The sequence below is a fragment of the Ranitomeya variabilis genome, chromosome 1 (assembly GCF_051348905.1).
Source record: "Ranitomeya variabilis isolate aRanVar5 chromosome 1, aRanVar5.hap1, whole genome shotgun sequence".
Taxonomy (NCBI): domain Eukaryota; kingdom Metazoa; phylum Chordata; class Amphibia; order Anura; family Dendrobatidae; genus Ranitomeya; species Ranitomeya variabilis.
The window spans coordinates 308269174-308341262 of NC_135232.1; the positions used below are offsets into that span (position 1 = coordinate 308269174).

Sequence of the window (72089 nt, forward strand, 5' to 3'; positions counted from 1 at the left end):
TGTAAAAATTGGCCTGGTCATTAACATGCAAACCACCTAAGGGGGTAAAGGTGTTAATGCATAATGTGAGTATAGCATAAGGATAAGATTAAGGCCGGTTTCACACCTCCATTTATTTCCGGTACCAGAAAAAAATGGTAATAGAGATATCCGTGTCTGTGTGTGTACTACATGTGGCACACGTGTGGCAACCATGTGCCACTCGTGTGCTGCATCAGTACCACATGGACAGCTGCCAGGGAAGCAGGTGGGGGCTTTTGGGACTCTTACTCCCATCATCCGACACCTGCTGCCTCTAATAACAGTGACAGTTGGTGCGGATGATTGGGGTATTCCACAGCTGCCGACTGCAATTGTTTGGAAATAAATGAATGAAAAACCCGACGTGGGTTCCCCCCTTTTTTATTGAACCATCCAGACAAAACTCATAGCTGGGGGCTGCAACCTCCAGCTGTCAGCTTCTGCAAGATTGGTTATCAAGAATAGAGGGGTCCCCACGCTGTTTTTTAATTATTTAAATAAAAAATTTAAAAAAACGGCATGGGGTCCCCCCTATTTTTGACAACGAGCCTTGCTAAAGCTCACAGCTGGGGGCTGCTATTCTTAGGCTGGTAAGGGGCCATTAATATAGGCCCCTCAGCCTAAAAAAGAGCAGCCTGCAACTGCCCAGAAAATGTGCATCTATTAGATGCCCCTTTTGTGGTGCTTTGCCCGGCTCTTCCCACTTGCCCTGTAGTGGTGGCAAGTGGGGTAATATTTGTGAGGTTGATGTTACCTTTCAGGCGACATCAAGCCCACGGCTTAGTAATGGAGAGGCGTCTGTAAAACACCTATCCATTACTAATCCTATAGTTGTAAAGTTAAATAAAGACACAGCCGGAATAAAGTCCTTTATTTGAAAAAAATTACACATACTCCTTTAATGTTCTAAATCAAACCTTACTTACTGAAACACCTAATTCCCCGATGCCCTCAATCTCCTGTAATAAAAGTAAAATAATAAAGCAACAATATACCATACCTGTCCGTCATTGTGTCTCACGCTGTAATCCATATCTGGGGCTAAATAGTTTTTAACCTGGACAGTGCCAAGATGCAACCATCCCAGCTGAAAACCACTGGTGAATGAGCTTCATTCACCAGCAGTGACCTCAGGACCGTGGGAAAAAGCTGGTGATGGTGTTACCGCTGGTGAATGATGCTGCGCTCTCAGCAGCTCATTCACTAGTGGTTTTCAGCTGGGACGGTTGCATCTTGGCATGAGTAGTCGTGGAGGCATCTAGGGTCATACCCACGAGGAACCATCTGGCACCTCCCAAGGTTGTGGCCGGGGGTCAAGGAAAACTAGATAGAGCTCTTGTTAATCAGCAACAACAGGAGGCTCAGGTTTGGGTGTGACGTGGTACAGATGGGTGCCCGGAGTTGCCGGGATGGACCTCAGTGATCCAGCTTGACATAGACACCGAGGCATAGGTAAGGGTATGAAGGAAACGGTACCAAATGCCTGAAGGCAGGTACATAGGTTATGGGATGAGCTGCGGGGTTAGTAAACCCCAAATAAACAGTCGGGACCACCCGAAATGAGCACAAATCGACTGTCAGTCACGAAGGGGGGCATGTCGTATGCAGCGGAGAACGGGGAGATGGATGGTTGGGTAATAAGGTATGGAGGAGAAATGCAAAGGGGAGGGAGGCTTGTGTCAACTGATGGTTCCGATCCCTACTTTGGTTTCTCGGGTCATTGCCGGATGGGGGTGTCACAGGGACACACAGATGCCCTGTCATTTATCGATGTGGGATGCAAAGTGTTCAACCCCACAGGGGTTGGGGGGGAATATGTGAGGCAGTGACCGATGTCACATGTAGGGGTCGCTGTGTGTTCCCCCCAGGATGCGGACGGAGCCCTATTAGACCTGCTGGAGTACCTTGTAGTCACAGCAGGAAGCCTGTGAGTCACAGGGCAAAATAATAGTAAGCACGGACCTGGTCAAGCTATTTGGCCTGGGATTGTTCAGGAAAAGCTGTTATGGGCTTTTATTTTGGAAACGGACTGCTGGAAGGAAATGGGGCTGGTCCATTTCCTCCAGGACGGGTCTTTCAGGTGGCCTAAGGCCACAGATTCTAGTTTAAAATCCCTGCAGTAAAGGGTTGGGTGTGTCAGTATCAGAGGGGTGTTTGCAGCTAGCAAAGCAGACGGCTCTGCAAAAGCTCAGATCTGTGTGAGAGTAACACAGAGCCCAGCAGAGTGAACTCCTGGCACCCACAGCGTACACAGCGGTGCAGTCGCCCATGGCAACCAGTCAGAGGTGGACCGACGTATTTAGGGACTGTAATCTGGAGAATATGGTTCCCGGCTGCGATTCAGAGGATATCGTTTACCATGTAGAGCTGTGAGATGGAATGCTGTGTTTTTGTTGGACATTTAATGCTGTAAATTAAACACATTAAAAAGACTTTTTGTTTGGAACTGTGCTGGGTCACTGCCTCATCACTGAGTAAGTGTGCTACCGCTGAACTACAACATGTACAATCCAAGAGATCATATGGGTATTGCTATCTATTAATGTTATGGCTGTCAGATGGGACCCCAAATACTAATAAAATGACCTGGGTTCTTTTGCTTCTTCTCTGCATATTGAGGAAGGTGAGGCTTTCAGGCAATCAATGAGCAGGACGCTATAACAGCCCTATTCAGTAAGTGAGGGCATATCCCAATGTTTTTGTAGTGACATATCCTGTGATAATGCACCAGCACTGGTGGCTGGTTTTAGAAGGGCATAAGACTTTTTGCCATGGCAACTTATTGTATGACAGCAATGATGTGTATTTGCTCTCTTCTCAGCTCCCATATTTTTTTTAGGTAAAGTTTTTAATTTTAGTTTCTCTGTTGGTAAAAAGGTCTTTTTCAGTCACTTTGCCCTTTAACTATAAAATACAGAATTTCTCACTAACATTTTAGCAATAAGTGCTATCTCCCACCCCATTTTTTCCTTTATAATTACCAAGACCCTGTTTTTGACCAATTCTCTCAATTTATTTCATAATAATATAAACACTGATAAAGTATATGTGTAAGTAGGTGCGAGGAAGGAAGTCTACCTGTTTCTGGTTGAAAGTTGATACTAAATGGACTGTAGACATGTTTTTTTAACATGAAAACTTTTCAGTGATTAGAATATAAAATATATAAAACAGCTTTTATGTTAAACACATACAGAAGGAAAATAGTGGTTAAATTGATTAATTTAATATATCATACATTTTAACAGACAAAACGCGATGCACACACGCTAAAGAAATTATCCCCCACCGTCCCCAAGTTCACAGTAAGTTGAAGGTTCAAATAGTTGTAGGGTCAGGATGGGGTGTTCTGGATGTTGAGCAGACGGTACAAGACAGACAGATGAGCAGGGATCTTTGTATGTCGTGCTTTTCTGAAGGAGCTGCTCATTTTTTTCCCCCACAAATAGTTTAGATTTGTTAATCTAATCTCATCAGAGCATCAAACATCTTCCTCCTATATTTAGCGTATTCTTTATAGCCTAATGTCCAAATTTAACAAACACCAGGATATGAAATCAGAATGTCACTCATGCTCTTTAGTTTGGAGTAATGCTGAAATTTCATAGCTCAATAATGTGTAGGGAAAGCACCAACTTGTCTATGGACTGTGATGTTATCTATTAAATAGGCCTTTGTTTTAGCTCATTAAGGCTACTTTCACACTAGCGTCGTTTGCAATACATCGCAATGCGTCGTTTAGGAGAAAAAAAGCATCCTGCAAAGTTGTCTGCAGGATGCGTTTTTCCCCATAGACTTACATTAGAGACGCATTGCGATGTATAGCCACACGTCGCATCCGTTGTGCGATGGATGCATCGTGTTTTGGCAGACCGTCGGCACAAAAAAGCGTTACATGTAACGTTTTTTTGTGCATCGTGTCCACCATTTACGACCGCGCATGCGCGGCCGAAACTCCGCCCCCTCCTCTCCGGACATTACAATGGGGCAGCGGATGCATTGAGAAACTGCATCCGCTGCCCCCGCTGTGCTTTTATTTCACAGCATGCGTCGGTACGTCGGCCCGACGCACTGCGACGGGCCCGTACCGACACTAGTGTGAAAGTAGCCTTACTCTCAAGACTGATATGCCATTGATGAAAACAACCACAGTTTTCAGATCCTTAGGTTCATAGACATTTATTTAATTTCTACAGTTGACTATATTTCCTTGTGAAATTGCTATCACACATGACCATATCTATCTTCACAAGTTTGAAGCGCAACTGTACACCAAGAACTAAAATCATCATCAATGAATTCATAATTATGATTGGATTGTTATTCAGAAGCTTAACCCAGTATCAGGTTTTATGTTGTTTCTATTGTTTTAAAGATCACTATCATGAATTTTTGTTGTATGCTTGTATATGTGCATGCAAAGTAGTGTCAGTGTGTTAATTAGACTCACCTACCACCACTTTCTCTAGGGTCTCCTCTTCTCAGTGGTGTCACTGCAATTCAGACTATTCGGATTACTCTATGTGCTGTATGTGAGTTGGACGTTTCATTCACATTGTAAGTCTATGGAGCCTCGTTTTGATGCTTCAAAGGCTACTGGGTGATGAAGAGCGCAGCATGACTCGAACAGTCAGCAGTGTGGTGATGTGAATGAAAAGCGGAGTAGAACAGCGCTGTATCCCACAAAAAGCAGTGGTAGGTGAGTACATTAACCCCTTAACGTCCAATGATGGGCAGTGTCTGTCATTGGACGCCTCCCCCTGTTTGGTGCGGACTCTGGTGATGAGCCCGCACCTTTTCTGGCACATGACAGCTGATCTGATCATCTGTCATGTGCCCCTAACAGCCACAGGCGGAATTGTGATCTACCCGTGGCTGTTATGTTCTACCTCCTCACCAACACCAGAGCTGCTGCAACCCCCCAACCTGCTGTCTACTTCCCCACCATCTGGTAGAATGTAAGCCCGGAAGGACAGGGTCCTCTCCCCTCTGTATCAGTCTGTCATTGTTAGTTTGCTTACCGTAAGCGATGTGTGTAATTTGTATGTAACCCCTTCTCTTGTACAGCACCATGGAATCAATGGTGCTATATAAATAATAATAATAATAATAAATGCTGCTGTCAAACTCTGACAGTGGAATTTAACATGCACGCACAGGAAGCGCGCCATTACCTCCTCCCATCGGCGCACATGTCACATAACCACGGGTCGCTGATGGGTTGGCATGACAACCCGAGGTCAGCAGGAGACCCTGTGGTTGTCATAGCCGGATAGCTATGAGCGCCGCCCAGCAGTCAGCGCTCATAGCAAGTGAGGTATGCTGCTACATACAGGCGATCTGATCATTTCCTCTATGTAGCAGAGCCGATTGGGTTGTGGCAGCTTCTAGTCTCCCATGGAGGCTACTGAAGCATGCCAAAATTTTAAAAAAAATGTTTTTAAAAATATATTAAAAAAAATATTTAAAAGTTCAAATCAGCCCCCTTTTGCCCCATTTATAATAAAACAATAAAAAAATCAAATATACACATATTTGGTAACGCAGCATTCAGAATCGCCTGATCTATCAATATATAAAAAGAGTTAATCCAATCGGTAAACGGCGTAGCGAGAAACAAAATCAAAACATCAGAATTATGTTTTTTTGGTCGCTGCAACATTGCAATAAAATGCAATAACAGGTGATCAAAAGATTGTAGCTATACCGTCAAGGAAAAAATAAGCCCTCACCCAGCCCAAGATCCTGAAAAATGGAGACACTATGCGTCTCGGAAAATGGCAATATTTTTTTTTTTTAACAAACTTTGGATTTTTTTTTATGGGAAAATCAATGTTCCTATTCAAAAGTACGACTCGTCCCACAAAAAAAACAGCCCTCACATGGCCATATTGATGGAAAAATAAAAAAGTTATGGCTGTGGGAAGAAGGGAAGCAAAAAATGGAAATGCAAAAAAGGAAATACCCCTGGTCCTTAAGGGGTTAACACACTGACACTGCATTACATGCACATATGCACACATGTAATGTAAAAAAAAGTATTCATGAGATGGCTTCTTTAGCGTGTCCTCATATTATCCATCCACTTCTATAGCTACATAAAACTCAGAGGTTGCACAGAGCAGTACTAAAGTGGTGACTATTAACCCTTAGGACTCGCTTACACTAGCGTATAAATTGGACAAGTGCAATCTGTTAAAATAATGTTATTCAGTGAGGCAGTGCAGATCTGCGTATCTTTTCTCAGCTGTATTCGGCTTGAGATAAAAAAAAATCACAGCATGCTGCGATTTCACTCCGAAATCCGACCGTGAGAGAATCAAAATAAGGATCATCTGTATTGCATCCGATTTTTACAGTTCTGTAGCATAGGAAACTGTGAAAGATGAATAGTTCCTGAGTTAAAAATAGATTGCATATGGATTACAAGTCAGAAAAAATTGTTCTACTGGATGAAAACAGGAGCGATTTATTTATTTTTTTAATACGCTAGTGTGAGCATACTCTTACTGAGATAAAATCTTGTTTCATGTTCAGGATATCATCACTTCTATTACATTAAATTGTATATAATCTATTCCATCCATGAGGCAAGGCATGAACTCCATCCTATGTGGCATCCTTTCCTGCAGGAGTGGACATTTTTGCATGCACCTAGTCTATCTCTTACCGTTAGCACTTTTCCATCTCTAATTTTGGCAGAGGTTCCCATTTCATTTTCTCATATAAATCTGCAAAAAAGCTAGAAAAAATCCTGTCTGCTATGCCGGGGTCACAGTTGCGAGTGCAATGCGAGAAACTCGCGAGAGTCTTTCGCCTCAATACCCGACACTGCCGGCGGCACTCGGGACCGCAGTGTGTGGCTGCATGTATTTCTATGCAGCTGAGTGCCGGCGGCAGTGCCGGGTATTGATGCGCGAGTTACTAGAAATTGCACTCGCAAGTGTGACCTTGGCTTACATGTAGAATAAGTCCCATCTGTGATATATACCTCCCATTTTACAAGGACAAATAACACGATTGTTTGATGATCCTACACACTCTTTTATACGTTGACGTGAGGTACAGACAAGCCTATTTCTAAGAAAAAAGTAGTAAAGATTGTCTAGATCAGCATGTTAATGAAACAGATTATTACAATGTATATCAAGCTTTGGTATCCTTTGTTCATTAATTTTCCCACAGCCCTGTTATTTCACCTACAAGAAAAAATCCCAGTATGTATAATATTTGTTGGCTACAGGTTGAAGCATGATATTGTGTAATTTGATTTGGCTATCTTTGAAATTAAAGGGGTTTAAAGGTACTTAAACCAAGAGACTAATGGCTCTCCTAAATCGGACATATAAAACTTGGCCACCCAGACTGCCTCCATAGTCAATAAAACTGGACACCAGTCACCCACCTCCCTCTTTAAGCCTCCTGCTATTGCTTTTCTGTTGCCTTTGTGAGGGTTGTGCAGACAGGGTCAGCAGGCACGTGGATAAATCAGAGCATGTTATTTATGGAAATTGTTTCTAAAAGGTTCACCTTCTGTTTACATGTTTTTGCAAATTTCTAAGCATTTTAGTTTATTGATCTTGCTTCTTTGTATACCATATTATTTAATGTAAGAATTCATAAATCATTCTTATCACATTTCCTAACATCGCATTTACTAAAGTAAATCATTACAACTTTTTATATCATAAATAATATAAAATGTTGTATCCTGTCCAGATGTTCACAGTTATTGCATAATGGCTGAATGGTTTGAGAATTTTAAGAAATATGTGATGTGTAGTGTTTCTCTAGTCTAGATGGAAGGTTATTTTATTTTTTCCAGTTGGATGGTCCAGTTTCCAGTTGGATGGTCACATGCATTTTTTTCTGCAGTTTTATGTAGTTTGTCTTAAAACATGAGGGTCACTTTAAAATAAAAACCCTTTCATTCAAGTTTTTTCTCTATTTACTTATTAATTTTATTTCTCTACAAATTGATGTCACCACTAGGGATGGGTTCGGGATCGTACTGAACACATAGTGTTCGGTCACAAGGTCCCGAACACGGGTTTCCATGGGAAACCTGTGTTACAGTTCGGGTCCAGGGCCTGTAAAAGAAAACAAAAAATTAATAATAAACATTATGAATATTATACTTACCTGTCCAGCGATGACCTCACTGCACAAACACTGCCGGAAAAAGCCGAAGACTACCCAGTGCAGTGAATACTGCCAGAAGGTAATAAGCGGCCCCGGAAGCAGATGTGGCTGGGAGACAGCGGGACAAGAGGACGCGTTGCTGCACAGGTAAGTATAATTCTAATGTTTATTATTAACCCTAGAACGCATACCCATAGAAATCTACACATTCACGCACCTGGGGCCTTTTAGGCCTGTTTACAATTATCATGGAATAACTCAAATAAAAATACTTTTCAAAGTTTATTGCAAAGTAAGGATGCATTCCCACTAGCGCAGGGGTCCGCCAGAACGGGATTCCGTAATGGATCTGACCTCCTGGTGACCCCAGCTAAGGCGGGCAGATGCATACCTGGGGCCTCGCAGGCCTGCCAGGTTACTTGTTTTCTATTTTCTGTAAAAAAAAAGGTTGTTATACCGAAATGTCTGTAACATAAAAATATATGAATAACTGGAAATTACTAACAACTATATACCTGAGGATTACCTAGATTTTCTAAATTCTAACTAAAGTACTTTTACAGAAAATAGAAAACAAGTAACCTGGCAGGCCTGCGAGGCCCCAGGTATGCGTTCTAGGGTTAACTTTATGCTTTCTTTTACAGCCTTCCCTCGCCCCATCCCATATCTGTAAAGTCTAAGTTTGGGGTTCAGATGCAAGTTCGCATAATCTCCGGCCCCGAACTCGAACTTTACAGAAAAACACGGGGGAACCCGCCGATCTCGATAATCGGGGGTTCACCCATCACTAGTCACCACAAATTCAGACTATCATGTGACTACCATAGGATATAGTCATGACGTGTCAATTCACCCACAGTGATGTTTAGCTTTCTCCTATCAATTACCCCTCCTAATGCAATGCTCATGGGTCATGGTCATGCATCAACCCCCAGACCATTAAAGAGAGAGTATATAGTAGACTTCCCATAGCCCAATGAATGCAAGTGTTTTAACCTTTTAGGATAATTCTCACAGTGTTCTGGGCCTCATCATATATGGTGGGTACGGAAAGTATTCAGACCTCTTTACATGTTTCATTGCAGCAATTTGGTAAATTCAAAAAAGTAAATTTTTTCCTCATTAATGTACACTCTCCACCCCATCTTGACTGAAAAAACCCCAGAAATGTAGTAATTTTTGCAAATTTATTAAGAAAAGAAAAACTGAAATATCACTTGGTCATAAGTATTCAGACCCTTTGCTCAGTATTGAGTAGAAGCACCCTTTTGCACTAGTACAGCCATGAGTCTTCTTGGGAATGATGCAACAAGTTTTTCACACCAGGATTTGGGGATCCTCTGACATTCTTCCTTGCAGATCCTCTCCAGTTCTCTCAGGTTGGATGGTAAACTTTGGTGGACAGCCATTTTCAGGTCTCTCCAGAGATGTGCAATTGGGTATAGGTCAGGGCTCTTTCAATGGCAACCAGTCATCCTGTTCTTGCAGCTGAAATACACCCCCATAGCATGATGCTGCCACCACCATGTTTCACAGTTGGGATTGTATTGGGCAGGTGATGAGCACAGCCTGATTTTCTCCACACATAACTCTTAGAATTATCACCAAAAAGGTCTATCTTCATCTCATCAGACCAGAAAAGCTTATTTCTCATAGTCTGGGAGTCCTTCATGTGTTTTTAAGCAAACTCAATGCGGGTTTTCATATGTCTTGCACTGAGTAGAGGCTTCCGTCGGGTCACTCTGCCATAAAAGCCTGACCAGTGGAGGGCTGCAGTGACAGTTGACTTTGTGAAACTTTCGCCCATCTCCTTACTGCATCTCTGGAGCTCAGTTACAGTGATCTTGGGGTTCTTCTTTACCTTCCTCACCAAGGCTCTTCTCCCATGATTGCTCAGTTTGGCTGGACAGCCAGGTCTAGGAAGACTTCTGGTGGTCACAAACTTCTTCCATTTAAGGATTTTGGAGGCCACTATGCTCTTAAGAACCTTGAGTACCACAGAAATGTTATTGTAACCTTGGACAGATCTGTGCTTTGCCGCAATTCTGTCTCTAAGCTCCTTGGTCAGTTCCTTTGACCTCATGATTCTCATTTGGCCTGAAGTGCACTGTGAGTTGTGAGGTCTTATATAGACAGGTGTGTGCCTTTCCATATCAAGTCCTATCAGTTTAATTAAACACAACTGGACTCAAATGAAGGAGTAGAATGATCTCAAGGAGGATCATAAGGAAATGGACAGCATATGACTTAATTATGAGTGTCTGAGCAAAGGATCTGAATACTTATGACTGTGATATTTCAGTTTTTCTTTTTTATTAAATTTGCAAAAAATTCTACATTTCTGTTTTTTTCAGTCAAGTATACATTAATGTGAAAAAAAATAACTTTTCTGAATTTACCAAATTACTGCAATGAAACAAAGAGTGAAATATTTAAAGGGGTCTGAATACGTTCCGTACCCACTATAGATCGGTTAGACTCCTACTGTCTGCAAAGGTATTTGTTCCTCCATCTTATGCAATCGGTATGGATTGTATTTGACAAACTGCTATATGCCCTTAACTCCACAGCCATCTACACACCAGCCAGAATCTAATCAAGGAGTAGCAGCATGGAGTTTCCTCTTTGGAGATGGGTAAGAATTCACAAACCTCTAGACATCTCTCCTTGTTTAGCCAAATCCATTGGCAATTCAGTGTATCCACATCTCTTATTGGTTCATTACAAATATAAAATGAAAGATCTACAATCCCTTCAGAGACTATCCTGATGTCTTATATTAAATGTCAGCTTATCCTTTATATAACAGACATGTACAAGCTGATAGCAGCTTCCAGTAGCATTTTCTTGGCTATTCCACATTACAACAAACACGAGAAGATGACATCTGGTCACAGCGACTTAGCATTTAACTACAGAAATGTATATTTTAGAGATGACTGAAACTTTTAGACATTTTTAGTTTGCCAGCTTCATTGAATTTTTCCCAAAAATTTGATTTACAGTGAATTGATTTGCCTCCAACTTCATGTAAGGCAAAGCCTCAAATTGGCGTTAAGATAAATACATTATGTAGCACTCCAAGGTCTCGTAAGGGTATTTGAACACTTTTAAAACTCTTTAACGCAAATACAGCCTTAGTAATGTCCAAGTGACCTCAACATATATGGCTATGGGTAAATTAATGGTAACTGATTATCACTGGTGTCCTGTCACACACACCCTATTTGTAACAATTATTCAGTATTCTAAAGCTTGCACTCCTCATCTCTATTGTTAAACTGTAAGCTGAGAGCTCTCATTACCAAATTCACTACAAAATATTTGAGGCATTCCCTGCTTTTATCCAGAATATGATAATCCCTCCTTATTGGCTATTTTATACCATGTGAAGAGATAGCTGAAAAGCATTATGGGGAATTCTGCGTGGCTCATTCAGTCTCCTGCTTTGAGAAAATAATGGTGGTGAGAATTTTGTTGGTGATTTGCGTGAATACAATCTCAAATTGATAGGAAATTTAATGAAATTTAACACTAATTTGATGTGCACTGAATTGGTTTTCTCACCAATAATACAGATCCTGTTTTTCTGAAACCCTGTAAGTAGAAATAACTTAATGGGCTGATTATGGTATGGTGATTCTATAGAAAATTTGTCGTGACTTCTTCACTGTCATGTATGCTTCGAATTATTGTGAGGTTCAAATGTGATTTAAAATATTCATATAAAATTCATGATGACTCATCATAGGATCACATCAACAGGCAGGGTCTCCGTCATGTCACTTCACTCACCCGTGCTGCGGTTGGTTCTTTCCTTCCCCATGACCTGCATGCATCCAGCAGAGCTTCCAGCCGGACTCCAAGCCATGTCCTTAGGGCAAGCGCGCGCTCCCACCCTTTTAAAGGGCCAGCACTTGCACTTGCTATTTCCTCCCCAGCCAATGGCTGTGGGGCTTTATGTATATATTGCTTCCTCCTCACTGGGGAGGTGCCTGAGCAACCTTCCTGTTCTGCATTCTAAGTTGCATAAGGTTGTGTACCAGTTCCTGCTGCACTCTGGTGTAGATCCTGCTAGCTGCACTTTGGTGCAGATCCTGCCTGCTGCACTCTGATATAAAGTCTGCCTGCTGCACTGTGATTCAAGCTCTGCCTGATGCACTCTGATGCCAACTCTGCCTGCTGCTCCATCCAGTCTGTCTTACTGGGTCCAGCTGCTGCATGTCCATTGGTCTGTCCTGGAGTGGCACCTGGCGTTCATCGGGAGCCAAGTCTAACCTCAACATCAGAGGCTCTAATGAACAGTTTGGTGCTCACTTAGTCATGCCCCTCCATGGCACAGTGATTCCACAAATCACGTCCATGACAACAGGAGACACTTTTACCATCTCTGCCTACTAGGAGGACAGTGCAATTATCACTATATATCAGTATAAGTGCTTGACAATATCCTGTCCAATTATCAGTAGTAACTGTGATAAAAGTTTGGGTACCTCCTGTGTTGAGCCATCATGGAAAAGTCTATATATTTTCATAAATAGAAGAGCAAACAAGCTGCTAGTTAGCATTGTTGTTTACCATTGATAGGGTACTGGGTATGAATCTGAGAGTGACAGCTTTATGGAATCTGTATGCTCTACATATCTTTGATTTCCTTCAGGTACAACTGTTTTGCTGTCAAGCGCAAAAAATCCACTAATGGCCTCCATTGTGGTACTAAATTCGGTGCTATGAAAATACCAAGAAATAAAAAAAGATAATAACAATAAATCATTTAGGAAGCTCTGGTGTCTTTGAGTCACATATACCGTATTTTTCTAATGACAAGATGCACTTTTGCCCCAAAAATTTTGGTGGAAAATGGGTCTGCGTCTTATAATACTAATGTAGCTTACCAGCTGCAGTGGAGCGGGGTCTCAGGGTTGCTGCTGCAGAAAGCTAGGCAGGCAAGAGTAGGTTGATGCTGCAGGCTGGTAGTAGGGGGGTTCGGTGGTGCAGTGGCGCCACCGACATTTTGTGAAAGCCAGGTTCCTCTGCACTTTACATGGTTTTCAGTGCTGTGAACTTTGGGAAAATGGCGGCCAGAGGCGGCGCATGCACAAATTAAAATCTTGGCATCAAGATCTTGGCTCCCGAGGTCCCAATGCGGGGGCTCCGGATTTTCACAAAATGTCAGCGGAGCTCCAGCACCACCAAAAATCCTCTCCTACCTATCCTTTAAAGGGTGTGATAAAGTCACTGGTAAAGTGCTGGAGGGGAGATATGTTTGTCTGCTCTTAATGGTGTCAGTGATGTAAAACCCAGAGATTTTCCTCCAGCACATTAAGTTCTGCTCAATGAAGATTCCATATATTTCTCATACACAGAGTATATACAGTGAGAAAAAAAAGTATTTAGCCAGCCACCAATTGTACAAGTTCTCCCACTTAAAAAGATGAAAGAGGCCTGTAATTGACATCATAGGTAGACAACAACTATGGGAGCCAAAATGAGAAAACAAATCCAGAAAATCACCTTGCCTGATTTGGCAAGATTTATTTTGCAAATTATGGTGGAAAATAAGTATTTCGTCACTTAAAACATGCAAGATTTCTGGCTCTCACAGACCTGTAACTTCTTCTTTAAGAGGCTGCTCTGTCCTCCACTCATTACCTGTAGTAATGGCACCTGTTTGAACTTATCAGCATAAAAGACACCTGTCCACAACCTCAGTCACACGCCAAACTCCACTATGATGAAGGCCAAAGAGCTGTCGAAGGACACCAGAAACAAAATTGTAGCCCTGCACTAGGCTGGGAAGACTGAATCTGCAATAGGCAAGCAGCTTGGTGTGATGAAATCAACTGTGGGAGTAATAATAAGAAAATGGAAGACATACAAGACCACTGATAATCTCCCTCAATTTGGGGCTCCATGCAAGATCTCACCCCTTGGGGTCAAAATGATCACAAGAGCGGTGAGCAAAAATCCCAGAACCATATGGGGGGACCTAGTGAATAACCTGCATAGAGTTAGGACCTTCGTAACAAGGCTACCATCAGTAACACATTACGCCGCCAGGGACTCAGATCCTGCAGTGCCAGATGTGTCCCCCTGCTTAAGCCAGTAAATTTCTGGGCCCATCTGAAGTTTGCTAGAGAGCATTTGGATTATCTAGAAGAGTATTGGGAGAATGTCATATGGTCTGATGAAACCAAAGTAGAACTGTTTGGTAGAAACAAAACTCGTTGTGTTTGGAGGAGACAGAATGCTGAGCTGCATACAAAGAACATCATACCTACTGTGAAGCATGGGTGTGGCAACATCATGCTTTGGGGCTGTTTCTCTGCAAAGGGACCAGGACGACTGATCCATATACATGAAAGAATGAATGGAGCCATGTATTGGGAGATTTTGAGGCAAACCTCCTTCCATCAGCAAGGGCATTGAAGATGAAATGTGGATGGGTCTTTCAGCATGATAATGATCCCAAGCACACCGCCAGTGCAATGAAGGAGTGGCTTCGTAAGAAGCATATGAAGGTCTTGGAGTGGCCTAGCCAGTCTCCAGATCTCAACCCCATAGAAAACCTTTGAAGTGAGTTGAAAGCCTTTGTTGCCCAGTGACAGGCCCAAAACATCACTGCTCTAGAGGAGATTTGCATGGAGGAATGGGCCAACATACCACCAACAGTATGTGCCAACCTTGTGAAGACTTACAGAAAACATTTGACCTCTGTCATTGCCAACAAAAGATATATAACAAAATATTGAAATGAACTTTTGTTAATGACCAAATACTTATTTTCCACCATAATTTGCAAAATAAATCTTGCCAAATCAGACAAAGTGATTTTCTGGATTTGTCTTCTCATTTTGACTCTCATAGTTGTGGTCTGTCTATAATGTCAATTACAGGCCTCTTTCATATTTTTAAGTGGGAGAATTTGCACAATTGGCGACTGAGTAAATACTTTTTTCCCCCACTGTAGCAGTCCAAAAGTACTATACAGGATGAGTCTCAGAACAGATGACAGTTGCCCATGCTGTAGGGAAAATAATGCAGACTTGGTCCATAAGCTCTGGTCTTGCTCCCAGTTGGATTGGTTGTGAAAAAATGTGAGTGTATTAATTTTTGAGATCTTTAAAATTCAAATATATTTTAGCCCCAAAGTGTGTGAGTGTGTTGGGCTATGTGGGAGACACTAGAAATTCATCCCAACTGCCATGGGCTGTAGCTAATATACTATATCATACCAGAAAGACCATAGCTAAACACTGGTTGGCAAGAACTGATTTGTCAATTCAAGAGGTTGTCAGCTTCTTAAATTCCACCAGTCTGATGGAAAAAAAAGATATAGTTTGGTAAACAGTGGGGGGACTGGATAAAATGCCCAGCGGTGGTGTCAGAGTTATTGACAAGAGATGTCATATTTAACTTAGCTCTCCTTTAATAGTGACATGCTATGTCAGATATGAAACACCTTACTGTATGTTTCTCATGTTTAAACCATTGTCTATATATTATGCTTAATATAATATTAAAAAGAGGCAATTTGCATATTTATTTTCTCAGAGGAGAAAGGATGGAGTATATAAGTCTGAAATGCACAAAAAATAGGGAAAAATTCTGCTCACCGTGTCATGTAGTCCAACATGCAGAGAACAACGCTCTGACCAACGTAGAAATAATTGGAACAAAAGGTAAGGAGTCCAATTTCAGGTTGAAAAATGTATAAAATCCTCTTTTATTTAAAAATGTTAACATTCCATAAGGATAAGGTAGGCAGCAGGAGAGCACATGGTGCCTCGTTTCGAACACGGGATGGTGTTCTTCCTCAGTGCCTGATGGGAAAAATTTCCCATCTATCCTATAAACAAATATGTGCAACTCCAATAGGTTAACAATCACATGATGTTTAGAATGGATGCAAAACTGATCTGAGATAGAAACTTACACAAGCATGAATGAAAAAATAAATAAATAAATAAATATATATATATATATATATATATATATATATATACACACATATCAATACAATAAATATATATTAATAAGCAAAAGAAAACATAATAATGATAAAGAAATAGAAATTATAGAAACTTGATTCCAGCTCACCCAGTAGCTCTATGCTCATCAACCTGGGGCTCAGACTCTGGCCTCGCCCTGGCCTCACATCAAGGAAAATAGAAAAAAATTGGAGTCCGACTCAGCAGGACTGGATTTTCTTTTCTTTTTCTTTTTTAAAAGAAAATATAGTGCATACAAAAGAAAAATTTACATGGTCAATATGACCAAGTCGACGCGCTTCGACTGCACTAGGCAGTCTTACTCATGACTAATGGTCAAATAACATGCAGTCATTTATATATTTTTTTACAAGGTACAACACAGATGTTCTTAATTCACTTAAAGGGAACCTGTCATCCCCAAAATGGAAGATGAGCTAAGCCCACCAGCATCAGGGGCTTATCTACAGCATTCTGGAATGCTGTAGATAAGCCCCAATGTAACCTGAAAGGTAAGAAAAAGAGGTTAGATTATACTCACCCGGTTCTGTTCTGGTCTGATGGGAGAGCAAAGCACTGCAGTGCGCAGGCGCCGGGCCTCTCTGACCTTTCCTGGCGCCTGTGCACTGCAGGACGTTTTCTCTGCCCTCAACAGGGCAGACAAAGTACGCCTGCGCCGGAGCCACAGTGTGAAGACAAGAAGAGGACGTCGTCCTATGAAGATGGGAGGCCCCGGAACGAACCGCAACTCCCATGGGACCCGAACAGAACAGGGACCGCCCCTGGGTGAGTATAATCTTCCAGAATGCTGTAGATAAGCCCCTGATGCTGGTGTGCTCATCTTCCATTTTGCGGGTGACAGGTTCCCTTTAACAATTGGGTGTTACATATAGCAAGAGATGTAGCAAACACTAGAATGACATTACAAAACTGCAAATTATTAGTGTCCATGAATTTTTCACAGTGCAGGTGAAAAAATTGTATATAAATAAAGTCACACACCAAAATTATAAAAAACACATGCAATAGTGTGATGTTGAAATAAGGAAAACTAAATCATACACCAGAATAAAAACCTGTTGAGCCAGACTCCAATTTTTTTTCTAAAGAAATAGAAACATTAATAATGACACATAAAATCTTGGTGTAAGTTCAGACCTTCGGTAAACCTAGTTCCCAGGTTTAATATCCAAAAGGCCTCTCGTGTCAATAAAAATCTCCTAATATCACAGTCACCCAGTGGTACCCTCATGCTTTCCAGACCGAAGACCTAAAAGCAACATAATTGTTTATGATGGCAAGTAATGAAATGTGTAGCAGCAAAAGAGGTATTTCTGTTATTGATACTATTGGTATTGGAAATGTCAGTTAAGTCATGTTTTCATTTTGTGATTGGTGCACCCAATATAGAGTAGATAGCAAGAAACGCAACTGATACAATAAATGACATTTGTGGCATTACAGTTTGTATATTGTTTAATTTGTTTGGTTTGAGTGTTGTTATAACTAGAAAGAGTATTACATCATAAATGTATATTGAGTACATTTCGGTGATATCTAACCCTCAAAACAAGTTGTCTAATTTTTTCAATATTATATTGCTTATGCATAGAGTTTTACATGTTCGTGGGTAGATTTCAGTGGTATCTAACCCTCAAAACAAGTTGATAAATTTTTTCAATACTATATTGCTCATCCATACAGTATTATGTGTTCTTGGGTACATTTTGGTGGTATCTAACCCTCCCAAAAAAATTTAAAAATGTATCAGTATTATATTGGTCATCCTTCGAGTCTTATGTTTTCTACATGTTCTTGGGTAGATTTCAGTGGTATTTAACCCTGCAAAAAAAATTAAAAAAATGTATTAGTATTAGATTATATTTTATCATTATAATTACTATCAATTGTTATCATTATATTGCTCATCCATACAGTATTACATTTTCGTTGGCAAATTTTGGCGGTAAATAAGCCTTCATAAAATTGATCAAAAGTGTATTGGTGTTATATTGTTTTCCATACAGTTTTACATTTTATCTTGAGTACAATTTGGTGGTATATAACCCTCAAAACAAGTTATGAAAAATGTATCAGTATTACATTACTCATCCATAGAGGATTACATGTTGTCTAGTACATTTGCGTGGTATATAACATTACAAAAAAGCAGTGAGAACATTTTCTGGATTCAATTACTCATCCATACAGTTTTACATGCTTTCCATTGCATTTTGATCTTTTATAAAACTCAGAAAGAATTTAAAACATTTTATTGACTCAACTACTGATCCATACAGTATAACGTGCTGTTTGTTTCATTTCTGTGTTATATAAAAATGAAAAAAAAAAACTTGAATAAATGTATATTGTTTCAATTATTTAGCCATACTAATGTGGTTCTTGTTACATTTTGCTGGTATATTAAACTCTAAAAAAACTTCAATTTTTTATGTATTCAATACGTTATCCAGGGAGTGATAGAGTATTACGTGCTTTCTGTTACATTTCGGCTGTATATTAAACTCTAAAAAAAAACTTCAAACATTTTTCATGGATTCAATGATTCATCCATACAATGTAACATGGTTCTTGTTACATTTTGCTGGTATATTAAACGCTAAAAAAAATTTCCAAAACTTTTTATGAATTTGATGACTCAACCATACAGTTTAACATGCTTTGTGTAAAATTACAATGGGTTAACATTTTGAAAAACCGCTTGGCCTAGTATTTACTATTGTCAAATATACTGTAGAACCTGTTTTGTATGAAATTTCATTGGTTTGAAATAAAAAAACAAAATTGGCCTGCTACAGGTGTACACGTTCTTCTTTGTTGCCTTCAAGGGTGTATAGCTGACTCTAATTGTAATTTTTGGAAGGCTTTGCACTCTGCATAATATTTAGGAGTGTAGGAGTACCACAACTATATTTTGTTCACAATACTCGAATGAGGTACTACAGTTGGTGCCTTCAAGGGTGCATGGATGACTCTGCTTCTAATTTTTGGCAGGCTTTGCATTGTGTAGAACTTTTATGAGTGGAGGAGTACCACAACTACACTTTGCTCAGAATATTTGATTGAGGTTCCAAAAAGTTATTTTATCTGATGAAGCTCCCTTCAGACCTTTGGGGACATCTGGAAGTATGATTGTCTGGAGAAGAAAAGGTGAGCCTGCAGCATCTCTGGCCTTGTTTCCCATTTAGCACATCTGGGGCATCATTAGTTGTCAATTGCAAAGTAAGCTGCCAGCAGTGAATCTTGATGATTTGCATTCTCTAGCCGCTAGCATTTAGCATAGCAGAACATTCCTCAAACAGCCATTAATAGCCTCAATGCTTTATTATCTAGTGTGTGTATTTCTGTGAGTGGCTCACCTACTCGATACTGAATAAATCAAGAGGTTTTAATTTTTTTTTACATATTTTCATCATCTGCATATCATTAACATGTCTATCACTAATGTTGCGGAGTATGCTTAAATATATAGCACATCACCATCGTATTTCTACTTTTTCTCTATTTCATATTTTGTCATGGCTAGCTTAACTTTCTTTTTAGAATTCTGCTGTTTATTAAGCTTTTTTTGTCCAGGAGGAAATAATCAAAGCATTTAGTAATTTAGCTTTCTGAAAAGGTTTATTGAAAGGTTACGATCTCTGTGTACTGTCAGCACTTAGGAGGAATAAAATACTCATTGTTATTTAAAAAGTAAGATATGGGGGCCGAGTGCTTCCATTTATTATGTTTCACTGAAATGTTTGCAGAAAGACTGTAGCTTTAACACACAGATAATAAAGATGTATGAGAAGCCCCTTCTCTATCCATCCATGCAGCCAATAGTGTCCCCTGAGGCTGCGGACCAAGTTGTGTGGTTGATATACCAAGAGAAACAGATGCCGTCTGTGTAATTCTAACCTCCCCCCACCTTCCCCTCCCTGGGCGCCTGCAGCTTACATGCCTTCAATTTGTTACCTATAACCGGAAGGTCAGGGTCCTGCTGGCTCCAGCATCAGGGGCCTTCATGTCCATAGGGGTTAAGGGAATAGGATGGAGTTTTTCAGGAGACAGATACCAAACCTCACAGCCAGCAAGGAGTGGGGTATATTGTAATAATGTATTCACTTGTACAGACATATGCAACAAATTATTGTATTTCTTCTTTCGCTTTAGTTCAGATTAATCTTGATGTTTAAGAAAACTGCACAGAGAGGATCCTCCTAGGATACACGTGAACTGTACATGAATGTGGTGCTATTTTAATACTAGCAAAATATCAACATGGAGATGAGAAAACTTAAACATTTCAAATTAATAAGCAAAAAGATAAGGTACTAAGTTATTTTATGTAGTCTACAGTTTTGGAAGAATATCTCATGTATGATGCTTATAGTGGAAAAGCTACCAGCATTTACTGGTCAGAGACAATTCTGCAATTTGATCTTTTCATCATCTTGAGAAAAGCTACTACACTGTGTTTTGCCACTGTTTGCCTGCGCCATATATTTTCTACATTATGTAAACCTGTGGTAGTTTTCCCAATGGCACATTTTTCCCAAATGATGAAATGTATCAGTCCTATGTTACGTAACTTTATCTATCTCTTGGAGGTGCCCACAGTAATTTACAGCTTAAACCATCACTCCACCATTTATTTTTTATTTCAGCACTGGAGTGATGCAACTAATGTAAGTTACCTGACCCTGGTAATAAACTCACCAGCCGCCATCTTCAGCTGTTCCCGGCAACACTCCGGTCCTGCACCGCCATCTTGTGTGCAATGTCCTGGATTTGAGGATGAGCTGCACGTTGGTAGAGGCAACTTCCGTCTCTAAGTGTAGAGTGCTGTGGTTGTACAGATGTTCTTCACCTAAGAATATACACAACTCACCACCTACTGCATTAAAGAAAGTCTTTCCACTATACTTGTGGTGTGGCCACCCAGTTGCATGGAGTGTTGGAGGTTTATAAACATTTTTGTCACTTTTCTACACAATTATGCTGAATACAAAAAAATGGCAGTATAAAAATATACAAATGAAAAAGTGTTTTTGTGACTACATTACAGTTTTGAGAAAATTAATTATTACAGCTAATAAAACAAATACAACTACATTTTATGAACAGAATTCCTTAAAAAAGTTGTCTAGATTTGACATGAAAGTCTGCAGTCACTCTATGTGAATGCAGATTTGTGAATCCTAAGGCCATGTGCACACGTTCAGTATTTTTCGTGTTTTTTTCGCGTTTTTTCGCTATAAAAACGTGATAAAAACGCGAAAAAAACGCTAACATATGCCTCCCATTATTTTCAGTGTATTCCGCGTTTTTTGTGCAAATGTAGCCTTTTTTTCCGCGAAAAAAATCGCATCGCGGAAAAAAAAGCAACATGTTCATTAAAATGCGGAATTGCAGGGGATTCCGCACACCTAGGAATGCATTGATCTGCTTACTTCCCGCATGGGGCTGTGCACACCATGAGGGAAGTAAGCAGATTATGTGCGGTTGGTACCCAGGGTGGAGGAGAGGAGACTCTCCTCCACGGACTGGGCACCATATAATTGGTAAAAAAAAAGAATTAAAATAAAAAATAGTCCTATACTCACCTTCGATGTCTTCCCGCCTCTCCACTGCACGCTGTCGCTTCGGTTTCTAAAGCTGGTGTACGGTGAAGGACCTGCGATGACGTCACTGTCTTGTGATTGGTCGAGACCGGTCATGTGACCGCTCACGTGACCGCGACGTCATGGAAGGTCCTGAACCACAACGGCATCTATAGGAACGGACGCCTGCAGGTGAGTATAACCATTTTTTTTATTTTTTTTATTATTTTTAAACATTCTATCTTTTACTATAGATGCTGCATAGGCTGCATCTATAGTAAAAAGATGGTCACACTTGTCAAACGCTATGTTTGACAAGTGTGACCAACCTGTCAGTCAGTTTTCCAAGCGATGCTACAGATCGCTTGGAAAACTTTAGCATTCTGCAAGCTAATTACGCTTGCAGAATGCTAAAAAAATGCGAAAAAAACGGAAAAAAAATGCGGATTTCTTGCAGAAAATTTCCGGTTTTCTTCAGGAAATTTCTGCAAGAAATCCGGACGTGTGCACATACCCTTACAGCGCGCACACCACCCACTGTAGGGATTATCCAGTGCAATCGCTGGGTGTGTGCCCTCGTCTGATCACAAGTATGCAAGTGCACACTCCTGCTCACAATCCGACTAGACATGCATTGCCTCACTCAATACAAATTAATTGAGTGAGACCAAGCATCTCTAGTTGGAATGTGGACTGAGGTATGCATATTGCATACTTGTAGTGAAATGACTGCCTAGTCTTGCAGTCAGCACTGGAGAATCCTTACAGCATGCACTTTGCATACTGTGAGGATTCATGAGTCTGTAGTCACAAAAAGTGACAGCCGGCCTTTGTGCCGAACCTGGACAACTCCTTTAAAGAGTATTGTTTTAATAAATCAGTAATGCATATGAAAGTAAGCAATTTTGCAGTATCAGACAAATTTGGCTATTTCACCTCCTGGACTGATTTTTCAGTCTTAATTCATAGGTAAATTCTGTAAATCTGTGTTCAGTGAAATCAGTTTTTACATTACTGAGGTAGGAGATAACAGTTGCTGCTAGTACGATTTTATGGAGAGGGGAGGAGGAAGGAGATGGAGGTAGACGTAGACATTCTGCTGTAAGTTCTCCTGAAATGACAGTTATACATTAAAGGTTACTTCCAACTTCACAGCAATTATATATAATTATATATACAGTATATATATAAAGTTAAGTGTATGTTAACGTCAAGGGAAAGGGAGGAGCCTCATGGATAGAGATGTGAGGGGGAAAAATGAGAGAGGCCAGGGGGAAAATGAGAGAAGTGAGGTGCTGCTGCAGTATGAGGGAATCCAGCGGTGTTAGGACCAATAGAGGAGGGTAACCAACGCGTTTCGAAGGTGAATGACCTTCTTCATCAACCCTGATGCTGCTCCTTAGCTGTGTGACTTCAAATTCAGGCACGCGCAAGCAGGTACCGGCAGCCATTTCCTCCAGCTGTAACTAGGGATGCCTTCGGCCGAGGCTCCCATGTTATCGCACAGCTGTGACGTGCTTCCCGCTCCCGCACTAGCAAGCAGCAAGCCCCACATGATTCCCTGCATGCCCAACGCCCACCAGTTGGACTGATTCATCGGAGATCCTGGCAGAAGAACGTACTCTCACGGAGACTAGGGAAAGCGCTGATCACGGTAATTATCCACAGAACTTGGAGAACACTGGGTGGTGATGTTCTAATGCCATGTCTGCCTTGCACATGCATCACTAATACACGTATATTAAAAGTAACTTCCTTGTGGAGCACTTGAAACAAGCAAGTGGGTAAATTTATTGACAACCGAACTATAAGCGCGGTATCATATTTTGTGGTAGTTATTTAAACATTTACAGGATTGGCAGATATCCTGCTACTGATCCCTGCAGCTGGCGTGTTTTTTTCTTGTCCTATACTAATTTCTCCCTCCTTGGAAAGCTACCGAGCTACCTTGTGGCAAGCGCCAGTGCGATTGTTTGTTTGGTGTTTCTAATAAACTTTTCCTCTGATTGTTTTACTCCAAGTTTTAGCTTACAAATACTGAGGTAAAAATACTGACCAAATAACGTGTGAACGAGGTCTAATACAGGAGATGACATACAGGTATATAGTATATAAAGGAAGAGATGTCATATAGGTATATACTATATACAGGAGGAGATGACATACAGGTATATACTATATACAGGAGGTGATGACATGCAGGTATATACTATATACAGGGGAGATGACATATATGTATATATTGTACTAGATGGTGGCCCGATTCTAACGCATCGGGTATTCTAGAATATGCATGTCCACGTAGTATATTACCCAGCCCACGTAGTATATTGCCCAGCGACGTAGTATATTGCCCAGACACGTAGTATATAGCCCAGCCACGTAGTATATAGCCCAGCCATGTAGTATATTGCCCAGTGACGTAGTATATTGCCCAGTGACGTAGTATACAGCACAGAGCCACGTAGTATATTGCCCAGCGACATAGTATATTGCCCAGCGACGTAGTATATTGCCCAGTGACGTAGTATATTGCACAGCGACGTAGTATACAGCACAGAGCCACGTACTATATTGCCCAGCCACGTAGTATATTGCCCAGTGACGTAGTATATTGCACAGCGACGTAGTATACAGCACAGAGCCACGTACTATATTGCCCAGCCACGTAGTATATTGCCCAGTGACGTAGTATACAGCACAGAGCCACGTAGTATATTGCCCAGCCACGTACTATATTGCCCAGCCAAGTAGTATATTGCCCAGTGATGTAGTATACAGCACAGAGCCACATAGTATATTGCCCAGCTACGTAGTATATTGCCCAGTGACGTAGTATACAGCACAGAGCCACATAGTATATTGCACAGCGATGTAGTATAGAGCACAGAGCCACGTAGTATATTGCCCAGCCACGTAGTATATTGCCCAGCGACGTAGTATATTGCCCAGCCACGTAGTATATTGCCCAGCGACGTAGTATATTGCCCAGCAACGTAGTATACAGCACAGAGCCACGTACTATATTGCCCAGCCACATAGTATATTGCCCAGCTACGTATGTCACAGGTTAAAAAATAAACATACTCACCTTCCGATCCGAGGGCCCCTTGTAGTTCTAACATACTCACCATACTTGTAGTTCTGTCGCCTGTGCGCGGTACAGGTGGCAGCTTCCGGTCCCAGGGTGTGATGACGTCGCGGTCACATGGCCGTGATGTCATGGCAGGTCCTGCTCACGGAGGCGCACAGGGCCTGTGATGACGTTGCGGTCACATGACCGTGACGTCATGGCAGGTCCTTCTGCCATACGATCCTTGCTACTGGAACTTGCCGCTTGCACAGAGCGGTTACCGGAGGGTGGCGAACAATGGGAAAGGCGGCGGAAGGTGAGTATGTAATGTTTTTTATTTTTGTTTATTATGTTTAATATTAGATCCTTTTACTATTGACGCTGCATAGGCAGCCTCAATAGTAAAAACTTGGTCACACACGGTTAATAGCAGCGGTAATGGAGTGAGTTACCCGCAGCATAACGAGGTCTGCTACCGCTGGCATTAACCCTGTGTGAGCCATGACTGCGGGGAGTATGGAGCGGCCGCCCGACACTGACTGCAGGGGAGTAGGGAGGGAGTAATTGGACTGTGCCAGTCGCTGATTGGTCGCTGCAGCCATGACAGGCAGCTAGCGAGACCAATCAGCGAATGAATAACCGTTACGGAAGTTGAGGACAGACAGACGGAAGTACCCCTTAGACAATTATATATATAGATACAGGGAAGATGCCATATAGGTATATACTATATACAGGAGGAGATCACATACAGGCATATGCTATATACAGGGGAGATTACATACAGGTATACAGTACCCAGGGTGCGGCTGGGCCCTAGATGGCTCTGTGGCCTCTGTTCACACAGGATGCATCATGGTTAGCCCGCTATATATATGGCGTCATTAATAGGCTTTGCACCATATACTTTGCATTCCTGTGTGAACATGCCACATACAGACTATTTTTGTGCACGGGTGCTCCAAGCAGCCAATTCCTGATTGTAGGTTGGCTGCATCGGTATTATTTGCACCTGTGTTTTTGCTATCTTTACTTGGGCCTGGTGCACCCTGGTTAGTGCAATTGTTGGAGGCCTTGAACAGGTAAGCATCTATGCCTGTGTTCTGGTGTTTTTTTGTTTAGTATAGTGGAGGTTTTTCCTCCAATGGTGTTTTTTTAGATTAGGACTGCCAAGATACAAGGACCCTTGACGTGGGTTGGCAGCTTCAATATTGTGGCCATAATATCAACCAATACCTTGCATACATTGTTATGTTTTTGGTGCACTGTACATTTTTCCAGGGTGCGGCTGGGCCCTAGATGGCTCTGTACACTGTGGCCTCTGTTCACACAGGATGCATCATGGTTAGCCCGCTATATATATGGCATCATTAATAGGCTTTGCACCATATACTTTGCATTCCTGTGTGAACATGCCACATACAGACTATTTTTGTGCACGGGTGCTCCAAGCAGCCAATTCCTGATTGTAGGTTGGCTGCATCGGTATTATTTGCACCTGTGTTTTTGCTATCTTTACTTGGGCCTGGTGCACCCTGGTTAGTGCAATTGTTGGAGGCCTTGAACAGGTAAGCATCTATGCCTGTGTTCTGGTGTTTTTTTGTTAGGTATACAGTATGTACAGGAGGAGATGAAATACTGGTATATACTATATACAGGAGATGACATACAACTATACACTATATACAGGAGGAGATGACATACAGGCATATACTATATCCAGGGGGATGACATACATGTATACGTATACTATATACAGGAGATGACATACAGTTATATACTATACACAGGAGATGACACACAGGTATATACTATACACAGGGGAGATTACATACAGTTGTATACTGAGAGGAAAAGGAGAGATGTGAGTGCAAAATGAAGAGGTGTGAGTGCAAAATGAGAGGAGTGAGGGAAAAATAGTGGAGTGGTCAGAAAATGACAGGTATGAGGTCAAAATGACAGGTGTTTGGGAGGGAAAATGAGAGGTGTGAGGGGGAAAATTAGAGGCATGATGGGAAAATGAGATAAGTGAGGTACTATAACTAACCACAGTTAGTTACTATGCCCGGGCAACGCCGGGCTCTTCAGCTAGTTTTAAATAAAATGAAAAATGAAGACACTTTGCCAAAACTATTGATTGAAAAATTCCTATTAATTTTACAATTTCCAAGACCTTTTTCATGTTAGCAGACAACTAACACTCTTATGTCGTCTAATGCAGTGTTCCCCAACTCCAGTCCTCAAGGCCCACCAACAGGTCATGTTTTCAGGATTTCCTTTGTACTGCACAGGTGATGTAATTATTGCCTGTGCAGGTGATGCAATTATCATCTGGACAATACTAAGGAAATCCTGAAAACATGACCTTTTGGTGGGCCTTGAGGACTGGAGTTGGGGAACACTGGTCTAATGATTCAGTCAATTATTCCAGTTTCTTATGTCTTCCTATCTTACAGAGTGTATGAGGTGAGCAGTAGGAGACAAATGAAAAGAAGAAAGTTTGCAGGATCAGACTACAAAGTGTTTGTAGTCTATTACCAAAAGATGCATGGGTCTGCAGGGTAGATGCAGAAATAAAGCAATAGCAGCCTAGAAAATAGCAGCAAAATGAAGAACAATTAAATAGTAGCTTTAATTTTCCAATTTAAGTATTTGGGGGTAAAAAAAAACACAGTGGGTACGGAAAGTATTCAGACCCCTTTAAATTATACACTCTGTTTCATTGCAGCCATTTGGTAAATTCAAAAAAGTTCATTTTTTTTCTCATTAATGTACACTCTGCACCTCATCTTGACTGAAAAAAACATAAATGTAAAAATGTTAAAAATGTTTGCAAATGTATTAAAAAAGAAAAACTGAAATATCACATGGTCATAAGTATTCAGACTTTTTGCTCAGTATTGAGTAGAAGCATCCTTTTGAGCTAGTACAGCCGTGAGTCTTCTTGGGAATGATGCAACAATTTTTTCACACCTGGATTTGGGGATCCCCTGCCATTCTTCCTTGCAGATCGTCTCCTCCCCTCAAGATGGATCGTGAACGTTGGTGGACAGCCATTTTCAGGTCTCGCCAGAAATGCTCAATTGGATTTAGGTCAGGGCTCTGGCTGTGCCAGTCAAGAATGGTCACAGAGTTGTTCTGAAGTCACCCCTTTGTTATTTTACCTGTGTGCATAGGATCATTGTCTTGTTGGAAAGTGAACTTTCGGCCAAATCTGAGGTCCAGAGCACTCGAAGAGGTTTTCATCCAGGATATCTCTGTACTTGGCCACATTCATGTTTCCTTCAATGACAACCAGTCGTCCTATCCCTGCAACTGAAAAACACCCCATAGCATGATGCTGACACCACCATGTTTCACTGTTGGGATTGTATTGGGCAGGTGATGAGCAGTGCCTGGTTTTCTCCACACATACCTCTTAGAATTATCACCAAAAAGGTCTATCTTCATCTCATCAGACCAGAGAATGTTATTTCTCATGGTCTGGGAGTCATTCATGTGTTTTTTAGCAAACTCTATGAGGTCTTTCATACGTCTTGCACTGAGTAGAGGCTTCCGTCGGGCCACACTGCCATAAAGGCCTGACTGGTGGAGGCCTGCAGTGATAGTTGACTTTGTGGAACTTTCTCCCATCTCCCTACTGGAGCTCAGCCACAGTGATCTTGGGGTTCTTTTAACCTCCCTCACAAGGTTCTACTCCCAAGATGGCTCATTTCAGCTGGATGGCCAGGTCTAGGAACACTTCTAGTGGTCCCAAATTTCTTCCTTTTAAGGATTATTGAGGCCACTTTGCTCTTAAGAAACTTGAGTACCGCAGAAAATCTTTTGTAACCTTGGCCAGATCTGTGCCTTGCCACAATTCTGTCTCTGAGCTCCTTGGCCTGTTCCTTTGACTTCATGATTCTCATTTGGTCTGACATGCACTGTTAGCTGCGGGGTCTTATATAGACAGGTGTGTGCCTTTCCAAATCAAGTCCTATCAGTTTAATTAAACACAGCTGGCCTCCAGTGAAAGAATAGAACCATCTCAAGAAGGATCACAAGGAAATGGACAGCATGTGACTTAAATATGAATGTCTGAGCAAAGGGTCTGAATACTTATGACCGTGTGATATTTCGTTTTTTTTTTCAAAAAATTTGCGAAAATTTCTACATTTCTGTTTTTATCAGTCAAGATGTGGTGCGGAGTATACATTAAACCCCTACCCGTCCTCCGCCATACTATTTCGGCGGAGTTCGGGTCCCCTGCTTTGATGTGGGCTCCGGCGCTGATCTCACCTCAAAGCCGGGACATGTCAGCTGCTTTGAACAGCTGACATGTGCCCGCAATAGCGGCAGGTGAAATCGTGATTCACCCGCCGCTATTAACCAGTTAAATGCCGCTGTCAAACGCTGACAGCGGCATTTAACTGGCGCTTCTGGCCACGTAGCCGGAAATGATCGCATCGCCGACCCCGTCACATGATCGGGGGTCGGCCATGCGTCAGGATGGTAACCATAGATGTCCTTGAGACCTCTATGGTTACTGATGCCGGCCTGCTGTGAGCGCCACCCTGTGGTCAGCGCTCATAGCAAGCCTGCAATTCAGCTACATAGCAGCAATCTGATGATCGCTGCTATGTAGCAGAGCCGATCCAGTTGTGCCAGCTTCTAGCCTCCCATGGAGGCTATTGAAGGATGGCAAAAGTTAAAAAAAAATGTTCTAAAAAATATGAAAAAAAATAAAAAAAATATAAAAGTTTAAACCACCCCCCTTTTGCCCCATTCAAAACAAAACAATAAAAAAAAAATCAAACCTACACATATTTGGTATCACCGCGTTCAGAATCACCCGATCTATCAATAAAAAATGGATTAACCTGATCGCTAAACGGCGTAGCGAGAAAAAAATTTGAAACGCCAGAATTACGTTTTTTTGGTCGCTGAGGCATTGCATTAAAATGTAATAACGGGCGAGCAAAAGAACACATCTACACAAAAGTGGTATCATTAAAAATGCCAGCTTGGTACACAAAAATAAGCCTTCACCTGACCCCAGATCACGAAAAATGGAGACGCTACGGGTAACGGAAAATTGCGCATTTTTTTTTTTTTAGCAAAGTTTGGAATTTTTTTTTACCACTTAGATAAAACGTAACCTACACATGTTTGGTGTCTATGAACGCGTAGTGACCAGGAGAATAAAAATGGCAGGTCAGTTTTAGTATTTAGTGAACCTAACAAAAAAGCCAAACAAAAAACAAGTGTGGGATTGCACTTTTTTTGCAATTTCACCGCACTTGGAATTTTTTTCCCGTTTTCTAGTACACGACATGCTAAAACCAATGATGTCGTTGAAAAGTGCAACTTGTCCCACAAAAAACAAGCCCTCACATGGCCATATTGACAGAAAAATAAAAAAGTTATGGCTCTGGGAAGGAGGGGAGTGAAAAACGAGAATGCAAAAATGGAAAAGTGCAAGGTCGTGAAGGGGTTAATGAACAAAATGAACTTTTTTGAATTTACCAAATGGCTTTAATGAAATAAAAAGAAAAATTTAAAAGGTTCTGAAAACTTTCCGTACCCACTGTATGTTCAAAGCTGTACAATTGTACTCAAAAGTTTACATACTCCGGCAGAATTTTTGCTTTCTTGGCCTTTTTTTCAGAGAATATAAATGATAACATGGTCGTGCCTTTAAGTGGACACACAAGAGGAACAGGAGGTTTGGTAATGGGCTAGAACAGGCGGAAAGCAATGTGGCTAGTGTGTCGGACATACCCTCCAGTGACGGTTTTTTATCATCCGAGCCGAGCGACATCGAAGGCGCAGGAGGAGGGGCCGGAGGAGGAGACGCATTCCAACAGAGGCGTGTCCGGAACCGCAAAGTATGGTCGCCCAGACACAAGAGGGAGACGCGGCAGACCAGGAGACGCCAATACTAGATCCACTTTGCACCACTGGTAAGTTGCAAATTATCAACTTGTCTGATTATGTTCTATCTGAACATGAAAAGATTTTGCTGGAAAAGGGGCTTTCCTTTTGTCCTACCAGTGGGCTTGACAAATTTATATTTGTTAAGGATGTGTACCTGTTCTGCAGACAGCTCACTTTTAAATTATTGTACCATCGTCCCTCTGCTCTAGATGAATTGCCCATTGCTGACAGACTTGTCTTGAGGGATCTCCTCGATCTTCGGGATGAGGGTGAAGAGTGCCAGCCCAGAAGAAAATTTACCGGTAGGCTTCCCTCACAAGCTACTCCCCCGTTCACTTTGTTCCCGGCGGTACAGAGGTTTTTTTAATGCGGTGTGCAGTGAGGTACATGATCTCAAGCTGGATCCAACTAGGGGGAGGAATATTAGCCAACAGGACCAGGTTATTCTTGCAAAATTGGGTTCCAACCGGGACTTTGTCATCCGCGAAGCGGATAAGGGAGGCAACTTGGTGATTTGGCCGGTTGACCTTTATACACAAGAAGTCATGCGCCAACTGGGTAATATAGAGTGCTATCAGGTGCTTCCCTCAGATCCCACATGTGTCTTTCAGGCTAAATTGAACCGTTTACTGGAGGCTGCACACACGCAATATTATCAATAAACGAGAACGGGATTTTTTAACCAACCACCATCCCAGGACTCCCACCTTTTACATGCTCCCCAAGGTGCATAAATCCCTACAGGCCCCTCCCGGTAGGCCTATAGTCTCTGGGATCGGTGGGTTACTTGAAAAGCCGTGTGTTTACATTGATTTTTTTTCTTCAGCCTTTAGTTTTGTCTCTTAAGTCCTATGTGAAGGACTCTACATTCCTTATTCTACAACTTCAGGACCTGGAGATTCCGCCAGGGGCGTGGCTTGTTACTCTTGATGTAGAGTCTCTGTACACGTGTATTGGACATGAATGGGGCATACGTGCTGTTTCGCATTTCCTGGACTTGAAGACAACGGGAGATAGAGGACACGATTCGTTCATCCTGGACTTGTTGCTGTTCGTTTTGGATCAGAATTATTTTATTTTTGATCGTGTCTATTACAGGCAAGTAAGGGGCACTGCTATGGGGGCACGCTGTGCACCTTCATACGCCAACCTCTTTTTGGGTTGGTGGGAGGCTACAAGGGTTTTCTGTTCGGAATATTTGTCATAAAGTGGTTCCGCTATATTGACGATGTTGTGTTTATCTGGACAGGCACTCTGGATTTATGTAAGGAATTTGTGAGTACCTTGAACGATAATCCTTGGAACATCCATCTCACATCACAATATTCCCAGACGAAAATTGATTTCTTGGATTTAAGACTGCAGGTGAGGGGACGACAAATTCAGACAACTCTGTATCGGAAGCCAACGGCTACGAATAGCCTTCTTCATTTCGATAGCTTCCACCCCTTGCATCTCAAAACAGGTATCCCTAAGGGTCAAAAACTGAACTCGGTAATTATAGGCCAGTAAGCTTAACCTCTACTGTGGGTAAAATCCTGGAGGGCATTCTAAGGGATACTATACTGGAGTATCTGAAGAGGAATAACCTTATGACCCAGTATCAGCACGGGTTTACTAGGGACCGTTCATGTCAGACTAATTTGATCAGCTTCTATGAAGAGGTAAGTTCCGGACTGGACCAAGGGAACCCAGTGGACGTAGTGTATATGGACTTTTCCAAAGCTTTTGATACGGTGCCACACAAAAGGTTGCTACATAAAATGAGAGTAATGGGGATAGGGGAAAATATGTGTAAGTGGGTTGAGAGCTGGCTCCGGGATAGGAAACAAAGGGTGGTTATTAATGGAGCACACTCGGACTGGGTTGCGGTTAGCAGTGGGGTACCACAGGGGTCAGTATTGGGCCCTCTTCTTTTTAACATATTTATTAATGACCTTGTAGGGGGCATTCAGAGTAGAATTTCAATATTTGCAGATGACACTAAACTCTGCAGGGTAATCAATACAGGGGAGGACAATTTTATATTACAGGATGATTTATGTAAACTAGAAGCTTGGGCTGATAAATGGCAAATGAGCTTTAATGGGGATAAATGTAAGGTCATGCACTTGGGTAGAAGTAATAAGATGTATAACTATGTGCTTAATTCTAAAACTCTGGGCAAAACCGTCAATGAAAAAGACCTGGGTATATGGGTGGATGACAAACTCATATTCAGTGGCCAGTGTCAGGCAGCTGCTACAAAGGCAAATAAAATAATGGGATGCATTAAAAGAGGCATAGATGCTCATGAGGAGAACATAATTTTACCTCTATACAAGTCACTAGTTCGACCACACTTAGAATACTGTGCACAGTTCTGGTCTCCGGTGTATAAGAAAGACATAGCTGAACTGGAGCGGGTGCAGAGAAGAGCGACCAAGGTTATTAGAGGACTGGGGGGTCTGCAATACCAAGATAGGTTATTACACTTGGGGCTATTTAGTTTGGAAAAACGAAGACTAAGGGGTGATCTTATTTTAATGTATAAATATATGAGGGGACAGTACAAAGACCTTTCTGATGATCTTTTTAATCATAGACCTGAGACAGGGACAAGGGGGCATCCTCTACGTCTGGAGGAAAGAAGGTTTAAGCATAATAACAGATGCGGATTCTTTACTGTAAGAGCAGTGAGACTATGGAACTCTCTGCCGTATGATGTTGTAATGAGTGATTCATTAATTAAATTTAAGAGGGGACTGGATACCTTTCTGGAAAAGTATAATGTTACAGGGTATATACACTAGATTCCTTGATAAGGCGTTGATCCAGGGAACTAGTCTGATTGCCGTATGTGGAGTCGGGAAGGAATTTTTTTCCCCATGGTGGAGTAACTCTTTGCCACATGGGTTTTTTTTGCCTTCCTCTGGATCAACATGTTAGGGCATGTTAGGTTAGGCTATGGGTTGAACGAGATGGACTTACAGTCTTCCTTCAACCTTAATAACTATGTAACTATGTAACTATGTAATTCGTAAGAGTTAGGAGGAACTGCAGTGAGCATGAGGACTTCACTACACATTCCCGTGAGCTCACTGCATGTTTCCGGGAGAGGGGTTATCCCAAGCGGGTTATCTCCCGAGCTTTTTCGGCGGCTAACAACAGTAATAGGGATGACCTTTTACAGAGTAGATGTAGGACAAGTGAGAAACCGCTGGGAATAATTACTGCTTTTAATAATCAGTGGCAAGACCTACGAGGGATCCTGTCTAAATATTGGGGTATTTTACAGAGTGAGTCAAAGCTCCTCCCCCATATTGCCCCCCAACCAAATTTGGTTGCCAGGAGGGCTAGGAGTTTTAGGGACCGCTTGAGCCACAGTCATTTTCAGCAACCAGTCACGAGACTTGGTAGACTTATGGGCACCTTCCCATATGGAAATTGTAGTATTTGCCCTTTCACCAGTGGCGATGCAAAAATTATGGTGCCTTCTTTGTCTTCACAGACGCCCAACAAGACCTACTTCAATTGCAGGTCCCGGAATTTGGTCTACGCGTTGGTGTGCCCATGCCCCAAAGTATATGTGGGCCAAACCACACAGGAGCTCAGGAGACGTATACAGCAACATTTCTCCAACATTACCACGGCAAAAAGGGACAAGTCGAAGGGGAAAACCCTCACATCAGTGGCTGCGCATTATTTGGTTGAACATAACGCACAGTGGGTTGGCACGAAGATTCTAGGACTTGAAGCAGTACATATGAACATGAGGGGTGGAAATGTCACCCTTGAACTTCTAAAGCGGGAATTAAAGTGGATTTTTGACTTGAACTGTGTCATGCCATTCGGCATTAATGAAGACCTTTTCTTCACCGGTTTCTATAAACAATGAATTGTATAAATAGCTGTGCCGTTGAATTTCTCTGTGCGGTTGCTGTCATATAAATGGTTCCCACTATGTACTAGCTTGTATATACATTTATATTCAAATTTATTTATTTTTTTTTCTCATATTTTCTGTATTCAATGTACTATATTATTCACTGGCTTTTGCCATTATTGGTAACAGTTTTAAGTTGCCATGTTATATCAGCGCCTGGCTGGTTTCCTCCTGTATGTCTTCTTTTTGAGGTCATCCTATCATCTCCCCCTCCCCTCCCCTCCTCCCCCCCCATGTGCATATTATTTCAACTTTATTTTTGTGCATCAGTGCGTACATTGTGGCTCTCAGGGTATCTTTCTGAATATAGGCAGGGTTTTCGCTAAACGTTTCCTCTGTGGGTTAATGCCACACGCAGGTATTGTTGTCCCTTTACTCCCTCCTTTATCCCCCTTTTGCGCAAGCGCCTTTCTTCACAATGCATGTGCTGCTACGGCAACCAAGAGCGGAGTGTACACTTCCGCTCTGGGATGCCGGCGCATGCGCATTGGACACACGCCGGGCCCGGCAGGCATATTCGCCATTGCACTTTCTCCATGCGGTGCGTCTAGCCGCTCACACAGCTGTTGCCGGTAAGTCACCGCTTATCTCTTATTTAAACAGGAGGCAGGGCATGCAGGCATCACCCCTGACGAAGCCACCGGAGCGTGGCGAGACGCGTTGGTTGTCTGCTGCCCGCACTCACTCTTTCCAGGGTACACATGCCCTTGTAGTCCTGCCCACCTCCGGTACTCATGGGCTATTTCATTCATTTCATGTTTGCCCTTCCATCTTAGGACACCGGTTTCTTTCTTTCTTTTGGTGGGTATTTGATTTCTCTGCCTGTAGCATTGGTTTGGCTGGTCTCATGCTTATGTTTATTGTTTTTTTGCATATTTTGTCTCATTTACAGACCTCATGGCACAGCATAATAGGGTGTTTGTCTAGTTGCTTTCAGGCATGCACCTTGTCTTTTCACATGAGTGATTGCATGGGACCAGGGGGGCTGGTTACTTTTAGCCACTATACTACTATCTAGGTTAGGCTACCTACATTTATGGGCATGTGTATTTTACCCTGCATGGTTTGGTGCGGTTGTATGGCCTTATCACGGGCTTTTGTTCATTCAGGGATATGTCACATCCCCTTGTTTTAAATGCTTTTAATGTGTTCTGCCTTTTGCATACGTGTATAATAAAGCTGTGTTTTTGTATTTATATGGTGGTGACTCCCGTTTTGTAAGGCCTACCTTTTCTCTTCATACATTATAAATGATAACACCAAAACATTTTCTCCGCTCATGGTTAGTGGTTGGGTGATGCCATTTACTGTCAAACTACTGTGTTTTCTCTTTTTAAATCATAATAACAACCCAAAACATCCAAATGACCCTGATCAAAAGTTTCTTAATACTGCATATTGTCTCCTCTAGCGTCAATGACAGCTTGAAGTCTTTTGTGGCAGTTGTGGATGAGGTTCTTTATTTTCTCAGATGGTAAAGCTGACCACTCTTCTTGGCAAAAAGCCTCCAGTTCCTGTAAATTCCTGGGCTGTCTAGCATGAACTGCACGCTTGAGATCCCCCTCACTCCCATCCGACTCATTGACACTCCAGTTGGCGAATGGATTTTTCATGGCTCTTGGCTTCATTTATGATGAACTGGACTGGGACTCGCTTCCAGAATCTAAACTATGTGAGATCCAGCAGGGAGATCGACAGGCATAGGAATTTTGCTCCGAATTCTATAGATGGGCCTCAAACAAAAGTGGAATGATCCTGTTCTTAGCAATCAGTTCTGTCAGGGCCTGTCTGAATGGTTAAAAGATGCATTGGTGCAGTACGAAACTCCAGTTTCGTTGGGGGCCGCCATGCTTTTGCCATATGTATTGACTCAACAGGGTAGTGACCTCACCCCCTGTGGTACTTCCTATAACTAAAGTTCTCCAAGTGTGCTCTGAAGAACCAATGCAGTTAAGGGGGCTTTCCCCATTATGTGTCTCTTGCAGTTTGCTGTAAAACGGGGGTTTGCTTTTACTGTGGCAAAAAGGGTCATTTCATTTGGGTTTCACAGTCTATATCTATACAACAGAAACTGACTTAAAGCTTCTGACTCCAGGTTGTGTGGAGGATTACAACCTGGGCATATATATCTCCTCCACAGGTGTGTCTCAAGTTGTTTTACCTGCTGAAGTGGTTATAGGTATGGAAATTGAGACAATATCTCAATATCTCAAAGTGGGGCAGTAGCCAATATGGTGGATGCTCAGTTCCCTCAGACCCATGGCCTCTCTTGTTGTAAGCTGGCAAAATCCATTGCCATATTTGCAATAGACTGGGCATCTTTGGGTCGGGGAAGCGTTATGCAAATAGCACATAAGGTGAAACTTCATGTAAGGGCTCTTCACAGGGATCTTATTTCTTATTACCTTCTGGAAGGCCTCCCTACTCCTATTGTGTTGCGTATTCCCTGGTTGACTAAACATAATCTGATCATAGACTGTAAGGTTAAAGAGATAATCAAGTGGAGTGATTTTTGCAGGAATAGCTAGCTGCCTAGGTACTATTATCTTTAATGTCACCACTAGTGTTGAGCATTCCGATACTGCAAGTATCGGGTATCGGCCGATACTTGCTGTATCGGAATTCCGATACCGAGATCCAATATTTTTGTGATATCGGGTATCGGTATCGAAACAACATTAATGTAAAAATGTGTAAAAGAGAGAATTAAAATAAAAAATATTGCTATACTCACCTCTCCGACGCAGCCTGCACCTTACCGAGGGAAGCGGCAGCGTTCTTTGTTTAAAATTTGCGCTTTTCTTTCCTTTACGTGAGTCCCGGCTTGTGATTGGTTGCGTGCCGCCCATGTGACCGGGACGCAACCAATCACAGCAAGCCGTGACGTAATTTCAGGTCCTTCAGGATTTTAAAATTACGTTCCGGCGTTGTGATTGGTTGCGTCGCAGTCACATGGGCGACGCAACCAATCACAGCAAGCCGTGACGTAATTTCAGGTCCTTAAGGATTTTAAAATTACGTCCCGGCTTTGTGATTGGTTGCGTCGCAGTCACATGGGAGACGCAACCAATCACAAGCCGTGACGTCACGGGAGGCTGGACACGCGCGCATTTTAAAATGGGCGCGTGTCCAGCCTCCCGTGACGTCCCGGCTTGTGATTGGTTGCGCCGCGATCAACCAATCACAAGCTGGGAGGCTGGACACGCGCCCATTTTAAAATTTTAAAATGCGCGCGTGTCCAGCCTCCCGGCTTGTGATTGGTTGACCGCGGCGCAACCAATCACAAGCCGGGACGTCACGGGAGGCTGGACACGCGCCCATTTTAAAAAGCGCGCGTGTCCAGCCTCCCGTGACGTCACGGCTTGTGATTGGTTAATGGCGGCCATGTTGCCGGGACGCGGACCAATCACAGCAAGCCGTGACGTAATTTCGTCACGGCTTGCTGTGATTGGTCCGCGTCCCGGCAACATGGCGCCGTGACCAATCATAAGCCGGGACGTCACTGGAGGCTGGACACGCGCGCTTTTTAAAATGGGCGCGTGTCCAGCCTCCCGTGACGTCCCGGCTTGTGATTGGTTAATGGCGGCCATGTTGCCGGGACGCGGACCAATCACAGCAAGCCGTGACGTAATTTCGTCACGGCTTGCTGTGATTGGTCCGCATCCCGGCAACATGGCCGCCCTGACCAATCACAAGCCGGGACTTCACGTAACCAAGTAAAAGCGCGAATTTTAAACAAACAACGCTGCCGGTTCCCTCGCTGAGGTCCAGGCTGCGTCGGAGAGGTGAGTATAGCGATATTTTTTATTTTAATTCTTTCTTTTACACATTTATATGGATCCCAGGGCCTGAAGGAGAGTTTCCTCTCCTTCAGACCCTGGGAACCATCAGGAATACCGTCCGATACTTGAGTCCCATTGACTTGTATTGGTATCGGGTATCGGTATCGGATTGGATCCGATACTTTGCCGGTATCGGCCGATACTTTCCGATACCGATACTTTCAAGTATCGGACGGTATCGCTCAACACTAGTCACCACTAAAAACATTCCATCTTTTTTGTCTGATTTTGAGGGGGCATTCTCTGAGAAGAGGTGTCAAGAACTACCTCCTCATTGTTTATGACTGTCCTGTGAAGTTGCTTCCGGGTGCAAAGTTGCCCAAGACTAGATTATACAATTTGTCAGGTACTGAGAGACAGGCCATGAAAGATTATATCTCTGAGAGGCTTGCCAAGGGATATATTAGACCCTCCCTTTCTCTTGTAGCGGTGGGGTTCTTCCTATGTCCCTTTTTAAGCTTTCATGAGTTAAATCGGATTACTTTCCTGGACCTATATTCCCTCCCACTCATTCCTGATTTATTCAATCAGATTATTGGGGTAAATTAATTCTCCAAGTTGGATCTCAGGGGAGCCTATAATCTGATTAGAATTAGGGAGGGGGATTTTATTATTATTATTATTATTATTATTATAGCGCCATTTATTCCATGGTGCTTTACATGTGAGGCTTGTCGGAAGAGTAGGTCTTCAGGTTCCTTTTGAACATTTCCACAGAAGGCGAGAGTCTGATATGTGGGAGTAGAGACTTCCAGAGGAGGGGGGATGCACCGGAGAAATCTTGCATGCGATTGTGAGAAGACGAGATAAGAGGGGAGTCGAGAAGGAGATCTTGTGAGGATCAGAGGTTGTGTGCTGGTAGGTACCAGGAGACGAGATCACAGATGTATGGAGGGATGAGTGGAAGACAGCCTTTAACACCCCAGAAGGTCATTATGAAAATCTTGTCACGCCTTTTGGTTTGACTAATGCTCCAGCCATGTTCCAACATTTCGTTAATGACACCTTTGGTGAACTCTCGGGTAGATTTGTAGTATTGTATCTTGATGATATTTTGATCTGCTTGCCTGATTTCAAGTCTCATCAGGTGCATGTCAGGCAGGTGTTACAGGTTCTACAAGATAATAAACTGCATGCCAAGTTGGAGAAGTGTGTATTCGCCGTACAAGATATTCATTTCTTAGGTTTCCTAGTGTCAGCTGTAAGTTTCCACATGGATCCTAATAAGGTCTGAACAGTTCTGAAATGGGACCTCCCAGAAAATCTAAAAGAATTGCAATGCATTTGGGATTCGCAAACCATTATTGAAAATTTATCCAAAACTTCTTTTCTATTATCAAATCCCTCACTGACATGACTAGGAAAGGTACGGACTTCTCGAGGTGGTCTGATGCACTCGGCAGGCATTTTCTTATTTGAAGAGGTGTTTTTCCACTGTGCCGGTACCCATCCAACCATTTATTCTCGAGGTTGATGCGTCTAAGGTGGGTGTTGGGACTGTACTGTCTCAAGAGTTGTCTCCTGGTAAGTAGCATCCATGTGACTTCTCCAAAAAGTTTCCATCGGCCAAAAGAAATTATGATGTAGGCAATAAGGAACTTTTGTCCATTAAGTTGGCATTTGAGGAGTGGCGTAATTTTTTGAAGGGGGCATTTCATCTAGTCACATTCATCACTGATCACAAAAAGTTAATGTACCTTAAATCTGCTAAATGTCTTAAACTCAGGCAAGCTAGATGGTAATTGCTTTTCACCAGGTTTAATCTTGTGGTCACTTACAATCCTGGGATTAAGAGCGTCAAAGCAGATGCTTTGTTTCCCTGGAGGTGGTAGTACTGATGATGCTGTCCCTATGTTACAAGAACGGTTGTCTCCATAGTATGTTCTGAACTTGAGGGTGAGGTATTGAAGGGTCAGTGAGACATCTTCAGGTAAGGTGCTGGTCCTTCAGGTAAGTTGTTTATACATGTACATCTGCATTTTATAATCTAAGAGGCACATCATAACAAAGCTCTAGCTGGTCACTCAGGTAGTAAGGTGACCTTGGACCTTCTTTCTCATCATTTTTTGTGGCCAAGGTTGCATAAAGATGTAGTTGACTTTGTGTCCTCATGTAGTGTCTGTGCGCTTTCAAAACCCTGCATACTCATCCGTATGGGGCTCTTTAACCAATAACCAATCCTGACCATTCATGAACTAATTTATCCATGTAATTAATTTCAAACTTCCTTTGTCCTTTAGTAAAACGGTTATCTTCGTTGTGATGGAGAGATTTAGTAAAATGTATCACTTTATTGCTTTACCTGCTCTCCCTAATGCAAAGACACTGGCTCAGGTGCTTGCCACTGAGACGGTGAAGTATCACGGGGTTTCCTCCGATGTGGTGTCAGATTGGGGAGCCCAATTTGTATCAAGATTTTGGAGGGCGTTTTTCCATTTATTGATGCATCTATCCTTTTCTTCGGCATTCCATCCTCAAACTAATGGTCAGGCTGAACGACTAAATCAAAGTTTGGAGACATGTTTTGTGTCAGATAACCAGGAGGATTGATCCTGTTTTTCACCACTAGTTGAGTTTGCTTTAAACTATAGTCGTAGTGAGTCCACTGGTAAGATGCCATTTTTTGGCACATATGACTTCCATCCACAATTCTGCACCTTCAGTAAAGATGAGTCTTTGGGTATTCCTGGGGAGGAACAATTTTCATCTTCACTCTCATCGGTGTGGGAAGGTGTTCAGAATAATTTAAAGATCATGCGGGACAAATACAAACATATTACTAATAAGAAATGATCAGGTCCGAGCCTGGGGGTAAATAATTTAGTATGACTGTCCACAAAAAATATTAAACTGAAAGTTCCTTCTTGGAAATTAGGTCCTAAGTTTATTGTTACTTATAAGGTGGGAGCTGTAATCAACCCTGTAGCCTTTCGTCTCAAGCTTCCTCCAACTCTTAAGATCCATTATGTCTTTGCTCAAAACATTTGATGCACCTGTAGAACAGTCACCTTTACCATTGCCACTGGGTATTGTTGATGGTAATTTAGAATTTCAGGTAGCGAAAATCATTGATTCCCATATGGTACGCCGCTCTGTATAGTACCTGGTACTTTGCCATGAGTATGGTCCAGAAGAGAGAATGTGGGTACCGGCATCTGAGGTTAATGCTGGTAGGTTGACATGGTCCTTGCATTAGGATCATCTGGATAAACCCAGCCCGTGGGTCCTGTGGCCCCTCATAGAAGTGGGGGTACTGTCATGAGTGGGTCACATCCTTCTGGGAAATCTTGGGTTAGAAAATCTCTGCTCCTGCTTCTACCTCTTGCAGTCCTTTCACATGCCTGCAAGGGCACCTTCAGTGCACACAAACCCTGCTGTGAGGTCTGAATGCTGGTTGTTATGACATTCTGTGGTAGTGAAGCTATCATTGCTTCACTTTGAACACTCCATGCCTGTGGCGCATCATTACCGCAGTCAGAGATCTGACCTTTGCTTAGTGTGTATTATCAGGAGGCAGTGTCACAAGTGGGTCATGTCCTCCTGGGAGATGTAGGGTTAGAAAATCACTATGTATTGTGAATCACAGATCTACCATTTAGCCTGGTTGCTTGTGCTTCATATAAAATGAATTTTGCTTCCTTTTGTGCTGAAATGGTTAACTTGCTGGTTAGAAACTTGCAGCACCAGGTCACAGATGTCCCTAACAGTGTCATTTCATCTCCCTATATAGCCTGGTCAGGCGTTCTCTTCCTCGATAGTGAAAGTTTTACTTCCTAGCTCCTTGGAGTCACTGTGCTGAGTTGGAGATCATTGTTACTACAGGAGATTGTTGCATGCTGTTTTGGAGTTTATGCTTTCCTCCCTGTCCTGTTCTGATTTGGTTTGTACGTGCAGCGCCCCAGAGTCCTGGTCATTGCAGTACTGATGCTCCGCCGCTAAGGGGGGCTATGGTACGTCTGATGGCACTGAAGGAGTTCAGCTGACCAGGTATCACAGACACCAATACACTTCACAGTCTGGCCTCCAGGGGGAGCTAAGGGTGCTATGTATTAGGCCACTCCTCACAGTCTGGTAAAACTGGGGGTTAGATAGGAAGTTAGCGAGAAGCTGACTGGGTTGGAACCAGGCAACATCCTGTGGCAGAGGGTGTTGCAGGAGAAGATTCAGGGGGGTCCCTGTCAGAGGTGGGATCCTGACAGAGGCCTAGCGAACAGAGAGAACGTTACGGGACAGCGCCTGCACTTCATCGCGGTTGTACTCCAAGAAAGGACAAGAAGCGAGGTTTATTGTGCTGAGTGAAAAACGAGATCAACGCAACAAGGAGAAATACCAGTAGGAGTCGTTCTGTAAGACGAGGCAACATCCTACCGAGGCGCGTAGCCGGTGGCCAGAAACGCCGAGGAAGTATTGAGCTCCAGGCCTTACTTCAAACCTACAGCAGGACAGTCAGTTATAGGCGGGCTGTCTCACTCAAATCACCTAAGAAGACATAGGGGGCAACATTTGGAGAGGGGCGACTCTAGGGTCCCGGAAGAGCTCCGAGCCTACCCGTCATACGGGTGCGTCCTAGCCATATAATCTGGGGGGACGAAGAAGAACATCATAGTCGAGTTGTGAGGGAACTTCAAAACAGACACAACAGTTGTGGGGACTCTCCCGTAAGCACAGCAGGAAAGGACCACAACACACAAGCGCTAGAAGGTAAGCACAGATTTCCACCTGCAAAGAGAACTCTGGAGGTGCCATCGGACCGGCCGGACTCAGGTAGCCCGGTTAACCGTATTCCGGACTGAGGATCCTGAAGCCTTCAGTAAAGAGGTAAAGAGACTGCAACCTGTTGTCCTCGTTATTCACCGCGACCTGCACCACACCACAACATCATCACATCCTCAACTTTCACTGGACGCCCCTCAGCAGGGTCATGGACCGGGCCTAGCCACCGTGACAACCCCAGAACCGAGACACAGAGGCCCGGTACCGGGTGCCCCTCGGCCCTGCGGCAATGGGGGCGCTCCAATTTGGCATCACAAACAGGATCTACTTAAGCCTGAAGAATCAGGTCATGTGTGCCTTGGAACTGTGATTTATTGTGCTTGGACTATGACTTATTGCAAAGACTGTGCACTGCCATTTGCCGCCAAAAGTTCCCGCCAAAAACCGCCGCCATTGTGACACCATGTGGCATGCCGGAGGAGCAGGGCGTGTCGTCGTGGGAGTAGCTTGGAAGAATGGCGCGAAAGTTGAGCCAGCCCCCCACAAGTACTACTATGTTCGGGAGATATGCCCTTCAACGAGGGAGGTCCGCCTCCTAGTCTGGGACGGCGGCGGGAAGAGGAACTGCCCTCTGGATGGGGGAAGACCGGAAGCCCTGGGTGACGCGGGGCAGAGCCAGATTGGCAAGATGATGAGCGAAGGTCGCCCAGAAGAGGGGGAGAAGGCCCGCATCAGTCCCAGCCAATGGGAGCTGAGCAAACTCTCACCAGGCTGCGAGGACCGGGAAATTCTCGGGGCGGAAGTGGAGGAGCTATGCCGTCAGCTCCGGAGTCTGTGTCGGTGAAAAGCCGCTACCAGTGAGGAGCCGCGCCACCCCCAAGCGCTGGCACTGCAAGCTGAGGAGAAGAGGGCTGACACCGGGGATACCGCGGAGGCGGATGGCACCATCAACCCGGCCCGGGTGGCCGAAGAGCCCCTGCTTGTGGACATAGACTCCCCTCCACCCAGACCACCCAGACGGGTGTGTAGCCGCCTTGAATGCGAGCGGCCGTGGGAGACGCTAAAGACCGCTGATGTCCCCTTATGACCCACTGCACAGCCAGTGAACCTCCAGGGCGAATGGATGACCTTCAAGTGGACCCGCGCTACCACCAACTTGATCGGGTTCCCTGGAGAGGCTCAGCCCGAGGGGGAGAGCATTGAGGTTATCCACCAACAGGAATATCGCCAGCAGCTACGCCGACAGGAGGAAGAGTGGGCCCGTAAAAAGGAGCTCCGCCGACGGACTGAGCGAGAAAAGGACCTCTAGGCCAAAATCCAGGTTAGGTGGGCGGCTGAGGAGGACTGGGGCCCGCAGCGCTATGGAGTCATCAGCACTTTCCGGATGCAGGGAGGTTGGGGCTTCATCAAAGAGCCCAGTCTCGCCTTGGAGGTGTTCGTGAACCGGCGGGATGTGGAGGCGCACCTCATCGAAGGACACCCAGGCCGAGATCTTTACCCGGGGGACCGCATTCGGTACACCCGCCACTGGGGAGACAAAGGGTAGTATGCTTTGTACATGCGCAAGTACAAGCCAGAAGTGACTGTGCCGCCTTCCTATGATTCCCCAGGACCGGCGGTCATTGCTCCAATCACCTTGTGTGCCAAATGCCTGCGGACCATCACCCCGAGGAGAACCGTGAGTACACAGACCCCCATTAAGGGTGCGGATGCACTCTATGTGGTAGCCGGTGGTGGGCAGTACCCACGGAAGCCACCCCCAAACTTAGAGGGATAAACCTCGATACCACGGAAATGTATATAGTGATTGTTTATCTTTTTGTTCTGCTGCTACAACCCATACGGGGTTAGTCGGTGAGTCCTCCTAGGAGCCATACAGAGATGGCTCAGTGATCTTGAACTGAGAGAAGGTTGATAAGTTCTATACTGTGTATAGTAGCAGAAAGGCAGTAGGCCCGGGCGAGAAGGGGCGGTCCTGCAACAGAGCGAGAGGCAGTAGGCCTGGGGCAGATAGACAGGCGGTCCTGCAGATGTAAAGGTGGAAAATGAAGAAAAGTTGATTAGCCTTATAGTGTTTTATAAGAAGGTCTTTAGTGGATTCAGCGTATACGTCCTTAAAGGCAATGTTAAATTATTGTTCAGAAATTGCACTAAGTAGAATACCCGCTTGGGTAAGAGAAGTTATTTATAGACTGTTATTTAAAATATTTAACCATGTTTGTAACGTTCAAGTGTCCTCACCTCCCATAAAGGGAAGCTCTGTTCAAACTTACTTGTTATTGCATTTCAAAAATTGTATGTCTTTTTGCTGACATGTATTGTTGTTTTCTTTCCAGTCCAGGAGTACTGGATTTAACCGGGGGGGGGTGCAGCACCCCAGAGTCCTGGTCGTTGCAGTACTGATGCTCCGCCGCTAAGGGGGGCTATGGTACGTCTGATGGCACTGAAGGAGTTCGCCTGACACCAATACACTTCACAGTCTGGCCTCCAGGGGGAGCTAAGGGTGCTATGTATTAGGCCACTCCTCACAGTCTGGTAAAACTGGGGGTTAGATAGGAAGTTAGCGAGAAGCTGACTGGGTTGGAACCAGGCAACATCCTGTGGCAGAGGGTGTTGCAGGGGAAGATTCAGGAGGGTCCCTGTCAGGGGTGAGATCCTGACAGAGGCCTAGCAAACAAAGAGAACGTTACGGGACCGCGCCTGCACTTTATCGCGGCAGTACCCCAAGAAAAAACAAGAAGCGAGGTTTATTGTGCTGAGTGAGAAACAAGATCAACGCAACAAGGAGAAATACCAGTAGGAGTCATGCTGTAAGACGAGGCAACATCCTACTGAGGCGCGTAGCCGGTGGCCGGAAACGCTGAGGAAGTATTGAGCTCCAGGCCTTACTTCAAACCTACGGCAGGACAGTCAGTTATAGGCGGGCTGTCTCACTCAAATCACCTAAGAAGACATAGGGGGCAACATTTGGAGAGGGGCGACTCTAGGGTCCCGGAAGAGCTCCGAGCCTACCCGTCATACGGGTGCGTCCTAGCCATATCATCTGGGGGGACGAAGAAGAACATCATAATCGAGTTGTGAGGGAACTTCAGAAACAGACACAACAGTTGTGGGGACTCTCCCGTAAGCACAGCAGGGAAGGACCACAACACACAAGCGCTAGAAGGTAGGCACAGATTTCCACCTGCAAAGGGAACTCTGTAGGTGCCATCGGACCGGCCGGACTCAGGTAGCCCGGTTAACCGTATTCCAGACTGAGGATCCTGAAGCCTTCAGTAAAGAGGTAAAGAGACTGCAACCTGGTGTCCTCGTTATTCACCGCGACCTGCACCACACCACCACATCATCACATCCTCAACTTTCACTGGACGCCCCTCAGCAGGGTCACGGACCGGGCCTAGCCACTGTGACAACCCCAGAATCGAGACACAGAGGCCCGGTACCGGGTGCCCCTCGGCCCTGCGGCAGTGGGGGCGCTCCATACATTCCTACCCTTCCCTATATACCTCTCTACCTTTGGTGGTAGTTTTTATGTTAGTTGTTTTTTGTCATCCCTGTTTGTCTTGCTTGTTTACACACTAGCATTTCTGTCCCAGGCCTTCTGGGGAGGGGACAATTTTAGTAGATCAGGAGAACAGTAAGACTGGTGGCCGAAACCTCCTCACCTATAGTAAGGGTTCCAGCCCTAGGGCCAGTGCAGGGCCCATTTCCCTGTTTACATACAGTCACAGCATGATAGGCAGCCTGTGGAGTTAGCACAGCTGGTCAGGGATCCAGAGAGGAGAGGAAGCCCAGGGGTAGACACTTTTCAAGAAGCAGCTTATGGTCCAATGGCCTAGAGGCATGGCTAGTGGCTTATCAGCATTAGTAGAAAGAGCCTAAATGTGTGGAGCTTGAACCTATAGAAGTGTCCTTGCTGGATAAGAGCACTGGATGTGGTAAACATTTATGAAAATATGACTTGATTCTTTACTGACAAGTATATAATGTTATCTTTGAAGTAATAATCATATGTGTTTGTCATGTACACATCTTGTATTTGTTTAATGACTCTGACATATGTGTTGCAATTGTGTGGCTTCTGGTTTTGTGACATGTGCTAAGATTATGGTTTGTGTACACTGTACTTGTGACACGTGTATTGTACTCATGATGTGTGTACTTTGCCTGTGTAATATATACATAGTGTTCATGTGAGGTGTGCCCTGTACTTACATGACGTGTGCTCTGTATTTGTGTGATGTGTGCTATATGCTTGTGTGACGTGTGCGCTGTGCTTGTGATGTGTGCACTATGCGCTGTGCTGGTGTGACGTGTGCGCTGTGCTTGCGACGTGTGCATTGTGCTTGTGATGTGTGCACTATGTGCTGTGCTGGTGTGACGTGTGTGCTGTGCTGGTGTGACGTGTGCGCTGTGCTTGTGTGACGTGTGCGCTGTGCTTGTGTGATGTGTGCACTGTGCTTGTGATGTGTGCACTGTGCACTGCACTTGTGTGATGTGTGCGCTGTGCTTGTGATGTGTGTGCTGTTTTTGTGACATATGCATAGCATACATAGTGCTTTTTCATCGTGTAGTATGTGTCAGTGTGACATGAGCGTAATGCTTGCTAGAACACACTGTAATGTTAGTGAATGTCGTTAATCACAACATTTAAATGGAATAAAACAAAATCATTTAGATTCTTGCAACCTGAGTTACAATATTGAACTTACATTGTATTATCGTGTTATATAGCAGCAGCAAAACACGAACTTTGGAACTGTGACGTGTCACAGCCAAATTTATTGTATAGTCTCATCCTAAGAAGTATTGGCTTGCAGCTACTTAAAGCCACCATATTATTCACAGTGTTTTTAATGGCATTTTTACTTTGCCAAATATGCTGCACTCATTATATTCTCTTTAGTGGTCACATGTGCTGTATTCATGATATCACCTCTACAGCCCATCAACGAAGACCAGTGCAGGGCAGAGAGACATCACTGGAACTGAGGAGGGCAAACATGTAAAGCTAAATCTGCTGGACTTTGAAAAATTGTCTTGTTATTTTTTTCCTGAGAGAAAGAGGGGGAGCATTGATGGTGCATGGTGGCTGATGGAGTTTGAGTGCCAGAACTACTTTTTATTGCCTGTCCATCACTGTACACTGATCTACATGCAATTAAAGGGCCTATAAAAATAAAAACACAGACAACGGTTTATTTATTTTGTCCTTAAAGATATTAGTCTACAAAAACTTTGGGGCACTAAACAACTGCCAATCAGCTAGTTGTTTGCTGATCAGCAGATGTTTAAGTGCCACACTGTGTGAGACAGGAAGCAGCCGGCGATAGTGGCGCTTCAGGATACCGTGCGCAGAGGTGAGGTGTGTGTGTATGTGTGTGTATATGTGTGTGTGCATGTGCATATGCAGGGAGGTGAGTGGCATTGTATGTGTGTGTATGTATGTGTATGCAGAGAAGTGAATGGTGCTGTGTGTGTCTGTGTGTGTAGGTGAAGGAGAAGGCAATGATGGGGGTGATGGGACAGAAGGCAAGGATTGGGTTGACGCAGAGGGCAATGATGGGGGTGATGGGGCAGAAGGCAAGGATTGGGTTGACGCAGAGGGCAATGATGGGGGTGATGGGGAAGAAGGCAATGATTGGGTTGATGGAGAAGGCAATGATAATGGTGTTGGGGAGAAAGCAATGATGGGGTGGTGGAAACAGCAATAATGAGGTGGTGGGGGAGAAGGAAATGATGGAGGTGGTGAATAGGTAAGAATGGAGGTGGTGGGGTGGAGGAAATGATGGAGGCGGTGTAATGGGCAATGATGGGGTGGTGGGGAAAAGACAATGATGGTGGTGGTGGAAAGGGCAATCATGGGGATGGTGGGGAAGGAGGAAATGATGGAGGTCGTGGAATGGGTAATGATGGGAGAAGACAATAATGATGGCAGTGGAAAGGACAATGATGGGGTGGTGGGGAGGATGCAATAATGGAGGTGGTGGAATGGGTAATAATGGGGGTGGTGGGGAGGAGGAAATGATGGAGGTCGTGGAATGATTAATGGTGGGATCGTGGGGGAGAAGGCAATGATGGTGGCAGTGGAAAGGACAATGATGGGGGTGGTGGGGAGGAGGCAATGATGGAGGTGGTGGAATGGGCAATAATGGGGTGGTGGGGAGAAAGCAATGATTTAGGTGGTGAAGAGGGCAATCTTGGGGATGGGGAGAGGGCAAAAGTGGGATGCCGGCGAGGAGGACAATGAGGGTTGTGGGGGATTGGGATGGGAGGAAGGGGGATTTATAATGGATTTAGGAACAGGGGGAGGTGGAGGAAGACATTATTATCGATTATTATGTCTAACACAGTCCCTTAGTATAAAGTATACTCACTTATTATGTATAGCACAGCCCCTTAGTATATAGTGTACTCACTTATGTATAACACAGTCCCTTAGTGTATAGTGTACTCGCATGTTATGTATAGCACCATCCCTCAGTATATAGTGTAGTCACTTTCTATGTATAGCACAGTCCCTTAGTGTACTCACTTATTCTTTATAACACCATCCTTAGTTACATAGTTTCCTCTTTTGTTATGTATAACACCGTCCCTTATTACGTACCATCCTCTCTAGTTATATATGATGCCCTCCCTTATTATATAACTTCCTCTGCTTTTATGCACAGTGCTATCTCTTACATAGTGTATCTTGTTATTTTTGTTTGACAATCAAATTCCCATGCTCTTGTGCAAATGGAATAGACAACAGATGGAAATTATTGGCAATTATCAAGACACACTCTTCTGCAGGTGAGGACCACAGACCACATCTCAGTACCAATGCTTTCTGGCTGATGTTTTGGTCACTTTTGAATGTTGGTTGAGCTTTCACACTTGTGGTAGCATGAGACGGACTCTACAACCCACAAAAGTGGCTTAGGCAGTGCAGCTCATCCAGGCTGGCACATCATTGTGAGCTGTGGCAAGAAGGTTTGCTGTGTCTGTCAGTGTAGTGTTCAGAGGCTGGAGGCATTACCAGGAGACAGGCCAGTACACCGGGAGACAAGGAGGGGGCCGTTGGAGGGCAACAACCAAGCAGCAGGACCACTACCTCAGCCTTTGTGTAACGAGGAACAGGAGGAGCACTGCCAAAGCCATGCAAACTGACCTCCAGCAGGCCACAAATGTGCATGTGTCTGCACAAATGGTTAGAAATTGACTCCATGAGGATGGTCTGAATCCCCGACGTCCACAGATGGGGGTTGTGCTCACAGCCCAACACCGTGCAGGACGATTGGCATTTGCCACAGAACACCAGGATTGGCAAATTTGCCACTGGTGCCCTGTGCTCTTCACAGATGAAAGCAGGTTCACACTGAGCACATGTGACAGACATGACAGAGTCATGGGGTGGGATTTAAACACCTCTTAACTTTTTACTATTGATGCTGCCTATGCATCCGGAAGGTGAGTATATAACTATTTTTTATTTTAATTGTTTTTTAACAGGGATATGGTGCCCACATTGTTATATACTACGTGGGCTGTGTTATATACTACATGGGCTGTGTTATATACTGCGTGGCCTGTTATATACTGTGTGGGCTATGTTATATACTACGTCGCTGTGCTATATACTACATGGGCTGTGTTATATACTGCATGGCTGTGCAATATACTACGTGGGCTGTGTTATATACTACATGGGCTGTGTTATATACTGCATAGGCTGTGTTATATACTACATCACTGTGCTATATACTACGTGGGGTGTGTTATATACTACGTGGCTGTGCAGTATAGTACGTGGGCTGTGTTATATACTACGTGGGCTGTGTTATATACTGCATGGGCTGTGTTATATACTGCATGTGCTGGGTTATATACTACGTTTCTGTGCTATATACTACGTAGCTTGTGCTATATACTACATAGCTGTGTAATATACTATGTGGCTGTGCTATATACTATGTGGCTGTGTTATATACTGCGTGGGCTGTGTTATATACTGCGTGGGCTGTGTTATATACTATGTCACTGTGCTATATACTACGTAAGCTGTGCTATATACTATGTGGCTGTGCTATAAACTACGTAGCTGTGTTATATACTACGTGGCTGTGTTATATACTGCGTGGGCTGTGTTATATACTACGTGGGCTGTGCTATATACTACATACCTGGCCAATATACTACGTGGCTGTGCAATATACTACGTGCCTGTGCTACATACTATGTGCCTGTGTTATATACTACGTGGCTGTGCTATATACTACATGGGCTGTGTTATATGCTACGTGGGCTGTGAGACTCTTTCCCTCAAAAACCTGGAGCTGGCCCTGGCTTCACTGATTAGTTGCACCCGGCCAGCCACGAACAATCAGCGACAGAGGCAGTCCGGCCTTCATTGCATTATTCTGAAATCTTCATAAATAAACTACATACATATTCTAGAATACCCGATGCGTTAGAATCGGGCCACCATCTATATATATATATACGCATTTACTGAACAGGGGCCCCAAGCCGTCTGTGTCCGCCCCTGCAAAGGACGATCTGGCTTCAGATGGGCACTGTCATTGTTTCCAGCAGTACGAATTCTGCACAGGACAATGCGCTGTTAAAAATGATGATCTATTGTTCAGCACAAAAGATCATTTTTACTGACGATTGTGCATCTTCCTTGCTCATCAGGTGATCTGCAGTTTGTTTAGACTGTAAGGTTATCATGAATCACTCGATCACAATACTCTTGCAGAGTAATAGAGCTTTTAGGCTATGTTCACACGTCAGGATTTCTAGCAGAAATTTTCCTGACAAAAACCGGATATTTCTGCCAGAAATCCACATGCGTTTTTTTCACGGTTTTTTCGTGTTTTTGACGCGTTTTTTCATGCATTTTTTTCCAAATGCATAGAATTGCGGGAAAAACGTGAAAAATCCGCAAAATTAATGAACATGCTTCTTTTTTTACCGCGATGCGTTTTTTTCGCGGAAAAAAACGCACCATGTGCACAAAACATGCAGAATTCATTCTAAATGATAGAATGCATAATGCATGCGTTTTTAATGAGCTTTTATAGCGTTTTTATCATGAAAAAACATGAAAAAAATGCGAAAAAACCTGATCGTGTGCACATACCCTTACTGTTGCATTCTGAGAAGACCTCATTATGAACTCCCTGTGAAATTTGAAGAAGGAATTTGTACTAATATAAATTCAATATGCTATTCTAAAATGTGTGGTCTGAGCATTAATATGGAGGATTTAATGTGTGTTAAAGAATATATATATTAACATTACAGTAAATGCAAACTACAATACATACATATAACACAATAGTTCAAGTTGTAAACTGGTTCAAAAAAGGCATACTGCCACTATTATTATAAGTGCGGTTTATACTCATGTTCCTGCTGCTCTTGTGCAGGTGACAATGTGATGGTTCAAGTGTGTTTAACACATTTGGAGATTCTAGGTATCTTATCTAAAAGTCCAACTTTACTTTGGGTGACAGCCATTCTGTGATAACCCACAGCTTTTGTCAAGTGGTCTTTGTCCTCAAAGAAAAATAGTAGCAATATTGACTCTCTTAACAATTGACCTGCTTAGGCTACTTTCACACTAGCGTTAACTGCATTACGTCTCAAAACGTCTTTTTTTCGAAAAAACGCATCCAGCAAAAGTTTTTGCTGGATGCGTTTTTTCCCCATAGACTTGTATTGGCGACGTATTGCGACGGATTAACATACGTCGTGTACGTTTTACGACGGATGCGTCGAAATTGGGCGATACGTCGTCGGCAAAAAACGTTGCTTGTAGCGTTTTTTGTCTCCGCCTAAAAACCGTGTCGCGACGCATCCTGCGGCATCCTGCGGCATCCTGCGGCATGCGTCGTTGGCTACAATGGAAGCCTATGAGCGACGGATGCGTCGGGACACGTCGTACGACGCAATGCAGCGCTGCAATACGTTTTTTTACACTGAGCATGCTCAGAAGCTGTATTTTGTTGCCAATTGGCCAGACACCCCCAAATCTATATAAACCTGGCCTGGGCCTTCAACCCGACATATATGGCCACGTATATACGTGGCACTTATAAGTGCCACGTGTTTAAGTGCCACGTATTTAAGTGCCACGTATATAAGTGCCACGTATTTAAGTGCCACGTATTTAAGTGCCACGTATTTAAGTGCCACGTATTTAAGTGCCACGTATATAAGTGCCACGTATTTAAGTGCCACGTATTTAAGTGCCACGTATATAAGTGCCACGTATTTAAGTGCCACATGTATAAGTGCCACGTATATAAGTTCCACGTATATAAGTGCCACGTATTTAAGTGCCACGTATTTAAGTGCCACGTATTTAGGTGCCACGTATAATCACGTAGTTATAGTATTTATAGTACGTGGCACTGAAATACATGGCACTATGACTGTCAGAAAATGTTCATTAAACGGTTAGGTGTGAGGTTAGGGGTAGGGTTAGGGTTTGGATCCCTTTATCATCATCCGTAGTTCATTAATCGGATGTATCCAGAGTCGTCTCCATCTCCGTTGCTGCAGAAGCATCCTACGCCTTTCCGCTGCCGCCTCCTTCTCCCGCACTATGATATCCAGGCGATTCGTCTCAAAGATAACGTCAGTAACCAAACTCGCAATCCTCACAAGAACACCTTCCATCGCTGCCACAAAACTAAAACCCTCAAAGATGGGCTGTAAAAACAGGAACTATATAGTTTTCCATATTTTCCAGTAGCCAATCAAATTTGGGAGCCTCCCATTTTAAAAACGGATCCGTCGTAAAAACGGATGCAACGGATGGTAAAAACGGATGCAACGTATGCAACGCATCCAGTATTTTCGACGGAAACGTTTAGCGGATTTGCGACGGATCCGTCGAAATGCTGTATGCGTTGCATACGTTTTTCACTTTTTTTTCGGCAAAAAACGGATTTGCGACGTAATGCAGTTAGCGCTAGTGTGAAAGTAGCCTTAGATTTTCCTTTGCTATGAATTCTTAAACTCCATATACAGTGAATTCTTAAACTCCATATTAGTGATATTGCAACCAGCAGTACCTGATGTAAAAATTGTTGCAAAAATATAGATGGACATTTCCAACATTGAAATACATGCACGTGCTGCCATTTAAATTCAGTCATTTCTGCAGTGAACATAATAGGAAAAATGCAAAAAACATTTTTAAATTCAACATTTCATAATTGCTCTGGGAAAGGTAAGCATAACCATAATTTTTACACGTAACCTGTCCTTTATTCACAAGATCCTATTTTATCCCTAGTTTATCCCAACACATTTGTTTTTGCAATTTATAAGAAAATGGTTACAAATTACATATGCCTTTCATTTATGCTGCAAATTCCAAGTGAATTGGATCTATTTGAACCTTCAGTTTTAGGGTTTGTTCGGACTGGTGAATAGCCAGCGTATAATTTGGACAAGTGCCATCGAGATTTTCATCAGATAGCACCCGCTACAATGTTGTACTATCGAGCAGTGCCGACTAGCTTTATTTTCTCATTCCAAGTCTGCATGAGAAAGAAATCATTGCATGCTGATTGTTAGTGTATATCGCACAACATGCACCCATGCAAGTCTATGAGTGCATGCAAAACATTGGACTGCACTCGGATGTCATTTGAGCGCAGTGCGATTTTCATGCACGCCAGCAATGGAGGAAATGGAGTAATTACTTTCTCCATCTCCTCGGCAACTGTGCTGGGATTCTCTCATGCGAGAGGATCAGAGCACAGAGCACCGACACTTGGCTCCCGCTCGCAGCAGAGTTTCAGCCAAGAGGCATTTGCAGATTGCATCCGATACTCTGGTATCGTATCAGATCAGATGCTATATACTAGCGTGACCTCAGCCTTAAACTTAAAACACAATGAAAATGTTGAATAAAGGAACCTAGACATTACACAAAAGACAACTAGAAAAGAGTATTATACTGTAGATGGTTCAGTCTAAGTTTAAAGTGTTTCGATTTAACAGGAGAAGATTTGTGAGCAGGGGTATGCTGTATATAGAAATCATGGGGCATCATAGCAAGAGTTTGTATGATGGATCCCACAGCCATCCATACAATATTACAGCCCCCACAGTCCCACACAAAGTATAATGGCTACACAACCCCCTGTACAGTATGATGGCCCCTCACAGCACCCATAAAGCATGATGGACCACCACAATATGATGTCCGCAGAGTGCAATCACAAAAAAAAAATACCTACCCCCCATAACACTTTAGTGAACTTCTCTGGTCCGCTCATTGTTTACAGCATACACTATGCAGTGACATCTAACGCCTACGGCATGAGTGAGAGGTTAGTCACACAGAGTAAATGGTAAATGATGTCAAAAAGAGCCAATGGTCAAATTGCGAAAGAGAACAAAATGTTTTAACTCTTAGAACAACCCTTTAAGTAAAGAGGCTCATCATAAGGTCAAATAAAATTGAAATTATTCAAAGAGAATTTTGCTAATATAATTATGGTCTTCCCCGATTGCTGTGGGTAGTAGAATCTCATAGCTGCTACTTTGAATGATATTGTAGTAGATCCACCTATGCTGGATATTTTTGGATTATCTTAGAAAGACTGATGACATTTTATCCAATAACAGAGCTGATGCATTCAGCCGTAGTGTGCGCAACTTGTTCTTATGAACCAAAGGTATTTATTTTTCACTTCTTCCTGTGGAATAACACAAACAGATTTACAAGCAGAGTTATTACTGAAATTCCAGAGAAAATAAACTTTCCATCAGAGATCAGTATGCAAAAGTAAACTTCACAATGTACACATGAAAGTCCTTAAGATGTGCACAGCTGGGTAAGAGTACAACTATTTTCCTTTAATCAGCATCTGAAAGGCAAAATAGTGTACAATAAATTTGAATTGTTTTATGGTTTACCCATCCCATCCAAAATAACACTACTTGTAGCTTTATCAATAGATCCCAATTTACAGGACACGTCGCTAATTTAATCCCTGAGCAACCAAGAGCTACCACAGGTCAAAAATCTGGACCCCAACTGCTTGTCCCTGACATATCAGCCAGTCACCAGCATTTGGTGTATACTTTGGTTTGAGAAGCTGCCTACTTTAGAAAATCATTTTAATAAAAATAAGTGTTAATATAAGTAGTAAATCATACAGATGAGCAAAAAGATTTGAAGAACCCTGGTCTAGCTGCTACATCAGTATTCGATGGCCACCGAACTAGAGCTCTTTGAACCGCATCCTTTTTGACGATATCCCTAGTGCATCTTTATATTAGTAGGCCTGGTTCGACATTATGCGTGCTTTACTCTGCAAAATTGAAATTGCAGCAGGCCTACAAATCAGAAGAAGAGCAGGACATGCCAACAGGTAGGGGGAGTGTGAAGCTAGTCACTTCTCACGGCCAAGTCAAAATGGTCAAGGAGTCCAAGGTCAGAAGCCAGGAGAATACATCATAAACAGAATGAAGAGACCAAAGCGTGGTCAGGTAACGTTCCGAGGTCAGAATACCAGGAGAATAACAGATCACAGCAGAAGGGATTAAACAGTCAAATGGTCAGAAAGATGTCCAAGGTCAAGCAGCAAATGATCAAGCATACAGAACTCAAGGTACGGGGTGCACAAACCTCACTTTTTGAATGTACGTCTGTCAGAGGTCTGGGAGAAGCAGCTCAGTTAAGAAGCATGGCGATCACCTGGGATAATGAATACTTGGAGACAGCCGGCACCTCCCAGTCACAGATTGGATAGTCAAGCTGTCAATCAACATACTGACAGATCAGCACGCCTCTGTACCTGAATGGATGGCCAAGCTGTCAATCCAAGTACTGACAGCTTCAGCACACCCCTATACCAGATTGGACGGCCGAGCTGTCAGTAACTGCATCCCAGACACACTGATGGGTGGAACCGTGACAGGGAGATTTATATGGCTCTTGTCCAATAGTTCAATTGCCACAAGCCACTAATGTGACCACTGAAATCTTTTTACTCAACTCTAGTAAATTGTAATTTTGATAAATCATATTGCTGGACTTCATTGCCTTTTATAAAACCACAGTTAATATTTTATGTTTACATTATTTTTTAAAGTATATTGTTGCCATGCAGGTGGATCAGTAACCTGATCAGAAGTTACCAGTTCTGCCAACAGCTGGTTATAAACAATGAACAGAGGGGAACAGAAGAGTTCCATAGTAGCTGCTCTTGGGTACTCCTATTTATTTGATACATTGAGATCCAACAGCCCCAGCTGCTTTGAATAATACAATAAACTGATATTTCCAATACAAATATACTTTATGCAAATAAAATATACAACACACAGCAAAAGCTTTTTTTAATGGCAGTCTAGTCCAGGCTTGGACTGGTCCATAGGGGAACAGGGGAATCCCCTGGTGGACCCTTGTGTAGATATGGGCCCCCAACTCCAATGTATGAGCAATACTTGGCCTAATTCACTTAATTTATTCTGTACAGAAAAAGCAGCATCTCATCACTCATTAACCAAACTACCCAGTTTATTATTATATAGAATCATAGGTAAATTTGTGAACGAGGGAAATGTAATATTTGCATGCAGGTGGAAAGTGGGCCCCCGAAGTCAATGTTACTGGAGGGCCCTTGGCGCCCCAGTCCAAAACTGGTCTAGTCTATAAGTCTATTGAAAACATATTCATGGACATATGCATAATTGTATAGTGTTGTGAAGTTTGTCTATTTATTCGGCTGGACTATTACAAATGGTCCACTCCTTTCCTAAATGTAAAAGCTGACCACATAGGATTACAAGTCATAAACACATTACATAGTTGCCTTTGTGATACATTATTAACAGAATATTTTATATTTGGACTAACCTAAATTTGATCGCTTTTTTAAAAATATTTTTATTCTTTATTAGGAATAGACTAAACATTTGTTTACCTTGAAAATCACTGCTGTTACGGTATAAATTGACCTTTTATTTTACAGACAGTAGAATGTGGACAACCCTTCCATCCGTGAAGGAGATTTATTCACCTGCCGTTTCCACTATTCTACACAGTAAAGGTGATCTAAGGACACATCATCTTTAACAATGAACTTCACTTTTTATTGCTGCTATGTAGAGATACCATTGTCTGAACTCAACGGAAAAATAAAAGTCTATCCTGTTAAATATCTGTAAGTTTGTCTCAAAATGTTTGGTTCTATCTATCCTGGCCATTTTTATGCGAAGTGATTCGGGTTTTAAACCACATGACTCCACACCTTTCCTGTACTATATTCCTTCCCCTTTTTATACTTTCTCTCTTCCTTTTGTTTTTCTTTTTTTTCTATGTACTCCCTCTTATGAAAATATGAAATATTTTGTACTGTTTTGGAAATAAGGTATATGACTGTGTACTAGAGATGAGCTAATTGAATTCAATGCAAATCAATGTTAATTTTCTTAAAATTGCAGGACTTGGTAAATTAAAAAAAATTGCAATTGTAACCTTAGACATGACTGTGCGGTCTTCCTCATAATGCCTTGCAGTTATCAAATGAAATAATATAGCTTAGCCAATCAGGAAAGGCAATCATAGTCCATATAAAAGCCAAGGCAGTTAATGCAGCATCCAGTTTAAGGTGTAATCTTAGAGGATGCCAGGATTCACAACTCAGCAATAGTGTGCATGTAGGAAACATTTTTTTTTGCACATTCGGTTTACTATTCAATCTGTAAGTTACGAATCCTAGATTGGACCCTCGGGATCTTGATACCCGAACCCTATACAGGGAGCAACAGGGGCAGGCCCAGGGGGTCAAATACCACGACAGTCGGTACCAAGGGGAGGCTCATAGGAGACTGGGAAAAGGATAATAGAACTGCAGAATGACAGAGAGAGTGACAGGGAACAGGGAAGGTGCAGGCAGGAACACAGTACACACGGCCGGAAGGAGGAGGTGAAGGAATGGGATATGAGGACCAGGATCTGTAGAGACAGCGCCTGAATGGAACCTAAGAAGGTACAGCGGTAGGCACTAACAATAATCAGGCGCTTCCTCTAGCAGGAAGCAGCCTGATATACCCTGTGGCTGCTGCCAAGACAGGGCAGTGCTTTGGGTTATAACAACCTGACAGCATTAAGCTGCCGGGGGAGCATGCGAGCATGACCTAAGCGGCCTTGCGTGCATGCGCAAGGAGCAAGAACCCCAGCGTGGACGAGGACCCGGAAGTGCCGGCGAGATGCGGCGCGGGACCTGGGAAGCGGAGGAAGCGAGGTAAGTATCACTGGCCGCGGGTGTTACACTGTATCTGTGACACCAGTACAGTACCCTGTTCTAGTTGTTAAATTTTTGGAACTATATCTGCCTAAATTGGTATTGTACAAAATATATGGTCAACTCAAATTAGCACACAGAATGACTACATAAAAGGCTATATAAAATGCTATACTACAAAATGTAAGGTAACCTAAAAAGTGGTCAATGGCAATGTATGGGGTGGTGTAAGAGAAAAAACCCTCATACCACTGTGAAGGAAGAAATTAAGAAAGGTTCTCCATTTTGTGCTTTTCGACTCCATTTTGTTGTTTTGATATAAATTTTGTTAGTAGGCTAAAATTTACAGCTGTTATGAGACCTTGATGAGACCTTGATTGTTGCAATCTAAACAATATGAGACTGAGAGTGTATTGTTCTATGAAGCTTTGACGCACAGATTGTTCCTGCATTCTTATAGGCTAAGAACCGTGAGCGTGTTCTTATGCTGATTGGTTGAAGTATAATTTCTATGACTATGAAAACTCATACTCATTAAACGGAGGGGAGAGATCAGCTTGATCCCCCCCAAACAGAGACACACGTCTCCGTCTGGTCATTTTCAGTTGCCGGCAACACCTTGTATATTAATTTGGAAATCACTGGGTTAACCGTGAAGGATCAATATAAATCCTCCCTCAACAGTTGGCGCCCTTGAACGTGGGGCTCCAAGCAGGAACGCTTCTGCCCCCGGAGGACAACAAGACAAAGGATCCTCGGACCGGACACAGGCACTGGAAAATTGGGACTGATCATCCCCCACAACAACCACGGTAAGTTGGCAGTTATACTGTCCAGACTGACCGTTTGGTGTGGTTTTCCTGTGTTTGTTGCTGCAAAGAGGATCTGAGGTTTGTCCCCAGAGGTGGGATGATTTTTGGGTGGAATCATATAGAGGTGTAGTTCCGTTGGAAGCCCAGTGCTCGAACCGTACCTCATAAGGGACGGACACCCCGGATTGACCAGTGATGTAATTCTCTTTACAGTCAAAATATCCTGAATTCCTGATCACTGTTAGAATCAGGCGCGGTGAGGTGATCGAAGATTGGGTAGGATACGTAACTCAGGTTTATATTGATTTAAATATATCCAGAGGTATCCGGAGGGTTTAGTCTAAGACGCCCTCCTCCTTTCACTGAGTACCGCGATTTTGGGTTGTCTCAGCGGGGGACAGGTAAAAACCCTAGTGGAATAGACTATACGGCCGCTCTAGTATCTATACACGACTAAGTAAGGGTATTTAACTCTAAAGGAGAATCAGTTTCCGTGGAAGACGAAGACTTTGAATTGTGTGATGAAAATTTGATATTGTTAGCCCAAAGAAGGGAAAAGAAATTGTTTCTGGTAGGGAGGGGTCATGCACGTTGCTGCTCTCTTTGGTCTCTCTGTTTTTTCTTAGTGTAGTACGCGCTGGTAGATCTGTGAAATATTGTAAATTGAAAGTGAAATCTGGTTGTGCCCCTCAATCCCAAAGCACCAATATATACTTGGTTGCCAAAACTTAGTGCGCCTCCATCCTATGATCCGGCTGCGTGGATCTGTGATGTATGCGGAATTACTAATTCTCAGTGTAGAGAGGTCTGTTACAATTGTGGAGCGAGGAGATCCGGGGTTGTAGCCCCCACCTTTCCCTTGCTAAACGCTGACGGCACCTATTATCGGCCACCACCAGCACTAGTTCCTGCTATGCTTAGTATTGCTAGCGCTTATGAGTATCCGCCCCCACCTACCTTAGTCACTCGGTCAGAGATGTGCTCTTTAGGAAAGGGACAGGGGATTTCACAAAACAACATGTTGGGGCCATAGTAAATGCCGCAAATAATCAACTCCACCATGCTGGAGGACTGGCTGCAGTGATTTCACAGAAAGGTGGACCCATGATACAGGAAGAATCTAATTCATATATACAAACTTATGGCCAGGTAGAAACAGGACAGGTTGCAGCGACCAGAGCAGGACAGCTTCTGTGTCAATATGTAATACATGCAGTGGAGCCACAGTATAATTCTAGCAACATTCCCAAGTCCCAACAGTTGCTTACCGAGGCTGTCCAGAACGCAATACTGTATGCCTCCTCCGTTCCTCCCGGTACGATGCCTCAACGTACAATGGCCATACCATTAATCTCTGCCGGTATCCTCCAATATCCCAGGAAGGATGCCGCCATGGTTATAGTATCAGCAATAGAGCGCTATATACAGGAAAACCCCATCAAATTGGAGGAGGTCCGATTCAGGCAATACAATCTCTAACTGTAACAGAGCCTCCTGCCCCGCTTCCGCAGCAGATGCCTCTTGTACCGCCACCTCCTCCCGCCCAGGTCCCGGATGATGCATTAAAAGTAATTAAAAGTTTTCAAAAGAATTTAGCACGTTCTGCATCAACAGGAAAATCAAGGGTTAAAACTGTAGCTGCAGCAGTCTCTGCTCCAATTCCAGCCCCCACCCCAGGTACAAGAATGCAGCTGGCTCCTTATCAGTGGCCTGACCAGCAGCAAACTCTAACTCCAGCCCTCCCACCTTATACGAATTCAGTCCCCTACTCAAATATTTCTTTTAACCCTATGTCTGGAGGTATCGCTCCCCAGCCCCGCCGCACCAGTTCTCACTTGCAGTGTTGGCGCTGTGGCTGGCCCGGTCACTTTCAGAGAGATTGTCACACCCCTGCTGACAGATGCTACCCTCAAGTTCCCCCTTCCAGTCGCAACCTGAATACAGGGAACCCCAGAGGATACCCCAATTACAGACAGCCTCAAAATCCTGATAATTGCCCATACAGAGTCTGCCATCACAATGTCCTTCACCAAACCTGGGGCATGCTCATCTGTCACGTTTCCTGTTGGGGACACCCTTGTTAAGTTCATGGTAAACACTGGGGCAGCCAACTCTATAATCAGGTCATCAGATGTACCTACGGATATCCCTATTTAATTCTCAGACCAAGAGCTTGTTTTAATCGGTGTAAATGGCAAACCCCCCAGCCCGGAAAGGCCCCTAGATCTCCTCTTCCCGTGAAACCCTCACACCTACAAGGCCAGACTCTCCAAGAACCTGAAGTTGGTTTCCCTGTCATTCACGCTACTACATCACACCTCAGGGCTCCCAGGTTCTTTTCTCAGTGAGGTATGGGGACATAATTACCCACCAGGTGGGAGCCATAGTGAACCCAGCTAACTCTACCTTGTCACATAGAGGTGGTTTGGCACAACAGATAGCTAAAAAGGGAGGCCCAGTCATAGCCCAAGAGTATCAGGCCTACCTTGCCACTTATGGCCCCTTGCATCCAGGAGACGCTATGTCCACCCAAAGAGGGAATTTGCCCTGTGATATAGTGTTACACATTGCAGGCCCCGTATATGATTACAAGACACCCGAGCACTGCCGTACAGTATTGCAGACAGAGCTCACCTATGCAGGACATGCTACAAGTGTGCTGATTCAGTTTTATGGAGACAAACAGAGACCTGTTGCTCATTACAGCGGCCGCCTGGATAGGGTGGCAAGAGGAAGTCCCTTATGTGTTTGGGCCGTGTTGTCTGTCCAGTTGTTGCTACACAAATCTTCAGAGATTGTTTTGGATTACCCACTGATGGTCCACACCCCACACGATGTACATAGTATCCTTAACCAAGTACAACCTAGCCACATGTCCATGGCTGGACAGCTGTGACTTCAGTGTGCTATTCTCATGACTACTAATGTGACTTTGAAAAGGTGCGCTGTCCTAAACCCCGCTACTTTTCTCCTAGTTCCCCTGGATCCAAAGGGGGGAGGAGTAGGTGACATGAAAAAGGACACTCTTTTTCTTTCTAGAATGGATCCAGAGGAACAAGATTAGGTTTCCAAACTATATGATTGTCTAGAATTGATGTCTCAGGAAACGGCTGGTCTCTAGTGTGCCCATTCTAATGCTGATTTTGAGCTTTTTGTAGATGGATCCTGTCACCAAGATGGCCAAGGACGCTACTGTACCAGATATGCTGTGGTCTCAGAACATGAGGTAATCAAGGCAAAGTCAATGCCAGCTCATATGTCTGCACAAGAAGCAGAGCTCAAGGCGCTCATAGAAGCGTGCAAACTAGCAGAAGGTAAGACTGTAAATATCTACACTGATTCCAGGTATGCTTTTGGCATTGCACACGGTTATGGGCCTATCTGGAGAGCCAGGGCTTTCCTGACAGCAAATGGCCACCCCATTAAATATGCTGAGGCAGTCCAGCAAATTATGAATGCACTACAGCTTCCCAACCAAGCAGGCATCATAAAGGTAAAGGCACATACCAAAGGCATTGATTGATGGACAAAGGGTAACGCACTGGCAGACCAGGCTGCCAAGAAAGCAGCAAGCACTCCTGTAGCCTCTCAAGTACATCACCTAGACACCCCACCATCTCCACTTGTGTCAAAAGACATCTTAGCCCGGTTACAAGAACAGGCAAGTAAGGAGGAGAAAAATAGGTGGCAAAAGATAGGGGCTTGCTCTGATACCGTCACTGGGTTATGGGGGAGGGGTGAAAAGGTCTGCCTACCACAGGTACTGTACCCAATGATGGCACAGGTTCTGCACGGGAATGTGCACCACTCGAAGACGGCCATGTGTGACACCCTACAGAAACAATTGATTGCCCCCGGGGTTTTCCACCTGCGCAGAAAGGCAGGTACAGAGCTGCATGATATGTGCCACACATAATCAGGGTAGGACAGTGAAAACCCCATCCAAACACACTCCCCGGCCCCTTTACCAATTCCAGAGACTGCAGATTGATTAAATTCAGTTGCCCAGGGTAGGGACGTATGAGTATGTGTTGGTCTGCATTGATTTATTTTCAGGTTGGCCAGAAGCCTACCCAGTTGCCAAAGCTACGGCTAAGACAACGGCGAAGAAACTGATGGCTGAGATTATATGCAGGTATGGAGTTCCTGAAGTCATTGAAAGCGATTGGGGCTCCCATTTTACTGGCGAGATCATGTCAGAGGTAATGGCAGCACTGGGGGTAAGTCAAGCATTGCATACTCTATACCATCCGCAGAGCAATGGAAAAGTGGAGAGACTAAATGGAATTTTTAAGCTTAAAATCCAGAAGGCAATGGCAGAGACTGGTAAACCATGGACAGAATGCCTTCCTCTGGCTTTGTTTTCAGTAAGATATACCCCAAACAGGAAGACAGGACTGTCACTGTATGAGATTCTGTTTGGCAGGAGCCCCAATTTTGAATGTTTCTTTCCACAACAGTTGCAACTCAAGTACCAGGACTTGACTAGCTATGTGTAGGCCTTACATGGACACCTTGCCAAAGTGCATTTAACTGTCTTCAGTTCTCTTCCAGACCCAGACAAGGTTCCTGGACACCATCCCTTTGTGTCAGGAGACCTGGTGTATGTGAAAAAGTTTGTGGGCAGAGATTGTCTCCAGACAAGATTTGAAGGACCCCACACGGTGATTCTGGTCACCCCCACTGCAGTAAAACTTGAAGGAAAGAGCACCTGGATCCACGCCTCAGACTGTAAAAGAGACCGAACCAGTGTTTAGTCACAGTAGTGACTGAAGGGAAATGTTGCTGTTGTTTTTGATCCTGGAACTGAGGGCCATCCTTGCCCCTACCTTTTCGGCCCCTATTGCAAAAATAAGAATTCTGGTCCCACTATTCTCTGGGTAAACCTGACAGCCCCAGTAAATATCTGGCGATTTGATTTCTGTGATGTAGTCAAGTGCCTCGAGACTCAACGGGTGGTAGAGGGAATTATCCAATTTTACATATGTGTTACCAGAAATGACAACAATAACCGTTATTATTGGTCAGATGCTACCTGGAATACGGGAGATGATTGGGGATATAAACCTAGTGAAGCCATGTTCCCAAGGATGGGACGGGTAGGAGTCTTCGTGGGAGAATGCATCTAACAGCCCTTCTGCAACCACTTAGGGGCTGTAAATGGGGTAAAAGTTGTCACCCCCTCCTCCTAAATCTCGAAAGCCCCCAATCTGCTGACCTGCAGACATTTGTACTGGGAAGGCATTATAATTATGTATTTAGTAGTGGATACCATGGGAATTTAGGCCATATACAGCTCCAGGATATTAGTTTCAGACCAACCAAAGCCCCTGTTACCAGTACAGCTAAAATAAGCTCAGGTGAGCGTTTGCAAAATGTAGTTAATGAAGTGATCCCCATTCCAGGTCTCAGTTGGCAAGAGGTTTTCTCCATAGAAACACAAACAGCCCCAAGGAAAAATCTGTGGTTAGAATGGGTGAGATACAATGTAAGAGTCCAGAATATCTCTGTAGGATGTATTGCTTGTGCTGCTGCGAATACACACCTATACACACATGCACTGCTTTTTCCTGATGACAACACCACCGCCTGTGTCATGAATTTGTTGAAAGGTTTGAAGTCCACTGATTGCCCAGATTATGTCCCACTAATTCATAAGGAACCTAAACTAAAGGTCCCAGGAGAAGTAACCGTACAAGTTTCTGCAAAGAGAACAGTTCTCTAGATACTGATTTGCTAATTAAACATACACAATATATGTACACCAAAGATACCTGATGAACCTACCAGAAAGAGAAGTTTTGATCAGCTCCACATGAGTTATGAAGAAGATCCATTAGTATATATTGATGCCATTGGAGTGCCAAGGGGGGTGTCTGACCAGTTTAAAGCCCAGAACCAGATTTATGCTGGCTTTGCTTCTATAATCCCACAAGTGCAGATTAATAAAAATGTTGAATGGATCAAATATATATATTACAGTGAACAAAGATTTGTCAATTATAGCTGTGATGCCTTCCAGGGTATAGTTGAGGATTTGGGCCCTAACACTTGTATGACCCGTGCTGCAACCCGACCTAAGAGAATTACACTGAATCCTGTCCAGACAAGATCACATGCAGTGATATAAGAAGCTGACACAGGATTGTGGTTGGTGGATAGTGGAGACATTAACTTTTGGGAGTAGGCTGACAGTAATCCTTTTGGGAAGGAGCTGTAGACCAGCATGTCATGTCGCCCCCACCACCAGAGAACCAACCACATCAGGTAGGGTAAGACAGATACAGGAGTATTATCCCTGGAGGCCCTCTGACTAGCTAGCTATGCAAAAACAATTGGCTGACCCTGAGAACCAACCTTTCTCATTTTACAAACAAATAATGACAATATGATAGATGTATAAGTACACCTGGGCAGGCCTAGGTAGTTAGTGAAAGCAATCCCGACTGGCACCTTCCTCAATCAAGAAGTAGACCCACCAGAGTATGATGGTACTGATCCAAGGGAGATCCCTAAGTATGTCCCCCTCAAGAGAGTAGACAGAACCCCCCATTCTCAGATGATGCTAAGAGATTTAGTTTAGGGACAGTGGGAGAACTCCATGTGAGGTTAGTGAAGGGTTCAGCTGCCTGGAGGCCTCTCGCTAGGGGAGAGTTTCTGAGGTGTCTGGATGAAGAAATCTACCTCCCCTTTTCCCATCACATGGACAGTCTAGAAGGATCTTTCTTTAAGGGAAAAACTTAGTGTTTAGGGGGGATTGTCAAGGTGAAAATATATTTTTATATATACTTTTTGTACTGCTGTATCTTATACTGTGAAATAATAAGTTTGTACAATATCATGAAAGATTAGTAGTACAGATGGGTATAGCCAATAAAATTGTCAGTTCTATTTTCATTTACCCTATGATTACACAAATGTGGGATAAATTGGTTAGGGCCACAGACTATCTAGATGATCAAATTTGGGATATATTGGATATATTTAATATACTACTGTTGTTGTCCAAAACCAATCTATCATAGTCACTAATCAATATACTGGATTACTTAACAGCAGCACAGGGTGGTATGTGTCAGGTTATTGGACCCGCATGCTGCTATTATATAGATCCCAATAGCACTATGAAGTTAAAGTTAGACGATATTCAAAGATTCAGAGATCAATATGATAAAGACAATGACCATAATAAGGACAGTTGGTGGGTAGACACCTTCTCCTTTCTTAATCCAGCCAATTGGTTTGAGGGACCTGGGGGCTGGATAGCTGGAATCTTGCAAAGTTTGTTATATATTGTTGCCTTTATCCTTGTCATGTATGTAATACTAAAACTTGTTTTTTGGTGTATTTCTGTGTATATTAGGAAATTCTGCACTAGGATAACTAATGATGAGACCAAAAGCGTTGCCACCTCTGCTCTTCTCTACACCGATTTTACAAAGTTACCTGATGAAGATGTTGAAGCCAAGTGCATGGCTATCTTCAAAAGATCCCCACTACTGTTATTAATACTTGTTATTCATAAATTCTAGTATACAGGGGGGACGGGTACGCCGCAACAGCCATGGCTGGTAACATGGCACCAGTCATGTGAAGACCAGTACCCCTCGAGCTTAGAGCTTGGGATAGTACCTCTGATGCTGGACATTAATTAACAAAATTTATCTAGGGGGGAATGTGAAGGAAGAAATTAAGAAAGGTTCTCCATTTTGTGCTTTTCGACTCCATTTTGTTGTTTTGATATAAATTTTGTTAGTAGGCTAAAATTTACAGCTGTTATGAGACCTTGATGAGACCTTGATTGTTGCAATCTAAACAGAATATGAGACTGAGAGTGTATTGTTCTATGAAGCTTTTACGCACAGATTGTTCCTGCATTCTTATAGGCTAAGAACCGTGAGCGTGTTCTTATGCTGATTGGTTGAAGTATAATTTCTATGACTATGAAAACTCATACTCATTAAACGGAGGGGAGAGATCAGCTTGATCCCCCCCAAACAGAGACACACGTCTCCGTCTGGTTATTTTCAGTTGCCGGCAACACCTTGTATATTAATTTGGAAATCACTGGGTTAACCATGAAGGATCACTTTAGATCCTCCCTCAACACCATGGCAAACCAAATCAGTAGACTAAGCACCACCACTATTGACAACAGTCACCCAGGCAGTAGTACTACCAATCACAGATCATAATTGACCTATTTTGCTTTCGGCAAGCATATGAGTGGGAAGAAAATGGAGGAATGTTATGGAATATATGGCACATCACTCATCTTAGTCACAGCAGGTTGATGTTACCTCTGACAGCGACACCGTCCATATGAGTAAATGTTCTGCAGTAACAGTCTGCCTGATCATATATGACCAAGATGGATCAAATTTGGACTTCTTTTAATTTTAAAAATCATGGGAAGTCTGTCAGTGCACTGTGTTACTAAATAGGCTGTTAAAGAAGAACTTCTATTAATGCTTTTATCCTCTTAATATATTGCAATCATCATATCATTTAGCACTGTATACTTACAATTGCTCATTTTGCCTTTCTACCCAGCTAATCCTTCATTTTTTTCTGCCATATGAAGAAACAGGAGGTATCTTGACCCTGCAGTTATCATCCACCTTTTCAACCCCTGACCCAGCTGATCCTCCCCACCCGATTATAGACGATTGCAGTGACTCAGGAATTGTGTTTACACACAGTGCATAGAAGGATTCAGCTAGTCAGTTTTTAAATATGTGATGTCATAGACCTAATGGAAAACAGAAGAAGTAACTGGGTAGAAAGGCAAAATGAGCAATTGTAAGTACACAGTGCTATTTAATATGATGACTACAATATATTAAGAGGATAAAAACATTGATGGGAGGAGTGCTTCTTTTATAACCACTGAGTTACCATTCTGGTGAGGTCACTTAGACATTAATAAGGCTGTGTTAGTGTTAAAGAGCCTGAAGGGGTTGAATACAGTCATAAGAGACATCATTGTTTTACACATGTCTTTTAGGCAATTAAATGTTTTGCAGTATTGCAATTTGCAGTGAGTAAATTTGCTACAAATTGCATTTTTTTGAATAATTAACTGAACCTGTCTTATTTTAATTTCAAAAGATTCAATAATCTTGACTAGTGTTGAGCGATACCGTCCGATACTTGAAAGTATCGGTATCGGAAAGTATCGGCCGATACCGGCAAAGTATCGGATCTAATCCGATACCGATACCCGATACCAATACAAGTCAATGGGACTCAAGTATTGGACGGTATCCCTGATGGTTCCCAGGGTCTGAAGGAGAGGAAACTCTCCTTCAGGCCCTGGGATCCATATTAATGTGTAAAATAAAGAATTAAAATAAAAAATATTGATATACTCACCTCTCCGACGCAACCTGGACCTTACCGCTGTGAACCGGCAGCCTTCTTTGCTTAAAATGAGCGCGTTCAGTACCTTCCATGACGTCACGGCTTCTGATTGGTCGCGTGCCGCTCATGTGACCACCACGCGACCAATCACAAGCCGCGACGTCATCCCTCAGGTCCTAAATTCCTAGAAGGGAATTTAGGACCTGAGGGATGACGTCGCGGCTTGTGATTGGTCGCGTGGCGGTCACATGAGCGGCACACGACCAATCAGAAGCCGTGACGTCATGGAAGGTGCTGAACGCGCTCATTTTAAGCAAAGAAGGCTGCCGGTTACTACCAGGGCGCGTCCGAGGGTGAGTATATCCCTATTTTTTATTTTAATTCTTTATTTTTTACATGGATATGGATCCCAGGGCCTGAAGGAGAGTTTTCTCTCCTTCAGACCCTGGAACCATACACTGGGAACTTCCGATTCCGATTCCCGATACCACAAAAGTATCGGATCTCGGTATCGGAATTCCGATACAGCAAATATCGGCCGATACCCGATACTTGCGGTATCGGAATGCTCAACACTATTGAGGATGTATTGTTCATCTGGGAGGGCACTGCCGAACACCTGCATGAATTTAAGACAACTTTGAACCAAAATGATCAAAATATTAAACTCACATTTTCTTATGGATGCCAACTCAGTTTCTTGGACATTAACATTCAGGTCTCCCTACAGGGTCAAATTGAAACAGATGTATTCAGGAAGCCTAATGCAAAGAACACTTTACTACATGCCGGTTCATCACATCTTCCTTCTACCATTAATGGTATACCGATTGGTCAGCATGTTAGGATTCAACGAATCTGTTCTACTTCTGAAGCTTTCAATTATCAAGCCAAAGATTTATATCATCGGTTTAGGGAACATGGCTATAGCGATAGGCAGATTCGCTGTGGATATAAGCGTGCATGCTCCATCTCTCGGAATGATCTCCTCTATCAAACTAAGAAAAAAATTTAAATTCCCCTGACTCACAGATACGATTGATGACTCCATACAAGTGCCAATGGAATGCCTTTACAGATATAATTTACAAACATTGGAATACCCTTCTGACTGATTAAGTTTTAAAGAACATTCTTTCCATAAAGCCACTTATAACTGCACTACACCACTGTGTAGTGGTGATTAGAGTTGAGCGACTTTTACATTTTTCGGATCGATTCGGGTTTTGCGAAACCCGAGTCGGGTGAAATCGGCCGATTATTGCGTAAAGTCGGGGGTCGACTGAAACACAAAACCCAATGCAAGTCAATGGGGAATCAAAGTCGGCAGTGAGTGGAGGACAGGAAAACACCTCCAGGGCCCATTTTCATGCCAAAAACATCAATTCTTATTACTGAAGCTTGTCAATCTTAATTTACTTTATAATAATAGTTAGGCATTGAAAACTGGGGGTCATTTGGCTAAAGTTGTGGAGGGGTAGGGCTGGCTCAAGATTTTCGTGGGCCCAGGAAACGTGGAATACGTCACGGCGGTGGAGCAGTGAGAGGTAAGTATTCAACTTTGCAAGTGCTGTGATCCTGAGCAAGCAGGGGGGCCCACTTGTTGGCATTGGCACTGGCACAGGGCTCCTCATAGTACGGTGGTGTGTTTGACGGCGGGTGGGGCAGAGACACTTTTGCGTACTATGAGGGGCCCTGTGCCAGTGATGTCGCCAACGAGTATGCCCCCCACCTGTTGAAGGAACCTGCACTTTTATCTGCACCTTCCTCTTTGTCCCCGTGTAAGTTGGTATAGTATGCGGGAAGGGGAACCTGACTTTCAGCAGGGTCAGATTCTGGCTGTGTAGAGTGCAAGGGGAATGTAGTGGTCTGGGTCAATGTACCAGCAGACTCATCTAGCAGTGGCTGGGCAATGGGCAGGATGAGGAGGAAACACAGATATAGGCCCAAATAATAAAGCAGGCTAAATGCAGTTCAAAATTGGTAACAGGACTAAACAGGCGGCATTGCTTTGTTCAGTGGAGGACAGCTGTAATGAGGGGCAGACACAGTTAGTAGGCCCAAATAATTAAGTAGGCTAAATGCAGTTCAAAATTGGTAACAGGACTAAACAGGCGGCATTGCTTTGTTGAGTGGAGGACAACTATAATGAGCGGCAGACACAGTTAGTAGGCCCAAATAATAAAGTAGCCTAAATGCAGTTCAAAATTGGTAACAGATCTAACCAGGCGGCATTGCTTTGTTCAGTGGAGGACAACTGTAATGAGCGGCAGACACAGTTAGTAGGCCCAAATAATTAAGTAGGCTAAATGCAGTTCAAAATTGGTAACAGGACTAAACAGGCGACATTGCCTTGTTCAGCGGAGGACAACTGTAATGAGTGGCAGACACAGTTAGTAGGCCCAAATAATAAAGTG

At 43.3% G+C, this 72089-nt stretch overlaps 1 long non-coding RNA gene across 1 annotated transcript; it reads right to left on the reverse strand.

Annotated features, from left to right (window-relative positions):
* Positions 1–17668: 17668 nt before the first annotated feature.
* On the reverse strand, positions 17669–55542 carry LOC143793950 (uncharacterized). The gene is made up of 3 exons (XR_013220347.1): positions 55478–55542; positions 20877–21027; positions 17669–17996 (listed from the first exon to the last, which is right to left on the reverse strand). It is a non-coding gene; the product is annotated as an uncharacterized LOC143793950 (long non-coding RNA).
* Between the last annotated feature and the right edge of the window lie 16547 nt (positions 55543–72089).